The sequence below is a fragment of the Cornus florida genome, unplaced genomic scaffold (genome assembly GCF_030987335.1).
Source record: "Cornus florida cultivar Cherokee Brave unplaced genomic scaffold, ASM3098733v1 CherokeeBrave_3.0.0_Hap2_Chr01, whole genome shotgun sequence".
NCBI lineage: Eukaryota > Viridiplantae > Streptophyta > Magnoliopsida > Cornales > Cornaceae > Cornus > Cornus florida.
This window is the reverse complement of record NW_026775571.1, coordinates 105,264,155-105,335,881: the sequence shown is the minus strand read 5'-3', so window position 1 is coordinate 105,335,881 and position 71,727 is coordinate 105,264,155. Positions and strand designations below refer to the sequence as shown.

At 33.7% G+C, this 71,727-nt stretch overlaps 6 protein-coding genes across 10 annotated transcripts in view; 2 read left to right on the top strand and 4 right to left on the bottom strand.

Moving 5' to 3' along the window:
• The first annotated feature begins 17,262 nt into the window (after nt 1-17,262).
• Nucleotides 17,263-26,350, top strand: LOC132311737 (auxin response factor 6). Of its 2 annotated transcripts, XM_059809815.1 has the most exons (14): nt 17,265-18,615; nt 19,258-19,370; nt 20,455-20,553; nt 20,634-20,690; nt 20,774-20,929; nt 21,024-21,108; nt 22,265-22,355; nt 22,808-22,972; nt 23,051-23,173; nt 23,624-23,699; nt 23,862-24,009; nt 24,127-25,274; nt 25,603-25,790; nt 25,925-26,350. In XM_059809815.1, exons 1-14 carry the CDS (start codon nt 18,573-18,575, stop codon nt 26,025-26,027), a joined length of 2,595 nt encoding a protein of 864 aa, XP_059665798.1. In that variant the 5' UTR covers nt 17,265-18,572; the 3' UTR covers nt 26,028-26,350. The 2 variants fall into 2 exon arrangements, with proteins under 2 accessions (XP_059665789.1, XP_059665798.1); XM_059809806.1 differs by having other exon boundaries at nt 17,263-18,615; nt 22,808-23,173.
• Nucleotides 26,351-28,905: 2,555 nt separating this feature from the next.
• Nucleotides 28,906-31,338, bottom strand: LOC132311800 (uncharacterized). The gene is made up of 3 exons (XM_059809907.1): nt 30,976-31,338; nt 30,601-30,666; nt 28,906-29,616 (listed from the first exon to the last, which is right to left on the bottom strand). The coding sequence occupies exons 1-3, from the start codon at nt 31,147-31,149 to the stop codon at nt 29,113-29,115; spliced, it is 744 nt and encodes a 247-aa protein (XP_059665890.1). The 5' UTR covers nt 31,150-31,338; the 3' UTR covers nt 28,906-29,112.
• Nucleotides 31,339-33,286: 1,948 nt separating this feature from the next.
• On the bottom strand, nt 33,287-43,552 carry LOC132311790 (putative hydrolase C777.06c). Its single transcript, XM_059809897.1, has 10 exons — nt 43,257-43,552; nt 42,753-42,888; nt 38,830-38,957; nt 37,920-38,067; nt 37,717-37,822; nt 36,946-37,004; nt 34,324-34,359; nt 34,110-34,219; nt 33,775-33,836; nt 33,287-33,660 (listed from the first exon to the last, which is right to left on the bottom strand). Exons 1-9 carry the CDS (start codon nt 43,439-43,441, stop codon nt 33,779-33,781), a joined length of 966 nt encoding a protein of 321 aa, XP_059665880.1. The 5' UTR covers nt 43,442-43,552; the 3' UTR covers nt 33,287-33,660; nt 33,775-33,778.
• Nucleotides 43,553-45,820: 2,268 nt separating this feature from the next.
• LOC132311778 (putative hydrolase C777.06c) lies at nt 45,821-53,048 on the bottom strand. 2 transcript variants are annotated; one of them, XM_059809887.1, is made up of 10 exons: nt 52,640-53,046; nt 52,210-52,345; nt 51,484-51,611; nt 50,575-50,722; nt 50,373-50,478; nt 49,543-49,601; nt 46,877-46,912; nt 46,663-46,772; nt 46,366-46,427; nt 45,821-46,247 (listed from the first exon to the last, which is right to left on the bottom strand). In XM_059809887.1, exons 1-9 carry the CDS (start codon nt 52,822-52,824, stop codon nt 46,370-46,372), a joined length of 966 nt encoding a protein of 321 aa, XP_059665870.1. In that variant the 5' UTR covers nt 52,825-53,046; the 3' UTR covers nt 45,821-46,247; nt 46,366-46,369. The 2 variants fall into 2 exon arrangements, with proteins under 2 accessions (XP_059665870.1, XP_059665860.1); XM_059809877.1 differs by lacking the exon at nt 46,877-46,912 and having other exon boundaries at nt 46,663-46,817; nt 52,640-53,048.
• Nucleotides 53,049-62,587: 9,539 nt separating this feature from the next.
• On the top strand, nt 62,588-67,547 carry LOC132311756 (uncharacterized). Of its 2 annotated transcripts, none has more exons than XM_059809845.1 (7): nt 62,588-63,159; nt 64,041-64,576; nt 64,660-64,724; nt 65,102-65,158; nt 65,896-65,985; nt 66,465-66,641; nt 67,135-67,547. In XM_059809845.1, exons 1-7 carry the CDS (start codon nt 62,663-62,665, stop codon nt 67,177-67,179), a joined length of 1,467 nt encoding a protein of 488 aa, XP_059665828.1. In that variant the 5' UTR covers nt 62,588-62,662; the 3' UTR covers nt 67,180-67,547. The 2 variants fall into 2 exon arrangements, with proteins under 2 accessions (XP_059665828.1, XP_059665821.1); XM_059809838.1 differs by having other exon boundaries at nt 65,099-65,158.
• Nucleotides 67,548-70,487: 2,940 nt separating this feature from the next.
• The window catches only part of LOC132311767 (CBL-interacting serine/threonine-protein kinase 23-like), a 6,953-nt gene continuing 5,713 nt past the window's right edge, over nt 70,488-71,727 (bottom strand). For both annotated transcript variants that reach the window (XM_059809864.1, XM_059809856.1), the window contains 3 exons: nt 71,638-71,712; nt 71,246-71,324; nt 70,488-70,778 (listed from right to left, as the gene is read on the bottom strand). In XM_059809864.1, coding sequence (XP_059665847.1) covers nt 70,756-70,778; nt 71,246-71,324; nt 71,638-71,712 — 177 coding nt within the window. In that variant the 3' untranslated portion in view covers nt 70,488-70,755. The remainder of the gene's footprint in view (nt 70,779-71,245; nt 71,325-71,637; nt 71,713-71,727) is intronic.

Here is a 71,727-nt window from a genome sequence, read left to right as displayed (position 1 = left end):
AATGATGATATGTACTGATTTCATTATTATGTCCCGTGACGGATCCAGAGAATTGTATGAGAGGGGACAATCTTGAATAACAACAATTTGACTGACTGTTGAACTCTATATGATTTTAAAAAAAAAAAAAAAAACAATTTGGGTGGCTGCCCTAAGCCATTAGATCGATGCCTGATTTTGTCAACTTTCACTCGTGTCAAAACAGAATTGTCTAACTATCGAACTCCATATAATAACTTAAACCATTGCACAAGTGCAGGCCTGGGCTTCATGTCATAGGCCATACTACACCAGTGTCAGCCTCAAAATAGTTATATATAATATATATATATATATATATATATGTATGTATGTATGTATTATAGGTGAATATTGAGATAGAGATAGATCAGTAGACAGAGAAAGAAGAGAGATTTGACTTTATGTGGATTAATGCAGGCTTATAGATTCTTTTTGAATAGCCCAGATGATATAGAAATGATTAGAGAGGGTGGTCAGCAAACAAAAACACAATCACAACAAATGGGCTATTGAGTTTTGGATTTGTTCTAGTCTCTCTATATGTCACCCAAAACATCATCAACAAAAAAGAATCAAAAGGGATTGTTTGCTTGTTTTCTTGCCTACCCCCTTAAAGAACTTTGAACAAAAAGGTACATAAAAGAATATATATATATATATATATATATATATATATATAGGTACATAAAGAATATATATATATATATATATCAATATACATATAAAAAAACATCTGGTCAACCATGTTCAGATTCTGTGTGTGTGTCTCTTTAGCATTGTATGCTCTCTTGAATGTGAGGAGGACCACTAATGACTTAAACCCCTTTTTATTCTAAATCATCATTAGTCACCCCTTTCAAACCTTTCTTTGTCATATAATTAATCATGTTCTTGCTTACACACTAACATGATTAACACTTGGGCTCCACACGTAAACCATCTTTTAATGTTGCCTCCCCATTAGTGTCCAATGTTAACATTCTACTTTTAGATATGACAAATCTTTGTTTTTCATATTAAATTACAAGTATATGCATGAATTTCAATATTAAATTAATTTTTTTAATATTTAGGTGTCAAATTCCACAGATCCTATCTGATCTGTTCGCCAACGAATCTGACTCGAGACATGCACGAGCATGAGTGTTAGTGTATGACAAGTGTTAAAAGCAAACCGCATTACCTAAAAAAAACACTAATAGGTCTACGCCTTACATATTTTCTTCTTGTTAATGTATATGATTGAATTATTACTATAAAAAAAATGTCACATTTATGGCTGAGCAACAAAATCCAGCGAGGCCAAGGTGATGGTCAGAAAGTTGGGTTGACCATTGGTTGGGCTTGGGTATGGGCCTCCAACCAGGCCCAGACCACCCAATTTAATGGGCCCATATTGCAATTTTCTCAATCCCCATATAAAGAAGATGTGAGATTAGTCGAGTCGAGTCGAACCGAGCCGTATTTGGCGGCGCTTTTGACGCTTCCACAGTCAGCATAAAAAAGAGCGAATGGTCAGGTGTGGGTGTGGGCAACGAAATCTAGATATGAGGAATTGCATGGGACCCACAAATCTAAGAGGTGAGCTGTTGCTTTTTTGACATCTACCACTTTTTCCATAACACCCTCTCTCTCTCTCTAGAGGTGTCTCTTTCGCACGAAGTGGAGAGAGAGAGAGAGAGACTTTGTACTAGTAAAGTAATACGTACACGGGTGTATATATATATATATATATATATATACACTATCACTATACTCTATATATGGGACCCTAGTTGTTTCTCCATCACAATTTAGGTTTGGGGAGATTGTAAAGTCACCCCTTAAGTTTATGTTAATTAACAAAATTTCCCAAAAGTTCAAATATTGTTTAAGTCAAAGTTTAATTTACTTTAATCAAACTCATAGAAGTAAAACATGGTACATCTAAACTTTTTAAAATTATAAAATGACGATGAACTTAGCTCCTGAACTCTGTTTGTCTTTTATTAGTTATTGATTTGTTAAAAATCTTACACAAGTTATGATACCGATGGATGAGTATTTTTATCGATAGTCAAAAAAATAAAATTTACCGAACGTTAAATGGATCAAATTCTTCCATGCATGTAGAGAGATGAGCCAAATTTACCCTATGTGAATAAAGCCTTTGTTTATGTTTTCCTATAATGCTACATCTTTTTAACTCCTAATCAAATAAACATAATATTCACAAAAATTCATATGAAAGCGTTTAAATTGTTTCAGAAACAACCACCAAACAAAGCCAAGAAAAACCTTACTACTAATTAATAGAAACTTGAGGGGTGGATTTGCTATATATCCTTGAAAAGTTTTATCTCAGGTGTGTGTATATAAATATACATAATACATATATGACGTTATCATCTTCCACCAACCTTTATTTATCCTTTTTCGAAAGTATTTTATCAATTGACTTTAATTGCCCTCCAAACATCATTATTTTACGAAAGTGTCATTATCAATTTAGAATTCGGAGTCATTTGATATGATGCTTTAGCGATCACTTTTTTTAAAATAAGGTATATAAGAGAATCTTGGCCGTCTTTACTGGTATTTAGGTTACCAAAAAAACTCTTTTTATTAGTAATTGCCCTTTTCTTCCCTAATTTGCGCATTAAAGGTTGGAGATTCCTAATTATGTAGTCTATTATGAAAATTTTCTTCATTTTTTACATTTTTGTTTTTGAATATTTAGATTTAACTAAATAATTAGCCAAAAGGTAGATAAAAAAATTTAGGTAGTGAGAATTTTAATAATTTACAAAATCTTTTAAAGAGTTGGACTTTTTATCAATTATGTTACGAAATACCCGACACCACCTTATAAATATTATTAAAAATAATAATACAAAGACCATATATTTTTTGGTTTTACCGAACCTTAAAAGCAAAAGACCCCAAAGTTGGCAAACTGGGTTCTTACCTTTTTATTTATTTATTTATTTTTATTATTACTGTATTATTTAAGGTGGAAAAGGAGTGGTCACAAAGTTTATCCAAATTATGGGCCTACACTTGCATTATTGAATTGTGACTTGCGACTTATGACCAACCTTTTTATCGTCTAAAACTTAGCAGCGTAGATCTGTGCAGTATCTATTGTCATAATATATAATAATATGCATATCTCCTAGATATTGTATTATAATATATGATATATATATATACAAATAATTCTCTTCCCATACCATAGGATTGGTTATGTGTAGTAAAAATTCTAAAAAACAAATACTCACTCTCCCCCTTTTCCACAAAGGGCAAAGCCAATTCTAGTTTATCATGGGAATAGCATTGTCACACTTAGACTTCTTTTATTTCACACTGTGATTGTATCAAAATTTGAAATTAAAGTTCAAGAAAGTGGATACATGGTGCCATTAAGATTTCAAATAAAGTAGTTATTTTTACTTTCCGTAACGGAGATATTTTTACTTTTTGAGTGAGACTAATTACTAAGTGCATGCGATGCCCTAAGCTGGGAAAAATCGCACCTCTAAAAAAATTAATTTTAGAGATGCTAGACATGACTAATATAGAGATTTAGTTTTTAATATAAATTATGTTAAAGAGAATATTCAAAGTCGCATTGTGATGGTATTACTTTGGACTTTTTATCCAAAACTTATATGTTAATTGGCATGTGACATTCTTCCCTCTCACACAGTCGTATGTCACATATCGACAAACATAACATTGTTATATGTCCTTTTCTCACAGTTGCCTGTTACATGTCGACAAGCGTAACATTATTGTTTAATGGTGGTGCTAACAGCTAAGTGACAATGTCATATAAGATTCTAAGAACATATGTGGTCCATAAAATGCTTGAAATTATACGAATTACGTGAACGAATTAGTACCTCATCATTCATTGGTCACATTAAGATATTAACCTTTTTGTGGACTTGATTTCCTAACCTTGGCCCATAGAACATAACCTTGGCCCATAGAACATGAATCATAGTGGAATTCTCGTACAAGATATAAGTGCTACAAGGCAAGTGGTCCTGCATATATAGAGAGAGATAAGATTTATATATATATATATATAGGAGCTAGGTTGAGTAATTGTGTTCATGTTTCTGATTGATTTCTATTTGATCTATTCAAGTCTTTATATGTTATTAATGCTGACATGTAAAGAATGATGTATTTTGCTTTCAATCTTATGCTATGTTTTTTCTATATTTGTAAAGTTGATCACTTCAATCAACCTAATCAAAATTTGATAAAGTTTGGCTTCTACTTTGTGGATTATTATTGTTATTTTTTTTATTATTTTTTTTTCTTTTGAACTTTTTCAAGTTCGTCCTATTCAATATGTTTTGGCATTGCTTTGATTTGGCCGGGCACTAGATCAGGACTTAATTTTTTGACTTTACATGTAAAGTGACAAAATAAGTCATTTTCTTAAGTTGATACTTCAACCACTTGAAAAAGATGGAGGTCATCACATTCACATACAATGTAATATTTTTGAACAGTCTACATCCTACAACATCGAAAGCTTTACATGGATTTTATCTTAAGAAAATGATTAGGGCTTGGAAAGGAACAACATTAACCTTTCGCATTTCATTTTAATTTTCACGCAAAATGAAGTAATAATAATAATTTTGTTAACTAATTATAATCTAAGATGCGATATTGTGATTCATAAGAGTTGAATAGTTCTGTATTGTAAATATTCACGATTAATAACAAATGAAGTTATGAAACAAAGTAAAATTTGTTATCGTGATACGATGGAATGTCACCTACTATATAACTAGGTCAAAAACCTCCAAGTGAAACTTGCTAACGAGGGACTAAATCACAAGTACGTTACGAAACTTAGACATGACATTTAAAAGGGAGCTATAAAAATAAAGAAGAGTGGAGCTGCCAAAATTGACCGACCTACTCATAATAATAGTCGAATGATTTAAAAACATCTGGACATTACATAGATTTAGTTGATGCTTACAAAGCTTTGAGTGCTTACATTAATATTCCCGAACACATTTATTCTTTATTCAATAGTAAAACAACCATGTAGGTCAACTTATCTTAAAGAAAAAAAAGTTACATAATAAATATCAAAATTTATACAGTTTGAAGAAAACAGTAGTAGCACAGTGCATCCATAAAGACATTAGTCCATATATACACAATATATATATATATATACACATATGAGTTGGCCATTTCACTGTGTGAAGCAGAATGTGACCTCAACATCAACTAATTAGTGTGAACTCATGGCAGAGAAACGAAAAATTAAAGGCATCTCAGGAATTGATTTTTCCATGTCCTTGTTCTCTCCACAGTTATGGTAAATGAAGAAGCACAAAAGTACATAAGCTTTTAGGTCCATGTCTATTCCTTCACATTCATATTAGCTAGACAGCCTAGACCGTATGGATATTAAATCATCATCTGGTCATTAGCCCACCCAATCATACCCTTTTAAGCCTTGCCATCCCAATCCTGATGTTGACTGCCACTAGTACTTCTCTCACTCTCTGTACCTTTTATTTTTATTTATTATTTTAGCATTATACTAACTTTTATATATATATATATATATATATATATATATAATTGAATAATACTAAGAAAACCTACTAAATCGCACAATTCTTCTAAATGAGTTTTCTTCCGTTCTAACCCTCTGCACACTCTCTCGCTCCAGTTTCTATTGATTTTTGTTTTGATACCACTTTCTGATTTTGTTCTGATACCACTTTATTAAAAATAGTGGCTATACAAACAAATACAACTCTATATAATTTGAAAAAGAAATGGAAGAAGAAATATATTATTTCACTTATTCCCCACTTTTTCTTCTTCTAAAATAACTAAAATACATGATTATATAGACTTCACACATGTATGTGTAATCATTACATTTAAATGCTCAATTACTCACACTAACATAACATTTAGGCTTAACTCCCACTACTCCTACTAACATAGTATTTAGAAGGTTTAATTCTCACAACTCTTGATTTTACATGACCTTCACCATCAAGGTTATTTACTACCCCACGAACATGAAATGCACACATACATCATGTATACCAAATACTTGAAAATACTAAAATCAAGTTTATTTTCAACATCTATTTCGTGTGATTTAAATTTTATTATTTTCATGCTCCCGCTCACGTACGCATCGCTTTGTCTAACTTAAATTGATGTTTGATAAAATTAAAAATTAAGTGCTGAAAATTTTAAGAGCTAAATTTCAAATAGTGATATTTTTAAGTGGTTTTTTTACAACTATAATAGATTGATGTTTGATAATACTGAAAATTAAGTGCTAAAAAATTTAAGAGCTAAATTTCAAGTATTGATGTTTTTAAGTGGCAATTTAAAAATAAATATTTTTGAAAATCTTTTTGAATTTTCAGTATTCAGTGATAAGTGATGAACCTGTCACTTAAAATTTGCTTACAGTTGTTAGTGACATTCAAATTATGTTATCAAACACACTTAATTACTTAAGTGTTTAATCTGTTCACAGTTAAACGTTAAATTGAGTTATCAAACAACACCTACTCTTCTGTCCCAAAATTCTTGAGCTAAACAGGAATTCAATCTGTCCCAAAATTCTTGAGCTAAACAGGAATTCAGCTATGGCAGTAGATTTTTAATACTTTTTTATTGTGTTGATAAGTGAATTTTTAAATTTATCATTGTTAAAAGACAAATGAGGACTCCATAATTTACGTTTGTTTAATCAAGTTAATATTAAAATGATAATTTAAAAATGTTATAAAAAAAATAGTACATTCATTTTTGGAATTAGACGTCTTTTTGGGAACATTAAAAAATACAAAGGTAGACAAAAACTTTAGGACGAAAGAAGTAAAATTCAACCGGCACTGTTTATCATGAATATATAAGGCACATCTCGCTCCTCTTAAATTGTTTATATTAATCATTGCCACGTAAATTGTCACCTATTGGTGAGTCTATCTTTTCTCATTGTATTATTGTAACCTACAATTCGGTAGGGTTATTGCCAAATATTAGCTTAAAAATGAAGAGTTTTGATGGTGATCAAAAGTGGACCCATTAGCTACCATGTGCACACTTACTAATATGAATTGAACAATGGATGTAGAATAATTGTACAAAGTGCCTTTTTATGAGGGTTGATGGAGACAATATGGATGTTGCTTATGGAAAATGTGTTGTTTAGACTTAAAATTTTTCCAACATTGTTACCATAATTGAACAACACAATGCCTTTGTATTCTTACTAGAACCGGAACCCATTAGAGCTTGTTTTGTGGTTGAGAGGAAAATTAACCTTGTTTGGGTTAGGCTAGCTCACATGTGCTTTTGCCAACTTTTAAACATTTTGGGCATGGATTTATCAATTTGTGCTTGTTTTTCATTCATATAGCCCCCTTGATGGTTGCACCCAAACAAGCTTTTTTATTGGACTTCTCGTATTGGTACTGAAAATCAGAATTAAGACGAAGGTTTGCTCTATTCGTACTATATTTTTAATGTAAATACAAATTAATTGGGCTTAAATGGTGTGATTGGAATAAAGAACAAACACTAATAATTGCAAGTCTAACTTCAATGGAAAGTTTGAATGTTTTAATATCAATTGGATTTTATTTTTCTATATTTATAAATATAAGAATTATGATACAGAGTCTCTAGGAGTGAGACATATCTCCCTAAATTTATGCAAGTACGGAATGTTATTATTGTGACATCACTATATGCAATGACATCATTACATCATTCTTTACTCGCATAAAACATTCGAATGCATCTATCTTTCAAATTACTTATCATTATTCTAAATTATAAGAATTGTAATACATAATTCGAGAGTCGAACATATCCGAATAATATCATCATGACCTCATTATATTAAACGAAATCGTCATGACATCATTATACATCATTGTAAAATTAGTAATATATAGAAGTGATTAAAAATATATTGTTATCAAACAAATTAGAAAGTAATTTAATTGTAAAAGCACATTTATATAATGTCCCACTAATATGTTTTTTAATTAAAATTAAATATATAAATATATATATATATATATATTGACAAATCTCTAACAAAAGTATTTTTTTTTCATTCTAATTGCAACGCCGAAAAACAGACAATATAAATTTCTATCTAATGGTTACAACTGTGCATTAACATGTTCAAATGGCATTGCCTTGCATCATAATTTGTCAAAGGTGGATGTGCTTCTAGAACTTTTAACATACTTTTAAATTTACTGGAAACATTTTTTTTTCCCGACCATGGTGGTATGTCTTTAGTTACAAAATATAAAAATTATGTGGTAATGTTACATATTTATCAGTATAGTTGTTGTTTTGTATTTTTGTTTTTTTCCTTTCTCAAAAGTTGGTTATGTTTACACCCACTTATAATATTATTTATAGCAAGACTCGAACGATGTTACTTGAATATTCAATTTATTCTTTGAAAAAGAGAGATCACAAATTGAATTAATGTTCATTTGTGAAATCCAAATCTCTCTTTCAGTATGGTCTAGTTGATAAATTATGACATGTTTAGGGCCAATTATCCCATGACATGTAAATTAAAATTTAAATACAATTGACATTTATTTATGTGTGAAGTTGTTGTGATCAATAGCCTTATCATTTCAATGTTTCTCAGTTAGGACTCAAAGCAGAATTAATGTTTGTGCTTTGGAGTATGTTATTTCGAGACATGTTTCGTAACATATAGTATTTTGTTGTAAGATTTTTGAAAACAAAAATATAAAAACATGTTTGTAAAAAAGTGTTACAAGTTTGAAAAATTAAATAATTAGTTAAAAATATTATTTTTATTTTGGTAAAATTTGAAAGTCCTTCTCTTTTCAAATAACAAACATACTTCTGCTTCATTATATATTACGGAGTATAATATACTGTCCCAAAAAATAAAAAATTAAATAAAAAACCAGAAACAGACCCAGAATAATAGCCTTAATAGGAAATAGTAGTGTTTGGATGCATATTTACGTTCCGGTCACCGACCAAAATAGTCGCGTGGGTAAAAATTGTTGCGTGAGGCGGTAGTCCACCGTACCCTGACAATGACCACCCAAAAAGGTACAGTGGCTCACGTAATGTTCCATCATAATAACTTGTGGGACCCACTGTTCTCCTTTTGGCCAATGGTTGAGATTCGTCCTTTTCCTTTGTGACACGTACATACATATCAAATTATCACCCTAACGTCTGTAGGATGACAAGATTTGCCAATCATCCTTTTTTTTTTACCATATTACCCCCCTCCCACGAGATACACATTGTGCTCCAAAGAGTCATAATTTATTATTATTATTATTATGATAAAATGCATAAAACTTCCATTAACTATATTCTATTTGTCAGAAAAACCTTCCTAAACTTTAATTTTCACAATTAACCTGTTAAATTATTATTTTTTTTTTTGGCAAAAAGGAACCGATAATCACTGTTTCTCCTACCCATTCATTTTACTCATTTCTCCTAAACTTTTCCTTTGTGACACGTACATACATATCAAATTATCACCCTAACGTCTGTAGGATGACAAGATTTGCCAATCATCCTTTTTTTTACTATATTACCCCCCTCCCACGAGATACACATTGTGCTCCAAAGAGTCATAATTTATTATTGGTATTATTACGGTAAAGTGCATAAAATTCTCCTTAATTATACCGTATTTGTCAAAAAAAAAAAACTCCTCTAAATTTTAATTTTTACAATCAACCCGTTGAATTATTATTTTTTTTTTTTGCAAAAAGAACCGATAATCACTGTTTCGACGATACAGTAAAGGTATTCATTTTAAAAGACATGTTTGCCCTTAAAACATTCATGATCGCCACGTCAGTAATTTATTTCATCATCGCAGTCCTCTCTACTTGGGCATGTTCAAACACTCGACACAGTTCTCTCCTCTCTACCTGGGCATCGTTCAAACTCATTTCTCCTAAATTGCATATTTTCCATCTCTCTTACTTCCAATTTTCCTCTCTCAACCTAATTGCTGGTTTCCATAGAGTTAAAGGAGAGGAGCCCAATCCTTGAACAACAATGGAAGAAGAAGATGTCTCAAACCCTAAGCGCATCCCAATCAAAACTACATTTTCCGATGGCCATACCCAAATTATAAAGTTCTATATCTACCACTCAACAACATAAATAGCTACCTCATTTCCAGATCTACACACCAAGACTCCAAATAATCAATTAATTAGAAAATGGTTTCTTAAACTACTCCCCCAAATCCTATATTTTTGTGCTTTTCAACCTCTTATAGGGTTTGTCGTACCCAAGTTGGTGGGTTGATTCGTCCAACAGAAAACCACCTAAATCAAGCAATTCTCTCATCTGTCTCTCTCAATTGCTCCAAAATCTTCCATTCTCGTGGTTGGTTAGTTTTATTTATTTATTTATTTTTGTTTTTTCAGAGAACTCTAATTGGTGATATCCAAAGGATGCAACTGGGCAAGTCTAACCCATAAAAGAAAATACATCCAGACAACACCAACGCGTTAAAGAAAATAAACCCAGACCACACCAACCTATCATCACCTTCAATTCTCCAATCAAAGCGGCGTCAGATTCTGAAGATTCATACAAAAACAATAGCCATGAATGCTCGGAGAGGACAATCAATAACCACAATAGCAAAATTTGAGCATCATTCCGTCAATGATTTAATTGAGGTTGATTTCTAATTAATTTGATTTGATTTGATTTGCCAAATCAGGTTCGGAGAACGGCGCCGGTGATGGTCGTGGATTGGTTCGCGAAGTCAGCCGCCGGAGAACAAGAGTGTACAGAGAGAGAGCCTAAAGAGAGTTTTATGTACATATTGCGTTAAAATGGAGGAGTTTTTGGTGGTGATTGTGATAAAGTGACGTGTCGCACTGTTATTGGGTGCTGAGATTGTATTGGCCACGTCATGGACAACACCTACTAAGGCAATGAAATTGCTCCTTAGATTAAGGGTAAACTGGTAATTTAATATCTCCGATAACCTCTTCCGCCAGCAACTTTTTGCTTTGCCCTTAAATTGCACATTTTATAAAGTTTAGGGGCATAACTTAGTTCAGGGAATTTTGTACTTTTAGCTGATAGTTGAGGGAGGTTTTATTCATTTTATACTTATTATTATTATTATTAGGGAAAATTACATATAAATGGAGTTAAAGTTTCATATTTACTTAGAGGCTGAGTCAAAGTTCCATATTTCTCTAAAATGGATTGCTGAGGTGGCACATGGTTTTTTACTGTTTAGAAATTGTGATGCCTAAAATACCCTTCCGCGAAGGTACTACTTTTTCTTCGAAGGTACTACTTTTTTGAACTGAAGGTACTACTTTTTGGCGTCCAGGTACCATGTTTTTTAAACACTCGCGAAGTTACTACTTTTTCTCCGAAGGTACTACTTTTTTGAACTGAAGGTACTACTTTTTTATTAGGGAAGGGCATTTTAGGCACCACAATTTTTTAAGGAAAAATTACATATAAATGGAGTTAAAGTTCCATATTTACTTAGAGGCTGAGTCAAAGTTCTATATTTCTCTAAAATGGATTGCTGAGGTGGCACATGGTTTTTTACTGTTTAGAAATTGTGATGCCTAAAATACCCTTCAGCGAAGGTACTACTTTTTCTTCGAAGGTACTACCTTTTTGAACTGAAGGTACTACTTTTTGGCGTCCAGGTACCATGTTTTTTAAACACTCACGAAGGTACTACTTTTTCTCCGAAGGTACTACTTTTTTGAATTGAAGGTACTACTTTTTTGAACTGAGGGTACTATTTTTTTATTAGGGAAGGGCATTTTAGACACCACAATTTTTTAAACAGTAAAAAACCATGTGCCACCTCAGCAATCCATTTTAGAGAAATATGGAACTTTGACTCAGTCTCTAAGTAAATATGAAACTTTGACTCCATTTATATGTAATTTTCCCATTTTTTAAACAGTAAAAAATCATGTGCCACCTCAGCAATCCATTTTAGAGAAATATGGAACTTTGACTCAGTCTCTAAGTAAATATGAAACTTTGACTCCATTTATATGTAATTTTCCCTTATTATTATTTACTTGGTAAGAAACTACTCCAGCGCTGATATTATTATTTATGAGATGGTAAAAATAATTTTGAAAAGGATAAAATTACTTTATGTCTTGCGTCCAATTTTTTTTTTAAAAAAAACAATTATTCATTCATATTATTCAAAAAATAAAAGACTGTTATAAAAGATAATTTTTTAAAAATAAGTCATTTATAACTGATTTTTTTTTAAAATTGTTATCTAAAAAATGAATGAAGAAGAGTTTTGATACATTTTATTTATTTATAGTTATATAAATTTAAAAAAATTGTTCTGAAAAAACTGAACTAAATAAGTTATTAACCTCTTGTTAATGAGGTTTTAGCTTATTATGATTTGACAAAATGTATGCAAAAATTACAATCAACGTTCTTTTGTTTTTTATTTATTTATTATTTTCTCTGTCCCAAAATTATTGGTGGTATTTGGAGAATTCAACTTTTTATGATAATGGATTTTTAATATATATTTTATTAAATTAATAATAGTGAATTTTCAAATTTATGCTTGTTTAAAGACAAATGAATATTTCCTAATTTGTGCACTTGTTTAATCAAGTTTATGTCAAAATAATTGTTTGAAAATGCTATGAAAAATAGTACATCTCTTTTTGCAATTAGATGTGTATTTTGTGACATCTCAAAATAGATAGATGAACAAAATTTTTTGGAAGGAATAGAATATTTATTTTTATTTTTCATTGGTAAAAAAATTATAACACACCCATTTATTCTTAAATAAAACTTGAAGTGGTTTCTAATTTTTTTTATTTACTTATTATTACCAACAAACCTGTGGCCTATTGGTATAAAGCTCCTACTTCTCAAAGGGAGGTTAGGTGTTCGAACCTCAGTGGAGACAGTGTGTGTGAGTTTCCCAACTAGGAAAAAATATATATATTTATTATATTAATAAGAGTGAATTTTTTAATTTATCCTTGTTTAAAGACAAATAAATATTTCGTAATTTGTGCACTTTTTTAATCAAGTTAATGTCAAAATAATAGTTTAGAAAAGTTATGAAAAATAATACATCTCTTTTTGAAATTAGACATGTTATTTGTGACATTTCAAAATAGACAGATGAACAAAAATTTTGGAAGGGATAGAGTATTTATTTTTATTTTTCATTGGCCAAAAACTATACACACCCATTTATTCTTACAATAAAACTCGAACGCTTATCAATTTATATTGGGAGGTAGATGAGATATCACTAGACTACAACAATTAGTGGTCAACATATTTTAAAATACAAAAAAAAAAATTAATGTGACTGTTGAGAATTTCAAAGGCACAAAAGGAGTATTGAAGATACTGGAAACTTGTCGTACACTTTATTATTTATTTAGTGGCTCAATTTTTGTGAGACCGAAGAAGTTAGATCGATAAAATAGTTATGGGTATGTTTGGTTTGTAATTCTTAGAACAGTTTTTTATTTTCAAAAATTTGAAAACAGAAAAGTATACAAAAAGTTATACTTTGTTCAGTTTTTTGAAAACTGATTTTTGAAAACTCAGTTATAAAAGAGCTTTTTTTAGAGAACTGTCTTTTATAGTTATTTGAAAACAATTTTTTGTTCTCTAAATTATTGAGAACTGTTTTCAGGGATATAAACCAAGCAAATCCTCTATATCTAGGTTAAAAAAATATTCTTATATACTTGTTTTGATTTTTTAAAAAATACATTTTAAAATAAAAAACTTTGACGCTCCCAATATAAAGGCTCAAGCAAAAAAAAAAAAATCACCGCCACACTATGAAGTACGGACACGGATACGGGACACGGGTACGACACGACACGGATACGGCGACACGACAAATTTTTAAAAAATAGGACACGGACACGGCGGGGATACGCCTGTAAAATTATATATATCTATATATATATATATATATATTCAAAATATAATTACTAGAATCTTGTACAGATAAATAAAACAACAACAAATAACAAAATCAATTTCAATAATTTCATCTCTATTATAAGAAAAATATAGACAAGACAAAACAGAAAATAAATAAAAAATAAAGTTGATCCAAATTCCAAACGAAGATGTGCAGAAGAGACATAACTATAATGAACTAAATATGTATATGAATAAACATGTATACTTTTAGTCTTTCACAAAGTTTTGTTCATGTAACTTATATATATATATATATCTTGTTCATGAAAAGAGATAATTGAAGAATATGAGAGACTGAGAGGAGTGAGAAAATAAATTTTGTCTCGCAAAAGTGTCGAACTATGTGTCCGAGCCTCGGACACACGTGTCCAATAAAAAATAATATTTGGACACTTTATAGAAGTGTCGGACACGTGTCCGAGCCTCGGATACGGGTGTCGGTGTCCGAAAAGTATCCGACACGAGTACGGGACCCCTGAGAAGAGTGTCCGTGCTTCATAGCCGCCACATAATGCAATTTCCAATATTGCTATTTGATGTTATCTAAATTTGTCACCTGAATTTATATGCTGTAGAATGTTAATCCTTTGCTACTGTTTCATTCCAACCCTTTTTGATAATTATAATATTCTATTCATAAAGTTTGTGACCATAATACAAGGAGTCACAGACTAGAAACAGTGACTTTATTTTATACATACATTCGTTTATGATGATATTTACTTAGGGCTATGTTATTGTTGTCATACTCAACAATTTATTTTATTTGGGATAGGGTGACACTTTTTTTAAGTCATCGGGAATTAATCGAGAGAAGTCTCGAAAAGCCCGAGTTAAGTAAAAAAATTTGATACCCTAACATGAGTCTCACTAAAACTAACAAATCATTAGTATTGTTGTACAATTATTTATTTAGATGAGGTTGAATTTTAGTAATTTTTCCAAAAAATTGTAAGAAGAGATAATTGATAGGGTTTTTAAAAAGAGATAATTGAAAGGGGTTTTCTTATCAAAATTAGAAATGTTAATATTTTTCAAACATAAAAAATTAAATTCGATAATCACCACTCTCTTTTGTTAGCAATTTATATCATTTTAATTTAATATTGCATTAATGTTGTATATGGAAATATCAAATCGACCCATTATAATTGAAATGAAAGGAAATTTATTTCAAATTTAATTATAAAATTTCTTTAAAATATCTAATTTCAAAATACTGATTTAGTACTTTTAAATACAGACAAAGGAGTTAAATTATTACAAAATGAAAGCTTACCTTTGAATCATGTTTGGCATGTGAAATTGAGCCATATCATATTAAATTAAATCATTTTTGTCGTGTGGAATTGAGCCCAGTCATATTAAATTAAATTAAATTAAAAAAGGAAAAAAAATAAATTAATTATAATAATGAAGGGAGAGGAAAGGAAAACAAAAAAGAGACGGAAACACTCAAATGGAAAGTGAGTGTTAAAACCCCTTTTCTATTTCCACAACCAAACAACTACCTTTTTGTGATGCATGCTTTAATTTAACTTATCCAAACCATATTCTTACATTATTATTTTTTAATTCATCCACAATTGTAAAAATAATTATTAATTGCAGCCGACGGCTCCATTATTTCCATAAGCTGCATGAAGTTGACTCCATAGTCAAAATTGGGTCAAGCAATTTGCAAAATCACTATCATTCCTAATTGGGCTTCTACTGCTCCATAACCCAACCCACCTTTGCATGCTATTTACTACTACAATACATTGCTACATATTTCCTACGCGCGCGCGCGCGCGTGTTTTTTATTTTTATTTATTTATTTATTTTTTACTTCAATCTCATTTAAGATTTGAATTTTGAGGCCTGCACTCAATTTCTTTCTAACAAAATATATTGACTAAATTTTATAAAATGATAATTTTATTATTCCTTTATATAAATTTTTTGACATTCTCTTATATAAAAATTAAGATCTTATTGACTTTTTACACTCAAAGTTACTATCGCAATCAATTGGGAAGGTCAAAATAACAGATACTGAATAATCTTTTATATTTTTATGAAATTCTCATATTCCATTAATGCTCTGTTTCACATGCAACATAAATTTATCACTTTTGAACTAGTAAACTCTCAAGTAAATATGTGTTAAAAAAAAACTCCAAAGTAAATATATTTGATCTGTAATACTTTATTTATTTATTCAATTTTAATGAAAAATTAACCATTTGTTAGTTGTTATTTTATTTTATTTTTTTCTTAGGACAAATGTATTGGTCTCATAATACACACACTATTTAAGTCAGGTTGAAATCAAAATTTTAAAGACTTATTTTTTAAATTTCTACCAACGCAGTTATACCTAAAGCATTTACTAGCAACTAACAAATCATATGCAAATCATGTATAGTATTGTAATAATATTTAAATTGACATAATCTTTTTTTGAGGCCTTGTATGAAAGACTAAGGGTCTGTTTGGTTAATCGAAATTTGATGGTGGAAAGTGAAAGAAAAAGAAAGTGAAGTAAAGGAAAAGAAAATTTACTTTCTATTATGCATTTGGTTAACATGAATTTTTTTAAAAAAAATTGTGAGAAAATATTGTTCCATGAGTTTGGATGAAAGTGAAAAGAAAATAATTTTATATACCAAAACTACCCTTACTAATTTAATATAAATAATATACATAGCATAAAAAGTATATAAGATTGGGTTATGAATATATATATATACACGTGTGTGTGTGTGTGTGTCCAAATACAAATTTGGTAATTGAATAGTTTTTTAATTTTAATTTTTTATTTTAAGGTTGCAATATATATTAGGACTCTACTACTGCATTATATTAGTTCACTTCTTTTGTGAGCGGAAAAGAGTCCTAATTTTAAGAATCATAATCTAATAACAGAATTATAATATATCTATGAAGAAAGAGATGAATGAATAAATAATTAATAAGGGCAGAATAGGGAATTAAAATATAATTATACAATTTTTACGGGAAAATATAATTATACAACTTTCAGGCTAACCAAATAGTTAATTTTTTTTAAAATTTTCTGTTTCTTTTAAAAAAAAATCCAAAAAGGGTAAGTTAGTAAATATATTGATTTTCGAGGATAACTTATGTAACATACAGAAATCGTATTTCCTAAATGGACTGAAACAGTCATAAAAAGTCGGCCTCACTTTCTCTCTCTAAATTCTCGCTCAAAAAAAAATCTAGCAACAGGCTTTCTGTATCTACATACGCTTTATTTTTCAATTTTCATTCACTCTCCGTATTCACTCTACTAGGATAAAACGACATCAAAAAAACCTATGGCGGTTGTGTGGATTGATTGGGGTATAGGAAAGAGAAAGAAATAGAGAAAGTAAAAAGCACGAGCGGAGAAACAGAGTGACCCAGTAGGAGTACTCTGTCAGTACCTTCCATTTCCATCCGTGGAAACTATTGCAACCCCCTAAGTTTCTACTTCAGTCCTCTAAATCTTCACACCCATCCATATACACACTTATATACATATATAGGAGTATATATATAATATGTATGTATATTCTCTGTATGACCTTGCATAAGTCTCTACTTTGAATCGAATATCATTTTGTGTTTTAGCTTGATAAGCTCCGAAGATGCTCGATTGTGACTTGAATCTGTGAAATTAGTTCGGAGATCTGATTTTATTCAAGGGTTTCCGGGGGAGTAATTATCAAGCTCGAAATTAGGGTTTCATTTGGGTTTTGCTTCGATTGTCGCTGAGCGGAGCCGAGATCTGAAGAGTTCGTTGTTTTTTCATGTGGTGTTTTGTATTTGAGGGCCTGGAATGGTTGGTTCTTGAAGAATTGGAAGCTCACGAGCTTCACATGGTTGCGAATTGTGAGGTTTTTCTGGAGTTGAAACAAGCAATCGGACTTGCAAGAAAAGAAACAAGCAATCAGGGTTTCTACGAGTGCTATGTTGGAGTTTGAGCTGGAAATGTGCTGGTTAATTCGTTGAAGAATTGTCATATGAATTTCTTCGTTAAAGATTGGTGTATTTGGGGTTGGGTGAAGAGGATCAAGAGCGGATGAAGCTGAAGTGGATCGTGTTTTGTAGCGAAACCGGCTTCGGTTGAAGATTTTGGAGGGGGTATAACTGGTTTTGTTCTATCTTCTTCATATATATAAAGGTTCTACATACAAGATCATCATTTTATTTTAGCACAAATCTGGTGGGTAGGTGGTGGTGGTGTTTTTTAAGTTACACAATCAGATTAAAATGGCTTTCGATGGGACAAAGTAAGGAATTTTATTAAATTCAGTTTTAGGTGGGTTTTGGGAGGTCAAATTAAAGGTATTATGGTGTTTTTGAGTGGAAAGGATGTGGAAGAATCGCTTGTTCAGTTTTGTGGGGGTCTATTGTTGGAGAATTTAGTGCTGAATTGTTGGGGATAGTAGTTCTTGTTTTTGTTGTCACTTTTCGTGGATCCAAATCTGGGGCTAGAAGCTATTCTTCAATCTGCAGATATGAGGCTCTCTTCTGCTGGTCTCACACACCAGTCTCCTGAAGGTATGCTTTTTGGTTTGTTTGAATCTTTGGTGTATATCCATGTTTGTTTCCTTGTTATCTTTTGGTTTGGACATCTGTTTTTCTTTCTGTAATTAAAATATTCGACAAGTTTAGCTTCTTGGATAAAATCACTTATTGCAGTGACTTCTTCATTTCATGATCTGGTATTTTGGGTGTCACTTTTAAATTTCGTTCTGTTGTGTTGCCGCTTTGTCCCTCTTTCCTGGGTTTCGGGTATTATGTAGCACTTCCTTCATCTGCCAGATGCTGTTGTTTTAGCTTCTCTAGCCAGACTGAATTCTTGGGTTGACCTTAGTGTGTGATTTTGAGATCTGAGATGGCTTTAGTGCCATTGAATTTTGCTGGGTTTGTGTCTTTTTCTTGGTGTTGTCATGTCCCATTTGTTGAGTTTCATAACATTTTTGGTGTAAAACGAGAGACTTGCTGCATTATTTGTAGCTTCATTATGATAAATACTATTACCAGAGGCACATCATTCTTGAATGTGCTTATAATTGTGAAAGCCCCAAGATGGAATTTTGTGCAAACTTGATTTTTCTAATTGGTGGCTTTATAATCAAGACTTTGAAACCTACAAGTGTATTCATTGAAGATTTTCTTGCTGTTGAACTAAATTGGCAGGGGAGAAGAGATGTCTGAATTCTGAACTTTGGCATGCATGTGCGGGTCCTCTTGTTTCTCTACCTGCTGTCGGCAACCGCGTGGTATATTTCCCTCAGGGTCATAGCGAGCAGGTCAGCCTACATGGGTTGGTTATAACTTATACTCCCTGTTTTTTGCTTTTAGATTTTGAAATTGATCCCAAATCCCATGCAATGTGGACAATGTGTTTATTTATGTTTGCTCAGCAAAGAACATATACAATTTTTTTACTTTGCGGTAAAGGAAAACTGTTTTATGTTTGTCTATCTTTACAGGTGCTTTTTTTTTTTTTCTATGTTTGGAAACAAAACATCAATAAATTTGGTAGTTATTTAAGAGTACCATTAAACTATGTGAACTTGTGAAGGGTTTGAAAAGTTCTTTGCTACTCCATGATATTTTAGCGATAGACTCTCTGCACTGCTTACATTTTCAGATTGGACTTCAGTTTGCTTGTTTCTGAGCATAAATATTTTAGCTTTTTGCTGAACAATATGATATATATATATATAACAACTCATGCTAAATTTGATCTTCTTCTTCTTCTTCTCCCCACATTACCCTCAATGTGGACCATGTCACTCTTCTTCATTGGTGAAGTTATTGGTTTTGCTGCACATGAAAAAACCATCTTATTCGATTTTCTCTCATTTTATCTCCAATGTGTGTCTCTTTAATAGTTTCATGAATGTAATCATTTTTAGTTTTGTTGTTTCTTGCTTACCACATATCTATTTTACGAGCACTTTGTTCCTTAGAATTGTCTGTTCATATTGATAAGTGTATATATGCTAAACATAGATTGGTTCTTTGATATGATTGATGCTCGATGCTGTATTTTTAGTCCCAAACTTTTCACTAATATATGTATGATACTCATATATATCAGCATACACGTTCTCTCTCTCTCTCTTTTTCTTTTGTTTTTCTTTTTGTACCAAATGTTCACCATATGATTTAAAATATACTATACAAAAAGTAACGACCATACTTTTCCCATTTCATGAATTAGTAACTATGGTTTTTAGTGCCTGTATACTATTTAAATTGCTGCACCTTAGTTTTAAAAGTTGAATCAGTATGGTTTTGTACACTGAATTTGAGTTTGTTAAGTTATTTACACATTTTAATAATTTTTTTAATAATGTCGGGCAAATTCTTTTGCAATTTATGTAGGTTGCTGCATCAACAAACAGGGAAGTTGATGCCCATATCCCTAACTACCCAAGCTTACCACCACAACTCATCTGTCAGCTTCACAGTGTGACCATGCATGTAAGAAATCTTTAGTTTCATTTCCTTGTTCTGGATATTTATTAGGCTGGTTCTGGAGACTCAATATTTGTTTACTTCAGGCAGATGTGGAGACAGATGAGGTATATGCTCAGATGACCTTGCAACCCCTGAGCTCGGTATGCTAATCTTTTTCAGTTAGGTTTTATTTTCCTGTCTTCTGGTCTTCTTCGATTTCTTTCTGATTTAATTTTTTATGTAGCAAGAGCAAAAGGATGTGTTCCTTCCAGCTGATTTGGGTGCCCCCAGCAAACAGCCTACAAACTATTTCTGCAAAACATTGACGGCCAGTGACACAAGTACTCATGGAGGGTTCTCAGTTCCTCGCCGGGCAGCTGAAAAAGTGTTTCCTCCACTGGTAAATCTTTTTTGTGCTAGAATTAAATTGTCCAGTTTAAAGATTTTTTCAACTTTATCACATGCGTATCAAAAATCATGCCTTTGACCTACAGGATTTCTCCCAGCAGCCTCCAGCTCAAGAATTAATTGCAAGGGATCTGCATGATAATGAATGGAAATTTAGACATATATTTCGTGGTGAGTGTTTAAAGAGAACTTACTGGGTGGTTTTTTATTTTTTTTATTTTTTGGGGGAAGGGGGGAGAGCAGCCAATGCAATCAAATGTGCTGTTTGTTATCTCTGACGAGATGGCCCTTCTTCTTCCCCCTTTGTTTAGAATTTGCTTGGCCTTGTCATGAAGTTATCAAGTTTTCGCGCTTGTATTCTTGTTGGAAACGGAACTTGAGACTTGTGCTATGCTTGATATGGGGGAGGGAAGCAGGGAAGATATGTTCTTTCCTTGGTAGATGTGAAGGGCCAAGGGAAAGTAAGGGAGGAGGGAGGTCTCCCTCCGGGTCTACAAGTAGCTTGTGCCCAAAAGCGGGCAGTGAAGATGAGGAAAACATCTCTCTTTTTAGCTTTTTACCCTAGCACATAACCTTTTGTTTTTTATATTCAAGGATGTAATGGTCATATTAGTCTATCCTTTCTTTCCATCTCCATTTCATTTCTACTCAACCGAGCAACAAGAGAGAGAGGCTCCTAAGGACCTGTCTTCCCTTCCCTTCCCTTCCCTTCCCTTCCAATTTTCTATCCTTGTAACAGACACAGCATTAGTTGTTATAGGTTTACCTTCCATTTACTGGAGTCCTTCTATATGGACCTGCATCATGCAGTGCAATCTAATATCCTCCACTTCATAAATATGTTATAACTTGTATTTATACTCATAACATACTATAAAGTATTTTATGTCCTAGACCTCATTGCATGAACATCATGCTCAAAGCATTGGTACTGCATTACGAAGGTCAGGTTTGTATATAATAACTTGATTATGCTCCTCTTGCTCAAAGCAGTAATTCTGCTTCACGATAGGATTGGCTCTGCCTTTCTTATTGTCATTGGTGTTCACTGCTCATCATTCTAAACCTAAAATTTAGGAGTTTACTTGTTCTTTTGAAACTTCACTGGTTAATGTTAGGTTCTAAATCAAATATTTAGGCCTTCGGGTTTTGTTCAAAATCCCTGTTGGGAGCCAGATAAATATTGGAAATGAAATATAAAAAATATTGTGTGTAAACACAGATCAGAATCCAAGTTTTATGGAGTAGTCACGCTATATTGTTGAAAAATGATTGCTGGAAGCCTGTTATATTATTCTTAGCAATTGTCGGTTCTATTCTATGGCAGGCCAGCCAAAGCGGCATCTTCTTACAACAGGATGGAGTGTGTTCGTAAGTGCAAAAAGACTTGTTGCTGGTGATTCAGTCCTTTTCATATGGTGGGCAATCGGCTCCTTCTCTGTGTTTACCTTCTCTTTACTGTCTTATCCTCTTTCAGCCTGAGAATAGATCTATTATAGGGCTTTTGTCCTATGTCATGAAATAATTACTTTTAGGTTCACTGTCTCCTAGACATATCTTTTCTGCTGATTCTAACTTGGATGGTCATTGAAAAACATCTCACTAGGTGTTAAAAAATTTCCAATCCCATGATCAGGTTGATTTTAATCAGAAGCATAAAAGTGAAAAATTATTACCATAGTTCATTTATTGGAGATTTAGATTTAAGTGTTTCCTTGGCTGACCTTCTAAGTTGCAAATCTATCTCTCTCTCTCTCCGCGTCTCTCTTTATGTATTTTTCTCTTTTTTTACCATGTTGATCCCAATATTCTATTATGAATTCAGCTATTTAGCCAACATTTGTACTGAAGCTGATTTTTCTTCTGTCAGGAACGAGAAGAATCAATTGCTCCTTGGTATACGGCGTGCTAATCGACCACAAACAGTGATGCCTTCTTCAGTTTTATCAAGTGACAGCATGCACTTAGGGCTTCTTGCTGCTGCAGCTCATGCGGCCGCAACTAATAGCCGCTTCACCATATTTTATAATCCAAGGTATGTTTCATTGCATGTGGACAAAAAAATACCATTTAAAGTCTTCCTTACATTTGGATTTGAATCTCTTAAATACAGGGCAAGCCCATCAGAATTCGTCATACCTCTGGCAAAATATGTTAAAGCAGTCTATCATACTCGAGTTTCTGTTGGCATGCGCTTCCGAATGCTTTTTGAAACTGAAGAATCAAGTGTCCGTCGGTAGGTTTCTCAAGTCTTGAATTATTGTTAGCTTTATGATTCTTGCATTGTTTGGGGTTTTTATTCTTGTATTGTTAAGGGTCAGAATTGAAAATTTGAAACTAAAGTTTCAGCATTTGTGTCTGGGATTTCTGTGAAAACTGAAAACTCTTATGTGGTTTTAAAGTTACAGCCGTTATCCATATATTTTGGTTAGTTCACAAAGAGTTCCTTTGGAATCAGTTGATTGTGGAATTGGACTTCCATGGGGAACAATGGAATGTTGGATACAGCTGCTCTTCTTTTATTTCAGTAGTTTCTGTTGGTTAGATATTTAGTCATTGTTTTTATAAATACCAAATACCATCACATTTCTGTATTTTTTCCTTTTGTTAGCATGAATTTCTTCATACAAGGCTAAGTGTGGTAGTTGTTTCATAGTGGAAATCTGACAACTGTGTTTTTATTCAGCTACATGGGAACCATAACTGGCATAAGTGACTTGGATCCTGTTCGGTGGCCAAACTCGTATTGGCGCTCAGTGAAGGTCTGTACATCACTGTTTTCCCAATTTATATTTAGTTATTTTGATGTTTTTCAAGAGAACATGGTTGACGAATAAATGCGTTAATACTTCAATTTTGTGTCATTAATATGGTTCTGAAAATGAATCTCGTGAATCTCATGAACTTTGATTTGGTTAATGCAGGTTGGCTGGGATGAGTCCACAGCTGGGGAAAGGCAGCCAAGAGTGTCCTTGTGGGAGATTGAACCACTAACAGCATTCCCCATGTATCCATCTGCATTCCCTCTGAGGTTCAAGCAACCATGGCCGCCTGGATTACCCTCTTTGAGTGGTATACTTACCTACTACTTTGGAGAGTGAACTATTTTAATTTATTATTATTATTGTAACTAGAAATCAAGGATAGAATGTATATTTGTATTTGATCTGTATCCTCTGATGCACTTAGGAATCAGGGATGATGATCTGGGAATGAATTCTCCACTTATGTGGCTTCGTGGAGATAATGGGGATCGAGGGATCCGATCTCTCAACTTTCAGGGAATTGGAGTCAACCCCTGGATGCAGCCAAGGCTTGATGCTTCCATGAATGGTATGCAAAGTGACATATACCAAGCTATGGCTGCTGCTGCTCTTCAGGAAATGAGGGGTATGGATCCTTCCAAACAGGCACCTCCATCTGTTATGCAATTCCAGCAACTCCAAAGTGTAACCAACGGGCCTGCTGGTCTAATGCCACCCCAAATGTTACAACAGTCTCAGCCTCAACCTTCCTTTATGCAAAGCGTTCAAGAGAACCAGGGCCAGTCTCAGGGTCAGTCACAGTCTCATCTTCTTCAGCAACAATTGCAGCACCTGCATTCATTCACCAATCAGCACCAGCAGCCTCCACTGTCGCAGCAGCAGGAGCAGCAGCTGGTTGATCCTCAGCAGGTTTCAAGTGTTGTCTCTGGACTGTCTCAGTTTGCTTCAAGCTCTCAAGCCCAGTCACCCTCATTTCAAGCTATCTCTTCCATGTGCCAACAGCAGAGCTTTTCCAGCTCAAATGGAACCAATTCTGTTGCTTCTCCTCTACAAAGTCTTTTGGGTTCATTCCCCCAGGATGAAACGTCCCAGCTACTCAACTTGCCTAGAAGCTATTCCTTGTTATCTTCCGCTGGCTGGCCACCAAAGCGAGTTGCCATTGATCCGCTTCCCTCTGGAGCATCACAATGTATTTTGCCCCAGGTGGAACAGTTAGGACCAACCAATACGAACCTCTCTCAAAATGCTGTTTCATTGCCGCCATTTCCTGGTAGAGAGTGTTCAATTGATCAGGAAGGGAGCAACGATCCCCATAGCCATCTTTTGTTTGGGGTTAATATCGATTCCTCAGCTCTTCTAATGCAGAATGGGATGGCAAGTCTTAGGGGAGTTGGTAGTGATGGTGATTCCACATCTTTACCCATTGCTTCTTCCAATTATTTGAGCACTACAGGCACCGATTTTGCACTTAATCCGGCAATGACGCCTTCCAGTTGTATTGATGAATCAGGTTTCCTGCAGTCTCCCGAAAATGCGGGTCAAGCAAACCCACCAAATAGAACCTTTGTTAAGGTAAGTTACCTCATTTTGTGTATATTTTTATGACTTCTGGTATGATTTATGGATATGAGTGTAATACTTGTTCTTTTACAGTCTTTTTGGTGTTTTGTTTTGTAGTTTTGTTCAGTCCACTCTCCCAATGTCCCGCATTTTTGGGGAGAAAAACAGACACAAAAAAAAAAAAAAAAAAAAAAAAAAACGGAAAAGTGACCTCCATTCTTTTTTATTGTCAAGTTGCCCTGCCTTGGTTTTGTTCGTTTACTTGTGATATATCTGTAGCGCGCCTTGCATTTTCTTTTCTCTTCTTATTGGTGTTTAATCTGAATGTTATTACTAACAGGTTTACAAGTCAGGGTCCTTCGGGAGGTCACTAGATATCACCAAATTCAGCAGTTACAATGAGTTACGCAGTGAACTTGCTCGCATGTTTGGCCTTGAAGGCCAATTGGAGGACCCGAGATCAGGCTGGCAGCTTGTATTTGTTGACCGGGAGAATGATGTTCTTCTCCTTGGTGATGACCCTTGGCCGTGAGTTTCTATATTTAGTTTTCTATGATACAAAATTCAGCTCATATTTCAACCATGTTCAGCCTCAAGGCTTGGACTACTTTTGAAACGCCAATCATTCACTTGTGTATTTTTATTCTTCTTTCAAATGCCAGGGAGTTTGTAAACAGTGTGTGGTGCATCAAGATACTGTCAAGCCAGGAAGTGCAGCAATTGGGCAAACGAGGTCTGGAGCTTCTAAACTCGGTCCCAATTTAGAGGCTCCACTGGTAGCAGCTACAATGACTATGCGCTGGCAGACAGGAGTCGAGAAATTTGTGCGCTGGCATCGCAACTGTGGGGTCCCTTGATTACTGAAACGGTTTAACCGGTTAAGTCACGGTGTCCCTCTTCTGTAATATTAGCATTTCTTCCAACTCTTATATGGCGGAGAAGGATTGCCTAATTATACTTTTAAGCTTATATGAGCTAATACTGTAATTATACTATGATCTCTCATCTCTTTTATTTGCCTTTTGGAATATATACAAACGGTATCTATTAAGAGAGACTAATATTGTGAAGATATAGTTGTTTTGTCATCTTGCAATCAGTTTCTGAAGAACTGAAGAAGTTACATGAGATTTAACATGACACTCAGGTCATCTAGCCTTTGGATACAGAGTCAATTAAGTTGGAAATTTTTCGAGGATAACTTGTGCTATATGATGTGCAAAATAGTTATTGCCTTTGTTATGTTCTTAGATTTGATTCTGGAATGGATATGTGAAGCAAAAGTTCAACTGAAATTGAAATGGAATCAATCCCATTTTTTTAGGGACGCCCATTTAAAGGTACCTTAACAATGGACCAAAAAGAAAGGGTACCTTAACAAATGGACCATAGCATAGTCGGTTTCTGTCGATCATATGTATGCTTACTACTTATCCTTGTGTGTGTGTGCGTTTTTTTTTTTTTTTTTTTAAATTCTAGTTTGTTTGATATAGGGTCTTCTTTTACTTGTGGGACTGGTTTGCCATGCATAAAGGTTAGGCTGTGCTTTTTGATGCGTGCTGACTGACATGTGGGGGGTGGTGGGAACACACTGGACTTGTTTAGAGGAATGGAATAGTGATAAGGCCAGGGGGCACTCACTATCAATAATAATGGAACCCGTTAAAGGTAGGGTTGGCACCCAACAACCCCAACCCCTTTGTACATGGGTGGGGTTGAGAGGCTGTACATGGGTGGGGTTGAGACTTGAGAGGCCTTTTCTCATCATGTTTCACACTCATTCACACGGGATCGACCCTGTCTCGTCCAAGGCGGCCCGGGTGGCAACTGGCTGTAATCCGATATGGTTCAGTGACTGGCCGGAATGACGCACCGATACGACGAGGCTTTGACGAGGGTGTTGAAGGAGATGAGCATGATAAAAGAATTGTGTATATGGATACAATTGAGAACTCAAGTATAGTTGAAGAATGGTTGAAGTGTAATAATAGAATGGAGGCTTTGAAGTTGAAAGAAAAGACTACATTATGTGCTAGCATCATCATAGGAATAGAGTGGGAAGCCAAGGTGTGAAATAGAAGTTGAACTAAAGGCTAATATTAATTGAGAACAAAGAAATAAGATGAAGATATTTATAAAAACAGTTGCAATTTGTTTATGCATTAATGATTTAATTTTACAAACAAAAGTCACCAAGTAGTTTTCCATTATTTGTGAACACACGCATAAGCTACTTACAAATGAACAAATTGAAGATGATTCCAATTTATTCGGGAAAAAAAAGAAGATGATTCTAATTTGAAGATAGACATCCACTAATACTTCATATTTAATTTGTTCATTCAACCCCTGCTATGTCAACCTTTCATTTAATAATTGATTGAAGGAGAGCCGAGAGGGAGCATAAAATTTTCTCTCGTGACGCATCACTTTGTGTGTGTGCGTGTGAGAGAGACAGAGAGACAGAAACCACCTACTGATTGTGGCAAATCACTTATTCTTCACGGAAATTTCATTAGGGTGACCTAACATAGAAGAAAGGGCTATAAGGTAATTTCCCTTGATTTATAGAATCCACTCCAGAATTTGCCCTGCACGAACTACGTGCCACTACCAAAAATCAATTAGACCGGATTTTGATTTGAGTTCGATTCGAATCTGATCCGATAATTTAAATATGAATTGAATATTTAATTCGATAATCCATTAACGATTCGAATTCTATAATTTTTTAACTAAATAAATCGAATATGAATTATAGCCGATCCGATAACATTATAACCATTCGATCCGAAATAATATATTAAATAATATATTATATAATATATTAAAATATATAATCTACTTTTATGATATATAATATTTTTTCTCATCTTCTTTTTTACCCTCTCTATTTTTTCTTATTCTAAAGTTTTTATTCTTTAACAATAGTAAAAGATCTAATTTTCTTTTCTTATATTTTATTTATCTTTATTTATTTATTTATTATTCTCTTTTGAAATTATTATTAAAATTTTTTTTTATGAAAAAAAAGTACACACACTTATCGGGCCAGATTATCGGATCAGATATCCGTTTATTAATAAATCGGATATGGATTGATTTACAAAATATTCGTCAATTATCGAATTGAATCGAATGTATCCTTATCGGATTCAAATCCGATCCAAATCCAATCTATTTACAAGTCTAAATTGATTATCTTCTTCTATATCACGTCCCGTTCATATAGTTATTGTATGTGGTACATTTTAATTTCTGTATTCACGAGTTTTCTCAAAATAAATCTACACAATTTGAAAGTATCCATCCATCTACACATACAAGTCTCAACAATCTCACCCTAGGCTACAATAGACCATGTGCGATGTCACATGCTATATCCAAACAAGTTTATTGATCCCTCCCATATACTATTGGTTCTTGGACTGGCCCAATTTGTTTTAAAAGCCTTGTTAGTAAAGGCTTTAGCCTTAGTTTTGATCTTAAAAGATTAAAAGCATCACATGAGAGATGCATTCCCTATAAAATGAAGTCCATTTTAACCAGAAAAATATGAGTCACATCAATTTTCTCATCAACCAAACGATAACACTTGTGATAACATGTTAAAGTTGTGCCATTTATCAATATTCTTAGTTCATCACAGAAATTAGTAATTGTAACACTTGCATTTAGATAAGAGTTCAATTTGATTTTATACTATAAAATCTGAAGTAGAATGCAATATGCGACTCCTATTTCCTTTAAACCAACAACAAACATACTTCATCTCTTGTTTTTTACACTCCATGAATTGAATCAATCTCAAAATCAAAATTTGGGTGCAAACCAAAAAGTTACATATCCATCAATCCTGCATTACCTGGCTTCCATTACTTTCTACACTATTTTCCAACAATTGATGAGGAGGGATGAGCTGAAAGTTTAGTACATTGTCACCACTCACATAAACAACCCTAAAGATGTCATACTTGAGATCAATCGAAACCCGATCAAAGTATGGTAGAACCGTTTTCCTATAATCCGTATTTAGGATCCATGAGTAGCAGGACTGCAGGGATTTCCATACGCAAACAGCAATGACCCTCGGCTGACCTTGGGATTTCAAGCACACACCAGCAGCAGCACCATCCATCTTCGTGATCCGGGATTTGAATATGGCTAAGCATGCATAAGAGAGGTCATTTTCACTGATGTCGTCACTAGTAAGCACAGCTGCATTCATGGAAATTGTGTCCCCGGTGGAGAATTTGGCGGCTGGGGAGCCGTCCATTGATTCTCCGGCAAATGCATCGAAAAAGCAATGATCAATTAAGATGGCCATGCTTGATACATTTGTTAACATTGATAGCTGAAAAAAGAAGAAAAGAAATTACTAAGGAGATGTGTGGCATGACATTATTTCATTTTAACAACGTTCTTCATGTGGTCAAAGAGTCTACGAGAATAGATTATAGTAGATATTTACTAATGTGTTGATTACATTTACCCTAATATTCAAATTTTGGCCACGGATTTCGTGTTATGTGATGGAATTTTGTGGTGCAGATTGGCTGCAAAGGTTTTTGGAATACACCACCATCATTTTTCTCACCACTAGCTCCACATTTAAGCTCTTTTAACGTTATATATAACACAATAGTCAAGACAAAGATGGGATTGTGGAACAAGTAAGTCCATATGGTTGTTCTTCAATCAATTTCCATTATTTAATCATCTAGATGCAAACCAATTTTTCTACGCCAACAGACTTGGTGATACCCTTGAAACTGAGAGATCATTTAAGTGTCATAAATAATCTGTTTATGTTCATATATATATATATATATATATATATATATTTGCCTGAAGCTTCTTTTCCACTCATTGAACAAAATGCCATGTTAGAAGTTCTTGCTACTCACTGTTTCTATGTATTTTTCATGGTTCCATCCGAGGATAAAAAATTGAAAAGATGCCAAAGAAACAACCCAGGATGTCTTATTTAACCCCCCCCTCCTCCTCTCCCAAATCCTATCTCTCAGACACACAAAAAGGAAGAGAAAGAAAGAGAGGGATAGATAGATGGATAGATACAAGAGAACAAACAGTAGTACAGTACATTGTGATTTTGTTTACAAGATGAAATTGGTGCCTAACTAGTGTTTCATCATATATATAACTTTCAACCAGAGAATTAATGAATTATGTTGAGATTGTTGTGTGCTGAAACTTAGTGAAATTTTAATTGTATAATCTACTAAATGAAAATTTAATCAGGATTATATCATACATAGCAACTTAATTAATGGCCCAAAAAAAAAAAAAAAAAAAAACCAGCAATTGATCAACTTACAAGGGCTGCAGTTAATAACTCCTTGTTCTCATTAGACCTCTTCATCCATGCTCCAAACAATATGATCTGAAGAAGGAAGAGTGAAATCAAATTCCAAATACCCAAAAAAAAAAACATAGCAATGAAACTGGAATTCTCTTTGTTGTGTTGGGGAGTACCAAACCAGCATCTTGGAATTGAAATTGGAGAAAATTTAGATGAAACTTAGAAATTTCTCGGATTCCAATTTCAATTTCTAAGGCGCGAATTCGGTGTTCCTAGAGAGAGCATTATTATCATATTCAAATCAATCAAAAAAGAAATGTTGATGAATCTGGAAAAAAGAGAGACAAACATTTGACATAAAGAGAAAAGCTAAAAGAGAGTCATATATACCATATTGCCATGGATGCTCTTAAAAATAGCACTATGAACACAACCAAGGCTTTCAGTGCATAAAGAGATGTGTTTGAGGGCATCCACTAGTTCATCAACAAGTACCACTGTTGGCCTGAAAACAAAGAAGCTTATATCCAAATTTCTGTTGTTGAAGGGCACAAAACAAGTCATCCTCCTCTGTCTCTGTCTCTCTCTTTAGCTATTTGTGTCCTCTCTCTCTGAAGATTTAAGAAGATGGTTGAAAGTTGTGTTTGGGTGTTTTAGAGAGCTTGAGTTTCAAACAAGGAATGCAAGTCAGTCATTGGAAATTTGGCCAGTCCACTTTGGCTTCTTCTTCAGCTTTTGAATTGAAAAGACACAACCATATAATAGAGATGTTGGGAGACTTGGTGGGTACAGACAGCTTTATTGCTCTCGTGGGTTGACTATTTCTAGATGTGTATTTAAAATAATAGTAATAATAATAATAATTACATTAATGTGAAAAGGAAAATAGGTTTATTTGGAATATGGTTTTTGATGTGTTCACATTTCTAAACATTAACATAAGCTTGCCCATTGTTATCTAGGTTCTTGTTTAACTGTTTTAGGGTTTTACTTGGTGACATAATCTGCGGATGACTGCACATACAATGGGAACTAGTCTTGGTATAAAGATGGAATATTGAATCACTGAAGACAAGGTAGCATAACAAGTCGGTTGGTGAAAATAACAGTGAAACAGCCTAATTTAATAGTTAAACAAAAGCCTTTTTTTATTATTTTTTATATACTTATTTATATATATATATATATATTTGTTTTATTAGCAAAATGATTCCTTAAGCAATTTATACCAATCTGTTTAGCATAATGGTTTCCAAACATACCTTTGATGGAGGGGATGGAATCCACCTGGCGCCTACCACTGCATCAAATAGTTAATTAAACAAATAAATTTGATAAATTGATTTAAATATCATTATTCAAATATTTAAGAAAAATAAATCAAATTAAAAGGGAAGAAGGTGGAGGTGGAGGTGGCGGTGGCGTGGATGTTACACAAAACCTTTGGATATATTAAATTATCGTGGAAAAAAAAAAAATTGTTGAATAATTAGTTTTTCCGTGACTTCTCGTACTAAAAATCCTGTTGACTTTTGTCACATAGATTCCTAAAGATTGAAAGGGTCTTTTAATTCATCAAGGAAATCATGTGTTGGGGGTTTGATTTTGTGTACGCACTTTTGGACAGCCTCTTAAAGTTTCCTCAATCTTCTTCGGGAGCCCATTTATTGCGGGGGATTAATTCTTAAGAAATGCACGTCTTTTCTTCGTCTTTTGGGATACCACGATGTCATAGTGAAAGGGGAGTGTCAACTTGTTATGCGCTTCTAACCTAACGTTAGGCAATGTGTGTTTTATTAAACAATGTACGCTCTCTCTTTTAACTTATACAACGATTCTTTCTTGACTTGGGTGTCTCGCCAAAGTAATGCCGTAGTTCATTTGTTGAGCAAAAAGGCCTTCCAGCCGAATGATCTGATTTCGAGTGAAGCGTCTGCCCAAGTGGCTGTTTGACGCTCTCAGCTCTGACTGTATCTTTCCTCTTCTTAAATGATATGATTTTTCACTTGGTGTCAAAAAAATAAATAAATAAAAACCCCTTATAATGTTAAATTACAACTGTTTACTTTCTAGTACTTTATTGCTTGAATGCCATCTCAAAACTTTCTAGTACTTTATTGCTTGAATGCCATCTAAAAACAAGTGAGAGTATTTGTAACTATGAAAACAGTTTTTTGTTATTAAAAAACTGTACCAAAACTCGGCTTGATTCAGTTTTCTAAAAACTCAATTATAAAAATTCGTGTTTTTAAAAAATTATAAAAGTTTATTTTCTGAGAACAATTTTCTATTTTTTGAATTCTTAACGGAATTGTTATCAGAATTACAAACCAAGCTTACCCTAAATTCTTCCATTATTATGGTTGTTAATAAAATAAAGTCGTAAAAAAATAAAAAAATAAATAAAAATCTTAAATAAAGATAGAAAAACAGAGAACCTTCCCCCCTGGTCTAAACATGGCACATTTAAGGGAACTCGAGGATACAAGTATTGGATAAAATATTATAGGTTGGAAAGATTGATTTGAGTCAAGAATACTATTTAAAATTCTAAGCACAGAAATAGCCACATTATAGCTGTACATATTCTCTGAACCTCAATACTTCAAACAGAGGTGTGACCAGTGACTACTACCCACTTTTTATACAAATTTTGAATTTTATCAAACAAATTTGAATACTACTGAAAAATAAATGGACATTTTACCTAACTAAAATTAGGTGCTTGGAGCCAGGACAAACTTTATTGATCTCAAAGCAATTTCTAGTTTAATACATGACAAAGGACAATTGATTGACAATATATTACATATTCCCTTGAGTGAAATCATAGTCTTCTCATTTTAATATATATTACAGGGAAACTAAAATGCATATAACACATTGAACCACCATACAACTCCAGAATAACTTTTCTACCATAATTTAGGCAATCTATACCATCTTTCTGCACCACAGCTTTGAAGGATTTGGTGAGCTATAAGAAGTTCTGCAGCAATATTACTGTGTCATTTTCCCATCTCTACCAAAATGGGGAAGAAGAAACAATCGAGTATATTCCGGCCACATTATAACCTGCATTCACAACAAAAAACATATTCCGAAATTACTCGATAATGCATACATGACTGTCATGTAAGAAACAAGCAGTATTACACAAGTCATCTATGTAATATTTCAACAACTTACCTCATTAAAGGTCTACAGGGATCCTCAACCCATCATGTGCAAGCTGAACATGGATTCCTTCTCTACAACCAAAGAAACACAAAGATCTTAAGATCACTTCGTTATAGCAATCTTTAAAATTTCAAGAAAGTGAAAATAAAATGTTAGTTCCGCATCTCCATTTGGTCTTGCAACCATTCAACTACCGTTGGGCAAGTCCCGGGCAGAATATTGGAGGAAACCAGATATACATCAACAATTCAGCAATCAATCTTTAATTAGATGACTCAGATGCAGTAAAGCAGTGTTACTGACTACTGAAACCGTCAATTGGAAGAAACTACCGACTGTTGTACCTTCTAGACCATTCCATAAGATATTCATTGTCTTTGTGGTGATCAAACTCATGGGTCATTCCAATTAACAGTGCTTGCTTTGGGCATAACTTCTTCACAGCTTCAAGAGTCTGAAGACAAATATTCTCTGTAATTTTAGCACAAGCAATACATGCCTGTATAACAATTATATAAATATTAAAATTTCAACTTCTTTGGAAGAAGCAGATCAAACCTGAGGGAGGCAAAAGTGAACATTATGGGACCCTTCCTGTAGAAGTTGGAAGAAAGAAAACAGCAAACTGTATAAGAACAATATACGGAAAGGGAAATATGAGAGAAGATAAGAAAAGACAAAGCAATCAACATAGATATGGTGAAAAACAAGTAAGCTATTAGAAGAAATAATTATTTAAAGCAGAGTGAAGAAATCTAAGGACATTATCTGAAGGAATGTGTGTGTATAATACAACCATGGTGGGGAACCAATTTACCTATCGGAATAGGTGGAAAAACAAAACTGTGATCAACAGTACCACATAAAAGTAAAATCGGAAGGCACTATAAAGAAGAGGTCTCGACCAAATGGATGCGGGTCGTCAAATGAAGTAATTTTGACCTACATGTAAATTAAAAATATATCATGAAGCACAATGGAGAAGTGGGTTTTGAAGGGAACCCAATAAGATGAAATGAGGCTCTTCCAAGTTGGTATTCCCTCTATAAATTAGGGGCCATTTCTTAGTGCAATGGTAAAAGCTCAATTTGACTGTAAAGTCATGAATTACAGTTTTAGAGCAGCCAGTCTTTACAATATAATATGAAAGATTAGGTTTATCTTCAGTCTTCCCCTCCGAGCATTCTGCGTAAGCGAGATATACATTGGATACTGTAAGTTTTCTGTATTATATTTCATCAATCAAAGAAGTGAGTGGCAAAAGGTTTAGATTTTGAAGAAGTATTATCACAAGAGAGAGATGTAATAATAGGAGTTAGAAGGTATTAAAAGTATTTTTTAGAAAGTTAACCTTGCCCAATCTTTATACACTTCATTTTAAGCACTATTTCCAAATTTAGAATCCTTTATTTGACATCAGAGGACTTGAATTTTTTTTTCAATAAACGGGTAAAGCCCATCAATAATTTTGCGAGAGAAGAGAAAAAACTAAAAATATAAAACATACTAAATAATTGTTATTAAATGAAATTAAAATAAGGAACATATAAAAAATAGATAAGCTAACTATTTAATAGTATTGCATCGTAAAATCAAATTAAGATGTATTTTTCTACTGGATTGTATCCTTCAAATGGAATAGGTTTTTGATGATAATGACAGGGCCACAGGGGCAACAGGTTTAGAAATTTGAAAAGGATCGTATTATGAAGTTACAATTAATCAACCTTTGTTCCCATGACTTTAAGCAGCATTCCAAATTGGAATCCTTCTGCTGTATTAGGCGAAGAGCTTACTAATCTTGGTTTTTTAAATTTATCTCATATAAATGGTCTCACCACTTTTAAAAAAGAAAGGAAAAGTTAAAAAGAAAAAAAAAAAAATTGAAAATGAGTACTCAGTCATCCTAGTACCAATACCATACTTATTTAATAACAACAACAATAAAAACATATTTACCAAAACGAACAAATCATACCAACATCAAGACTTACAAGGAAAAAGAAAACAAAGGGTTATATAATATTATTGAGAACATTCTACCCACTAATAGTTTTTTGGGAGAGAAATGACATTATAGATGGTTTTTGGCAGTGTATACAATGTGGTGTAAATGGGTTCCCTCCTGGTATCGATGGGTTGATGTTTATGCATAAGATAAGAAGTATCAGTTCTAGAAGAAATTCTGCATCACAATGGAAGGTTGACATATGGTAGAAATTTTTGTTACAGCTGAATTATCCAAAATAAATGTTTGGCCACAAAATGACTTCTTAACAACCAGAATTCCATAGGAGCAAATTTTCTGTCTAGATATGCAAAAGATCTTTCTAGAAATCTTCTGTGAGGTCCTCTTCAATAATCTTCTAATTAACTCTTAATAAATATAGAAAAACACAGTGTACTCTTAACCATTAAATGATGGTTAGGCCAACGAAACAAGGGCGAATCCAGGAATTGTCAATAGGGGGGCTAGTATTGAACATAAATTTAATAACACAATTTCATAAGCAAATTTTTTTTGAATGGGTTAAAAGGGGGGGCTAATACTACCATTAAAATATTTTTTAAAACAAAATTGGGCTGAACATACTATACTAAAAAAATTTTTTTTTTTTTTTGGGGGGGGCGCTCAAGCCCACCCAAGCCCCCCTCTGTGTCCGCCACTGCAAAGAAACATCCTTAACAAGTTTAATGAATAATTGAGATTTATGAGCATCTGGCAGATTTAAATTTCAGTTGAAACTGCTTTCTGCATAAATCATAAAAGTATGAGAGGGGAAAGACATAAACATAAAAAGGAACCTGTTGGGGGAAAGGTAAATCCCTTCCACTGTATACCAATTTGACAATAAAATATACAGGCTTTGAAAAGAAAGAAAAAAATGAAAGGAAAAAAAAAAAATTCTATTCATTGCTGGCATGCTCTCCAAAATGCAACACCACAATATATTAGTATTGATGGGTCAGCACAATTGTTCTCCCTTACACCACTAACCCTGACACTCTCCAGGAATAATGCATAAAGTAATAACAAGCAAGGAATTATCTCTAGGAGGTGATTACTAACTCTGACACTCTCCAGGAATCATGTATAAAGTAATAACAAGCAAGGAATTATCTAGGAGGTGATTAATAGGTACCCAAAATAACACTTGACTTAGGGCTCAATCAACTGACCTTTTTCAGTGAGTCCAAGATAAGGAGATCCAACTGTTTACCTTCACTTTTTGAAATATCTGCAGAACCAACAACTTCCTTAGCCCAGCAACTTAAAATTCAAACTTACATTCATGATGATAATAAATTAAATAGTCAACCCTAACCCCCTCCCTCTCTTTCTTTCTCTTCCTTTTTCTGTGTCTGAGAGATAGGATTTGGGAGAGGAGGAGGGGGGGTTAAATAAGACATCCTGGGTTGTTTCTTTGGCATCTTTTCAATTTTTTATCTCAGATGGAACCATGAAAAATACATAGAAACAGTGAGTAGCAAGAATTTCTGTTAACATGGCCATTGTATGAAGATAGGCATATAAATGTAGCTCTACCCCTTCATAAAAAGTCTGCCAGCGTATAGCCTAACACGGATGTCTCTACCATCACCATTTATTCATAAAAAACCTGAAAATTTTGACAGCTATAGTTTATAGATTACAATTCAAGATCAAGATTCGGTCACTGATTTTTGGTTTGCCTATAGCAATTTCCAATGCCAAAAATCAGGTCAGAAAATTCAAATCCATCAAAATTTTGGATTTTCCAATGATATTTATTCCACATATGCATGTAAATCAGATAACCAGATCATCCTATGATGTCAACTTTTGAATGTTAAGAGTTGGAATTACCAAATGAACCCATTTCCGAGCTTTTTGCAGCAAGCAGAAGAATAAAATGACAATTAAAAAAATAACAAATATGACCCAAAAATAGAGAATATAGTAAAACTCACAATGCTCAGTGGTTGGAAGGAAGCGTGAAACATCAGATATATAAGCAACTCTACATTTTTCACCAAAAAGAAATCCCAAAGAAATATAATCTTCACCATGCATCACCTACGTAAATGGGGGAAAAAAGAGCAGTAAGAAACAAGGGAATATAAAATGAGTATAGAATTGAAATTGTAATCGGAGGCGATGTGGGGCAACTAACAGGCAAAGGAATAAGTTCTAGTCCTGATGCAACAAACGGCTTCTCACAATCATTCTCGATTATTGTCCAGTCAAGTTGGGCTACTCGTCTCACTTCCTGGCCTGCCTTTAGTTTTTTCTGAACCAAGTAAGGAAACTTCGCTGTGATGCTGTTTCAAAGGTTAAAAACACATAACCATCAAGCAATTAAAGCATATTGATTGATTGATGCACATAAATAGAAGAATGAAATACCCAAAACATAATGCATATCTCAAAACGTTATTTCCAGTTGGTCTGAACTTGGTTTCTTGACTTCTTCCCAAAAATAAACAAACCTCCACTAAAAACTTACTGCAAAAGTTATCATCACTTTTCCCCAAAAGGGAAAAAAAAAATCTAATCGCGAGTGTTTCTAAAATCATGACAAAAACTATGAAACAAGTCATAATTTATTTCTTTTATTCGTTACTAGGTGAAAATTAATTAAGTAGTAACCTTAGTAAGTAAAAGCACACATGAGATACCTACTACATTTCATCATATCACGTACCAATGCATATATGTATGCTTAACTCATTTATGCTTGCTCATGATCTTATGTCTTATGTTACCAAAGTTTGTGTGTTAAGCAATAAAAGTAGGGACATTGTATCTACAACCCAACCAAAAACATAATAGATGTTATACACTACATATATCTCTGAATAGATACCTTTAGCGCTTCTATTTTCAACTCAAGTCTCAACCCTAGAATGATGTTAGCCAATATCAGCACTGATGGCATACACAAGGATATAGTGGCCATCATTATTGCATATATACACAGTTATATCTTGGTAATGCCATATTGAGGGTTGGAAATGGTTAATTAGTTCAGTGAAGAATTTGTTAGAACATTCAATCAAAATAAAAGAAATAAAAAAAGGTACCTGTCCATTGAATACTGAGTGAGGTAAATGGGTGTGGAATCAATGTCATTTGTAGGACTAAATGGCTGCACAGAACGTACATCATCCAGACCAAGAACGGCATCAGCATGTTCATGAGTCAAAACAATCTGCAATTGGTACAAGGATTAGTTCCTCATACTATGGGTTTCAATTAAAATGAACATGTAAATGTTATTTAAGAACAGTTATGTACAATTCAAATTGAAAAAATGAGTCAAATACGAAATAATTCATAAAATTATATCAATCAATGAAAGGGAACAACCCATATAATTATTCTTCATATTTCCCTGATGTTGATGTTTCATGACAGAAAAGTCACAGTCCAACTGCCAACAGTAAAAGGGGGCCTGATTTGGCTCTACCAAGATATGTGAAAAGTCATAAAAATTAATGCTCACATCAAATTTTTTGCTACTAATTCTCTTTCCACCAAAGAAAAATTCTAGAACTAGAAAAGTAAAAAAAGCACTAAATCGTGCTACTTATTGATAAGCTACATCAGGGAGTAGAAATTGGAAAGTTGAAAAACCGTTTGCATCATAAATCAACATATAGGAGATGATTTGCAGGTTTGCAACAGTTATGAACAATGAAAACATTTGAATTCATTTTATAAGAACTCCAGTTAGACAATGAAGTTTCTTTACTCTCTATTCTAGTTTTATATGCTTCTAAAACATTTCTATAATGCATATTTTTGGTATTTTGACAGTTATTGGGCTCCAAGCAAACATAATTTCAAATTAAATTTAACTGCAATATGTAACCCTTTAGTTGATATCAATGTTTGCACTGTTTCTTCTTGTCATAATTTCTTCTCCAACTATCTACATGAGGAAAAAATACAGCAATAAACTCTGCCTCTCAAATAAATTTTGATATTTCTCACAGCCCACTAAAAACTTTTATTCACACAGCAGTAGTTTTGAGCTTTGACTGGTTATATTTTGCCAACCCGCTCCCCCTTGATAGAGCAAGCCCTGAGATGCGGTTGATGTGCCAAATAATGGTTTGCTATAAATTTTCAAGTGATGAACTTTTACTATTTTATGAAAAATGTTACTAAATATTACTTATCAAAAAAAAAAAAATGTTACTAAATATGATTCATCACAAATATAAATATCAAGAAAGATTTGCATGTTCCTTGGTAAGATCCTACAATGAATGTTGAACTAAAAAATGTATCTTCCCAACAATCAAAATTAAAATTGTAAGGGATTACGCTTTTGAAATAGTGGAGGCCTGAATCATAGAAACCATACATCAGGTAACATGAAAATTATCGAGAAAACTCTTAAAAGCAAACAAAACAAATATATATATATATATATATCTCTCTTAGATACTGCTGTGTTTGAAAGGTCTCCTGGACATATTCATCAATGTCGAAAAGATAAAATATAGCTCACAAGAAAATCCTCAAGTTCAATGACAATCAGCATATTCAAAAGTCACTTGAATTTGAAGTCAAGTTGATTTCAATGTGTCAAGAGTATGAGCCTAAGGTAAGAAGAACCTAAAAGACATTAGCACCGGCTTCCCTATCACATTCAAAGTAATCAAAGAGTAAGAATAGTTGTAACAGCCTACTCCACCACATGGTATGATATTGTCTGCTTTGGGCTTGAGCCCGCATGGTTTTATTCTTGGGTTTTACCCCCAAAAGGCTTTATACCATTTGGAGATAGCACTAGCACATATAAGCCCTTCACCTTCACTTTACCCAGGCAATGTGGGATTGTGCTGTAGCTCGGCCAGTGTCTCACACCCGCCACAATCAACTCCCCCAACCCAAGGGGCCCGACGTCACCATTGGCCACACTTCCGGTTGGGCTTCGGCTCAAGTGTATGGACATTTACACTCCATTTTAGTTAAAATTTCTTTTCTTTTATCACAGACCCAGTTTTGGAATCCGGGGCGTGACAATAGCCCTTCTTTCAAATTATGTCTATATCAATTCAAGTTTTTCCATTTGATGATGCTAGATCAGCTAGGCATGGACTTTTTCTAGTTGGAGAAAATGTGGAGTGAATACGACAGCTAGGGTACTGTGACAGGAGCCTCCATTGTGCGTATGGTGGAGTATCTGGGGAAAAAATACGCTTTCTTTCCATGGGGTGGCATTGTTTATCTGTAGTCAGAAGCACAGGAAATCGAGCTTCCTATATTTTTCTATTAACAGTGTCTTTGAGTGAGTTGAGGGTTCTGTATATATTGTTTTACATGAGTGTGTTCCTTTGACTCTTTTCTAACGACAATCTTACTCACAAACATATCAAGTCAAGTTTCATCATCGAAATCATTTTGAAGTATGTCATTTCCAAAATCAAATAATATTTCATTATGGTGAAGAATGTACGATAAGGCTGAATGCATGATGCCTTACCCATTCTTTTACTATTATAGAAATTTATTTATGCTTTATCTACCTATCTGAGGGCCACTTTTCAGGCTGCCAAGTATGAAAACAGATGCTCGAGCCACAGATGCGCACACTTCATGCAAAAGGAAATAAAAAAAGTTAAAAGAGTGTTTATAGCCTAGATCTCCTACCCGTTCTGCATTTAGGTGAGTTCGGTAGGGGCTTCCGGGCAGGAACCCAAGAAAACCCCTTGTACTACGGGTAGATCTTGAATCCACGGGAGAAGGCATAGAGCTCAATAGAGCTGTTTGCATGTATTGTTTTAACCCATAATCTATTGTCCCACTGATATAATGGAGAATACACTTCACAAGTTGAAAATGTGCCAGTGTGGGTGAATGCATAAACTATACATAGTTAGACAAACAATCTGTATGATCTACTTATCTCACCCAAAAATCTCTAGAGCATTGTTGTTAATCACTATCTACTCTAACAAGACCTCTCACATGTAGCCAAACTCTCCATCACAAGTGCGCCAACCATATATATCAATCATAATTTTTAGAATAGTGGTGCGATTTGAACTTAGAACCTTGTCTCCTCTGAACTACACCAAAAGTTTAAGCTTCTGGAAGAACTGGTGGTTAAACGCTCTTGGAGTAGGTGATAATTCACACATCACCTTTTTGTTCTTACTAGTAAGGTGGGGAAAAGCATATAGGAAGATGAAAATAACCACCTGGATCACCGCTACACAAGATCAAGATATCTTGTATGATTGCATCATCTCACTAATTTCCCTTTTGATGGAAGATGTCTACATTTTCCTTTTTCTCCTTCAGTCCCATGAGGATAAACTCTAAAGCGAAATGAAAAATGTATACTTCCCATAAGGTAGTGCATGGCTTGCCTTCAATTCTTCTCATTTTTCCAATTCATTCTATTTATCATTTTTTCCCCTCAATTTTCTAACTGTTTTCCTACTCTAACAAGAAAACTCTGTATACTTCCCTCATCAATGTTTTCGACTAACCAAGATTTAGAACAAGATTTTTCTAATCCAATAGTGGAGAAGGCATATTTGGAAGGAGAAGTAAAAAAGTCAAGATAATGTCAGCTAAAATGAAGCAGATACTATTGGAAAATGTTTATTAACCGTTTGAGTTGAAAGTAGGCTCCTTGTGTTTGGACATAAAATATTTTTTTTGAAAAATATTCTCCTTTTTCAGGTAAAATATTCTTTTATTTTTGCTTTTTGGGTGTTTGACAAAAGTTACGTCGAGATTGAAGTCAAGTGTAAAATAACTTGTCCAAAATTGTTGGATAAGTTATTTTTATTAAATTTTAATATTTTTTTCTTCCTAAATATTTTAGGACAACCGAACACCAAAAAAAATAAAAAACTATTTGTGAAAAATATTTTACATGAGCCGTAATGTCATTATAATTTCACAAGTATGACAGAAACAGAAAAATTGTTCTACGAGTGTTAAATATGAGGACAAAAAGTGCATAAAGAACTAAACTCACTGAATCGACCCGCGGAATCTTATGGAAAGTGAACCACCGAAGTACTTGCTCCCTGAACGTCTTTCCAGCATCAATCAATATATATCTGTGTTCATCTTCTCTCCCGCAATAATCAATTAGAAGAGACGTGTTGCACCTGAACGGAACAACAAGAAGAATAATAAAACTTGGTTAATATCCAGCACGGTTATTGCCAAAGTAGTTTTTGTTGCTTCCAAACACTTTCAAGTTACTATACCAAAATTGTCGAATCATATAAAAAATAATAAATAAAAGAAAAATCGCAATAAATATGCATAAACCCAAACTACGAGCTAAAAAATTAATAAGAAATCAGCACTCCAGATGGTTCATCGCATCTGTAGTTTTTTACTTCGATCAACACTTGTGTTCATTTAAAAATAATTTAAAAATTTGTCTAAGGAACCCTAATTTCAGTCAAATTGCATCAGATGGAAATTGAATCAAAGCATGAAATGAAGACACTAAATGAGATCAAATGACCTGTAATTACGATTCCGCTCCGGCGGCACCGACAATGACTGAAAGCAAAGTTGGCAGGGAGGATCGGATGGTCGGATCAGGCACATGGGTCTCGGGACGTAGCCTGAACAACCAGTGCCGAGAAAGATCAGAGCCGATCGAGGCTCGGCGTTGCCGTTCTCTATGACTTCACCAGCGCCGTCCATTTTCCGGTGGCCTCTAAGAAAAACAGACTTTCAGATAGCTTTGTTGCATAATTTATTACTCCGTAATTTTTACCTTGACTTCTCTCCTAAGCCTGTTTACCTTTGTCTAATGGGATAAAGATCAATGTTGAGTTACCAACGTTGTGTATAATTTTTTTTTATTTTTTATTTATTTATTTTTTGTATAAATTTGATGTTAAATTTTGAATTATTTAATTTTAGTTTTAACGGTTATTTTGTACTCCCAATAACAATTAATTATGTGTCATGCCGGACAGGCATAACTTTTAGAAACTTATTTAATATGGTTAATTTTTTAATGGAATGAGAAAGAGGGATGAGAAATGAAATATGTTAATTTAGTAGGGTAAGTGTAAAAACATAACCTTTTTGCACATTGGTGATGTAATAAAAAATCTTAATAGACTGCTGGAGATATATATTTTACACAAAATAATATTTTAACATATAGATGGAAATGCTCTTGCTGTCCGTGTTTGTTTATTTCTTTAAATAGCCTATTTTGTTTCTGAAATATTAATCAATTCTAACACATTTGAATTAGATTAGATTCATATATACAGATTTAGGTGCACAACTTTATCAAGATATATGCGTATATGAATATAGGAGTTGGTGGGGTAGGAGGTTGAGAAGGGAGGAGTGATAGCATGGTCAGAGGATGGAAGTCTAGGAGTTGGAGATGACCATAATAAGAGGGTGGGGGAAAGGTGGAGAAAATAGAGTGATAGGAGAGATATGAAAGGAGAAAGACGAAAAAGTTAAAAAAATATAATAATGGAATTTTTTTTTTTTTTTTTTTTGTTGAAGATTATATAATAAGGGTGAGATGTTGTGCCTCAAAGGAGGGGATCCAAGTCCCTGTTGCTAACCTAACGGGCTTAAATATGATGTATTAAAGTGAGTGACATCTGATGGTACCATTTAATTTAATCAGATTATACGACCTAAGAAATAGATTCCTTTCATTGATTTTTCTGTTCAGGCGTGGATGGAAAATTTTGAATTCTATAAAATGCTCCCACAATGCAATATTATCTTGAAATAATGATGATGGAAGATGATGAAATTCTTTTGCTTCTCAAAAATAAATGGGCATTTTACCTTAACGAAAAAGAAACAAAGATGAAACGATTAACTAAGTCCTCTCGAGGACTTGCTTAAGAATAAGAAAGAGGAACCTCATGTAAATACCATCGAATAAGATTTTATTCTTAGCATGATATTAGGGAATCTCATTGCTATTACTCAAACAAGCATTAAACGTATGCTTGCATATTCGTCCATAGGTCAAATCGGATATGTAATTATTGGAATAATTGTTGGAGACTCAAATGATGAATATGCAAGCATGATAACTTATATGCTGTTCTATATCTCCATAAATCTAGGAACTTTTGCTTGTATTGTATTATTTGGTCTACGTACTGGAACTGAAAACATTCGAGATTATGCAGAATTATATACAAAAGATCCTTTTTTGGCTCTTCATGAAACTTTGACCAATGTATCTTGCAGTCCGTATTGTTTGTTGACCATAATTCATGAATCCAGTTACCACAGGGAATATATCGCCAATATCTATAAAAAAATTTATGCCTGTTTCTTTCTCTTGTTTGAGAGCCATCATTAACCATTGGTCGTTAAGGCGTATTCTCAAAATACCTATATCTACAGCTGTGGCAATAGGGGCGTGATTTGGTAATACGCCAATTTGTATACCAATTGAAGGGATGTGGCGCAGCTTGGTAGCGCGTTTGTTTTGGGTACAAAATGTCATGGGTTCAAATCCTTCTTTTTTTTATCCAAGTTGTTTTTCTTTTTGTCTAACTCACTTCCTTTTTTCTTTGTGAGTTTCGGGAATATCCCCACAGAAACGCGTATGGGTTCGGGGAAAGGATCCCCTGAATTTTGGGTAGCTATTGTTAAACCGGGTCGAATGAAAAAAGATTCATAAGTAGTTGTTAATTGAATTGAAGTTACCAAATTTTGAGGAGTTGGTATCAATTTATGCCTAATTGCTCCACATATAGTTCCTTGAACCACATTTTCTAAACGAACCAGAGCCATTTGTAGAAAGTACTTCATTTCTTGGGGTCAAAATAGGATATGTGGTATAAAAATGGAGGATCTATTCTCTTTTTTTATAAAAAATGATTTGGAGATTGTGTAATGCTTACTCTGATTTGATTCATTCTGAATTGAAGAGTTCTGAATGAAAGGGCACGCTTTGACCGTTAAGAGTAGGTAACCCGTTCCTATCTTTGTTTCTATTGCATTCTATCACATCGTATCACCTTGGTTGCATTGAGCCAGGACCAAAAGAAAAAAAACAAAAAGGTGCATTACGATGCAACCTAGGCCATAGAACAAGGCATTTCCTCCTAGTATATTGATCTCATTGTAATCCATTTCAAACCACTTTCTAGTTCAATGCAAGACAAAGGACAATTGTTTGACAATATATTACATATTCCCTCGAGCGAAATCATAGTCTTCTCATTTTAATATAAAATTAGAGGGAAACTAAAAGGTGTGTAACACATTGAACCAGCAGACTACTCCAAGCTAAATTTTCTACCATGTTGTACACATTGTACACCATCTTTCTGCCCTATAGCTTTGCATTTGTTTCAATTTCAAAAATCGGATTTGCTGAAGCTATAAGAAGTTACACATCAACATTACTGTGTCATTTTCCCTCCTCCTACCAAAATGGGGAAGAAGAAGAAGAAGTAGAAACAATCAAGTAAATTCTGGCCGCATTCATGGCTCATGTATAAACCTGCAACCGCAACATAGGAAAAAGATATTCCAGAATTACTCAATAGCGCATATCTGACTGTCATGTAAGAAACAAGCTGCGTTGCACAAGTCATGTATGTAATATTTCAACGACTTACCACATTAAAGGTCTATGGGGATCCTCAACCCATCATGTGCAAGCTGAACGGGGATTCCTTCTCTACAAACAAAGAGTGACAAGGCTATTAAGATCACTTCTTTATAGCAAACTAAAAATAAATAAATTCATGAAAGTGCAAATAAATGTCAGTTCCACATCTACATTTGGTCTTCCAACCATTCAATTACCATTGGGTAAGTTTTGAGGAAAGCAGAAGTACATCAATAATTCATCAGTAGAGCAGTGTTACTGACTATTAAGACCATCAATTGGAAGAAACTACTAGCTGTTTTACCTTCTAGACCATTCCATAAGAAATTCATTGTCCCTGTGGTGATCAAACTCATGGGTCATTCCAATTAACAAAGCTCGCTTTGGGCATAACTTCTTCACAGCTTCAAGAGTCTGAAGACATATATTCTCTGTAATTTTAGCAAAAGCAACATGTGCCTGTACAACAATTATATAAATATTAAAATTTCAACTTCTTTCGAAGAAGTAGATCAAACCTGAGGGAAGCAAAAGTGAGTATTATGGGACCCATTCTGCAGAAGTTGGAAGAAAGAAACAGGAAACTGTATAAGAACTCTATAACAAGAGGGAAAGATAAGAAAGACAAAGCAGTCAACATAGGAATGGTTAAAAACAAGTAGCTATTAGAAGAAATAATTATTTAAAGCACAGAGAAGAAATCTAAGGACATTCTCTGAAAGAATGTGTGTATAATACAACCATGATGGGGAACCAATTTGCCTGCAACTAAAATCGGAAGGCACTATAAAAAAGAGGTCTGGAGTCTGTGGCAAATGGATGTGGGTCGAGGTAGTCAAATTAAGTAATTTTGACCCATTAGTAAATTAAAAATATGACATGAAGCACAATGGAGAAGTGGGTTTTGTAGGGAACCCAATAAGATGAAATGAGGCTCTTCCAAGTTGGTATTCCCTCTATAAATTAGGGGTCTTTGCTTAGTGCAATAGTAAAAGCTTGATTTGACTGTAAAGTCACGAATTAGAGTTTTAGAGGAGCCAGTCTTTGCAATATAATACCAAATATAAGGCTTATCTTCAGCCTTTCCCTCAAAGCATTCTGCGCAAGTGTAACATATATTGGGTTCTGTACTTTTTCTTTATTATATTTCACCAATTAAGAAGTTGGTTGGTGAAAATGTTTGGGGCACAAGGTTTAGAATTTTGAAGAAGTATAATCACAAGAGAGAGATGTAAAAATAGGAGTTAGAAGGTCTTAAAAGTATTCTTTAGAAAGTTGACCTTGCCCAATCTTTATTACACTTGATTTTAAGCACTATTTCCAATTTAAAATCCTTCATTTGAGATCGGAGAGACCTTGATTTTTTTATTTTTTTTTCTATAATGGGTAAAGCCCATCAATAATTTTGATGAAAGAAAAGAAAAAAAGAAAAAAATAAAATATACTAAATAATTGTTATTAAATGAAATTGAAGTAAGGAACCCTAGATATAAACAATAGATAAGCTAACTATTCAATAGTATTGCCAAATCCTAAAATCAAATTTAGATGTATTTCTACTGGATTGTATCCTCCAAATGGAGTAGGCTTTTTATGATAATGACGGGGAACAAGGATAAGAAATTTGATAAGAATCGTATTATGAAGTTACAATTAATCAACCTTTGTTCACATGATTTTAAGCAATATTCCAAATTGGAATACTTCCACTGTATTGGGCAAAGATCTTAATAAAGCTTGTTTTTTTTTTTTTAATTTATCTTATATAAATGGTTTAAGCACCTTTAGAAAATAAAGAACAAGTTAAAAAGACAAAAGAAAAAAAAAATGAAAATGAGTACTCAGTCATCCTAGTACCAATACCATGCTTATTTAATAACAACAACAAAAACATATTTACCAAAACAACAATATCATACCAACGTCATGACTCAGAAGGGAAAAAAAAAAAGAAGGCTTGTAAAAAATTATTGAGAAAATTCTACCCACTTATGGTTTTTTGGGAGAGAAATGGCATAATAATTTTTGTATAGGTTGGTTTTTGGCAGTGTATACAATGTGGTGTAAATGAGTTCCCTCCTGGTAGGGTAGAGTAGATGTTTTTGTATAAGAAAAAAAGTCTCAGTTCTAGAAGAATCTCTGCACCACAATGGATGGTTGACACATGGTGGAGAACTTTATTACAGCCGAATTACTCAAAAATAAATGTTTGGCCACAAAAGGACTTCTTAACAACCAGATTCCATAGGAGCAAACTATTGTCCATCTAGATCTACAAAAGATCTTTCTTGAAATCTTCTGTGAGGTGCTCTTCAATAATCTTCTTTTAAATTTTAATAAATATAGAAAAACACTGTGCACTATTAACCATTAAATGATGGTTAAGCCAAAGAAAGATCATTAACAAGTTTTACGAATAATTAAGATTTATGAGCATCTGGCAGAGTTAAATTTCAGTTGAAACTGTTTTCTGCATAAATCATAATTGATCAATTAAATTATACAGATTACTTAGAACAATATCATCCACGATGCATTACCCAAAATTTATTATATATGCATGTAACTAGAACATCAAGAATTGGTGGGGAGGGATAATGCTTCCAATTTTACATTTTACTAGTGGCAACACATAGTAAAAGAAGAACGAAAAGCAAATCAATATTGAAATGTAACACCGTAGTTGGATATAAACTACCAAACAAACTTCTTCAGGACAAGTTTAATTATCAAGGGATATGTATTCCTTTTTAAAAAAAACAAAATAAAAGTATTGAGGGGAAAGAAATAAAACATAAAAGGGAACATGTTGGGGGAAAGGTAAAGCCCTTCCACTGCATACCCCATGACTCTAAAACAACTTGACAATAAAATAAATAGGTTTCGGGAAAAAATAAGAAGAAAAAAACTCTTTTCATTGTTGGCATGTTCTCCAAAATACAACAACTGAATACACTAGTATTGATGGGTCGGCATAATTGTTCTCCCATGCACCACTAACCCTGGCACTCTCCAGGAATGATGCATAAAGTAATAAAAAACAAGGAATTATCTCTAGGAGGTGATTACTAACCCAGACACTCTCCAGGAATCATGCATAAATTAATAACAAACAAGGAATATCTCTAGGAGGTGATTAATAGGTGCACGAAATAACACTTAACTTGGGGCTCGATCAACTGACCTTATAAAGTGTGTCCAAGATAAGGAGATCCAACTGTTTACCACCACTTTTTGAAATATCTGCAGAACTAACAACTTCGTTAGCACGACGATTTAAAATTCAAACTTACACACATGAAAAAAAATTGAAAATCAACCCCCCCCCTGTTTTCTTTTCTTTTGGGTGTGTGTAAAAACAGCTATAGTTTATAGATTAAAATTCCAGATGGCTAGAACTAGGACATTAACAAGCTTGCGGTTTTGAGAGTAGTATCCATGCCCCCATCAGTTCCCAAGCCCAAGATCAAGATTCCTTAAGTTTGATCTTCAAAAATAGCAAGTCAATTGAACTTCAATGATCGCTCAAGAGTTTTTTTCCGGGAAGTTTAAGCAATAGAATAAATGAATAGGGGAAATGTACATACAGGCCTGAAGGAGGCTCAAAAGGTTAGCTTAAGTAAGCATCACCTGAAAGCAAAATACAAGAAAAGGCAAGGAAGCCAACAAACCCAATTCTCACGAGTTACATAGCACACATAACCTTTCATCAAAGTCTGGGTCACTGATTTTTTGTTGCCTAAACCAATTTCCAGTGCCAAAAACAAGGACGAAAAATTCATATCCATCAAAATTTTGGATTTTCCATTAATATTTATTCCACATATGCATGTAAATCAGATAACCAGATCATCCTACGATGTCAAATTTGAATGCTCGAGTTGGAATTACCAAAGAAACCCGTTCCCAAGCTTTTTGCAGCAAGCATTTGACTTGCAACAAGCATAAGAAGAGCATGACAAATTAAAAAATAACAAATATGACCGAAAAATAGAAGAATATAGCAAAACTCACAATGCTCAGTGGTTGGAAGGAAGCGTGAAACATCAGATATATAAGCTACCCTACATTTTTCACCAAAAAGAAATCCCGAAGAAATATAATCTTCACCGTGCATCACCTACGTAAACGGGGAAAAAATAGCAGTAAGAAACAACAGAATATAAAATGAGTATGGAATTGAAATTGTAATTGGAGACGATGTGGGGCAACTAACAGGCAAAGGAATAAGTTCTAGTCCTGATGCAACAAATGGCTTCTCACAATCATTCTCGATTATTGTCCAGTCAAGCTGGGCTACTCGTCTCACTTCCTGGCCTGCCTTTAGTTTTTTCTGAACCAAGTAAGGAAACTTCACACCGATGCTGTTTCAAAGGTTCAAAACACACAACCATCAAGCAAAAAAGGCATATAGATTAATTGATGGTACATAAGTAGAAGCATGAAATACCAAAACATAATCCATATCTCAGACGTTATTTCCACTTGGTTTCTTGACTTCCCAAAAATAAACAAACCTCCACTAAAAACATACCGCAAAAACTATCAACACTTTTTCCCAAAAGAAAAAGAAAAAAAAAATCTAATCGGGATTGTTTCTCAAATCATGAAAAAAAACTATGAAATAAGTCATAATTTAATTCTTTTATTTGTTATTAAGTTATAATTAATTAAGTAGTAACCTTAGTAAGTAAAAACACACGAGATACCTGTTATAAGTCATAATTTATTTCTTTTATTTCATCATATCATGTACCAATGCATATGTATATGCTCAACTCATTTTATGCTTGCTCATGATCTTATGTCAAAGTTTATCATAGTTTGTGTTTGTTAAGCAATGAAAGTAGGGGCATTGTACCTACAACCCAAACAAAAACATAATAAATGTTACGTACTACACATATATCATATATCTGAATAGATACCTTTAATGCTTCTATTTTCAACTCAAGTCTCGACCCTAGAATGATGTTAGCAAATATTATCACTGATGGCATACACTAGGATATACAATTATATCTTGGTAATGCCATGTTGAAGGTTGGAAATGGTCAATTAGTTCAGTGAAGAATTTGTTAGAACATTCAATCAAAATGAAAGAAAAAAAGAAAAGAAAAGGTACCTGTCCATAGCATCCTGAGTGAGGTAAATGGGCGTGGGGTCAATGTCATTTGTAGGACTAAATGGCTGCACAGCACGTACATCATCCAGACCAAGAACTGCATCAGCATGTTCATGAGTCAAAACAATCTGCAGTTGGTACAAATAATTAGTTCCACATAGTATGGGTTTCAACTACAACGAACATTATCAATGTTATTCAAGAACAGTTATGGGCAATTCAAATTGTAAAAATTAGTCAAATATGAAATTATTCTTCAAATTATATCAATCAATGGAAGGGAACAATCCATATAATTATTCTTCATATTTCGCACATGATGATGTTTCATGACAGAAAGAGTTGCAGTCCAACTGCCAACTGACAGAAAGGGGGCTGGATTTGGCTCCACTAAGATCTGTGAAACTTCATAAAAAATTAATGCTTACATCAATTTTTTTGCTACTAGTTCTCCTTCCACCAAAGAAAAAAAAATCTAGAACCAGAAAAAAAAAAAAAAAAGCACTAAATTGTGCTACTTAGTGCAGATATTGTAATTAGGGAAATATCTAGGACCAGAAGGAATATTTGGAAGGAGAAGTAAAAGGACAAGATCATGTCAGCTAAAATGATGCAGATATTATAGAAAATGCTTATTAACAGTTCCAGATGAAGGTAATCAGTAATGCCATTTAATCTACTAGTTATATATGTGGACACAAAAAGTGCATAAAGAACTAAACTCACTGAATCAACCCGCGGAATCTTATGGAAAGTGAACCACCGAAGTACTTGCTCCCTGAACGTCTTTCCAACATCAATCAATATATATCTGTGTTCATCATCTCTCCCACAATAATCAATCAGAAGAGACGTGTTGCACCTATAAACCATAAACCACAAATCTTTCACCCACCATTATATAACGATATGAACTTAATGAAACAACAAAATTGTCAGATCAACACTTATGATTTTATCAATAAACATTGTATAAAAAACCCTAATTTCAGTCAAATTGAATCAGAAAAAAAAAAAACCAAAACAGAACAAAACTAGAGAACAAAAGAAACCCTACATTCCCAGATCTGTGGCTCAAATTGATCCAAAATGTGACAGAATCAGATAAGAATTGAATCGAAACATGAAATGAAGACACTAAATCAGATCAAATGACCTGTAATTTGGATTCCGCTCCGGCGGCACCGACAATGACTGGAAGCAAAGTTGGCAGGGAGGATCGGATGGTTGGATCAGGCACATCGCATTAGGGACTGCGCTTGAACAACCAGTGCCGAGAAAGATCAGAGCCGATCGAGGCTCGGCGTTGCCGTTCTCTATGACTTCGCCGGCTGGGTCCATTTTCCGGTGGCCTCTCAGAAGAAGAGACTTTCAGAGAGATTTGTAGGGCAATATTATATATTTATTTATATATGTAGATAGAAAGAGAGTGTGCGCGCGCTATGGCGTAGAGAGAACGGGAGGGGGGTTTGGAGGGGAATCTGTAGGCATAGGGCGATATCGCCCGCGTCAAATAAAAACGGTTCTGGCAGTTGGTGGTGTGTGTTGTACGTGCCCAGCACATCTTTGTGTATATCATATAAATATGGCCAACAAAATCAGTTTCCAACACTTGTGATCTATTGGAATCAATCAAAGTAAAATCTGAATAATAAAGTTACCTAATACTTGCTGATGCAGATTTTGCTGGTCTGCGTTTCTGAATAATTAATAGATTCTGTCTCTCAGATAATTAGTGGATTCCAATTTACTCATTATAATCACATTACGAGTAAAGTCGATTTATTAGCTCCTTAGAATACTCTTTTAAGAATTTTATTATTATTATTATTATTTTACAATGGTTGTGTTAAGACCTTTTTCATGTATACATATGCTCACTCTATCTTGCATGCACGGATTATTACAAAGAAAATTATCTAAGAGTGACTAGGGATGTCAATTTTTACCGCTCCGTCGGAGCTCCGTCCCGTCCCGCCCTGTTAGTAAAGGATATGGGAACACTTTTTATACCGTTGGGGCGGGCATAGATATAAATTTTGTACCCGTCGCGGGTCACGGGGCGGGTAAGGGTTCAGTATACATATCCTAGGAGCCCCGCCCCGCCCCGTTAAGCATATAACTATATTTTATATATATATATATATATATATATATATAAACTTGGTATTAAATTTGCTTTTGTTTTGGTTATGGTGGAAGTTGGAGCTTAGAACTTCTTGTGATTTGGTTATATTAAACTTTTATTTTTGTTTATTATGTTCTCTGAATTATGTTATGTGCATGTTATGTTTTTTTATTTTTGTTGGGATACATAATTTCATTTATGTTGTGCCATTCCCAGGCTTTCCACATTCAAATAGCATGAGCTTAAGTTCCAAAAAGTGGGAGAAAAAAATTTGTTAGCGGGGCGGGCATGGGGGCACAATATTTCCTAACAGGGCGGGGCTGAACAGGAAAATCCAACTCGTCGAGGGTCTCGGGGCGGGCATGGACTTGATAAAAAATAAAAGGGGTGGGGTGGGATTTAGGGAAACCCGCTCTAAACCCGCCCCGTTGCCATCCCTAAGAGTGGCTTCAAGACTATCAACAATAGGGGACTCGGTTAATGCCGGGGGAACATGCCAGGTGTCCCTGGGCCCTCCTACCATAATATACATATTAATTTTTTTTTTTTTTTTTTTCATGTATATATATGAAAAAATATACATAATGCTCTCCTAAAATTTGTATTTTATAAAATTATCTCTTAATTTTTTATTTCTTTTCTTTTTTACTCTTTAAATTTGTTTAAAAAAGTTAACTTTTCCTTTTTGAGTCACTCTCAAATTTTTGTCAACTATTTATTGCAATAATTTTTTCTTCTTCACCTCTTGATTTGAAGAAATTATATTTGTTGTTATATATATATATTTATATATTTTAAAACATTGTGCCTCTGAATTTAATTTATGTCTTCACCCTTAAGATTCAAACTTCCAACCTCCACGGAACGTCTTGTCATTATACTATTCCTTTGATGTTAAACTATTCCAAATATATCAACGAAGTTACGCATGTTTACAATTACAAGGAAATTAAGAAAAATTGTACTTGGGTAGGTAACATAATAGATGAACAATAAAAGAAAAAATCACACACCTAGCTAGGAAAAGTATTTTTGTTTCTGAATACTTGGTAACAAACTATGAGAATGAGGATGTTAGTTTGTGTTTAATTTAGTAGCTAAGAAGTCTCTGTCTCTCTATGCTAAACTATCATATCCTCTTCCTTCTTCATTCATTAATAAAACCATGAGAGGTAAAGGTTGCAAACACAATTAGTGCTTAAAAACCACGAGAGAAATGAGTTGAAGAAATATAGAATTGGGCAGCAATGCTAACTTTTTTATTATTATTATTTTTATTTTTTTATAATGAAAGTAGAAGCCAGATGGAAACATAAAATAAAAAAAATAAAAAGAAAAAGAAAAAGTTGGGGTGGGAATGATAGAAAAATAGTCTGGTCATGTTCTTTCATTTTATCCTTTTCTCTACCATCCCCCCATCCCCAGATAAAATGATTTGGAGTCCAACATTCTACGAGTAAAGGGTGCAAGCGTCAATGGTGGAGGCCCACACCCCCTAACAACTACAAAAGGACTCATAATGATCCTTTGGCTTAGTTTGGTTAGATGGAAATAGCAAGAAAGGAAAAGAAATGTGAATTTTTTAAGAGTTTTGTTAGCAATAAAAGGAAAATTTTGTGAGAAAATAACTTTCCATAACTATCCAACTTTCTCACATAAAATTTCAACAAAAAATACGAAATTTTTTGATTTTGTGAGAAAACTATATGAAATTTTAATTATACCCCCATTTTCACCTTCTAAAATAAATTGTGTTTAGCCCATTGGTAAGAATATTATAATAGTTACCTCTCTCTAGACATATCTTACAAAATTTCATTATTTAGATTCTTATATTACTTTTATTTGTTAAAAAATAAAAATATTTATTAAATATAAATTTATTTAGACCTATTATTATATTTAATATCATAATATTTTCTATTAACTTTCATATTATTCAAACAATGAAATGTGATTTTCTCACAAGTTTCTTGAAAAAATTTCAAACTAACTAAATGAATACTAAAAAATGTATTTTCCTTTCTTTTACTTTACTCTTTTTTAAATATTAAAAGAAGAGAAGTTATAAATATTCTAAGTTAGCCCAGGCTAACCAAAATAAACATAACCCAAAATAACAACAGGCCCAGGAAGGACCAAGCAGGCAAAAGATGGAAAAGCTGTTGCTAGCACCACGTTCTTTCACTTTCATTTCCCAACATCAATTTCTATCTAATCAAATGACCCTTTCGGATCTCTCTATTTGTCGGACTATGCCTAGTTTGGTTCTTGGGTTGGGCTGGACCAGATTATTGGACACCAAATTGACAGGCCCAGATAAGTTATACTTGAATATTATGGGTTTTCTGCCAATTTTACTAAGTTGGGCTTGAATGAGTTAAAATCTAGTGAAAGATGATGAATTGCTTTTACACCAAAAAAAATTATTCTTCTCATATTCTGTTCCAGCAATTGGAGACACAACAAAAACTTTTCATATTGGGGAATAATGGCGAGGTTTAATTTCTCCATCAATGTCTTCCACTTGAAGAGGGACCTGTTCCCCCCTATAAGAAAATGATTTGGGTGTGCGTATTTGGAGGTAAGTTCACCTCAAAACCCCCTCAATAATTTGCTATCAACAAACCTGAATCAACGTTTCAATCTTCATGACTATCACATCTTGTTTGCTTTTGCAATGTGGGTCATGGAGTATAAACGTGAAGTGATTCGATTCCTTTTTTTTAATCATTTGGTATAAATATAATATTTCAGTTCGTATATGTATGTATGTATATGTTTATAGTTTATTGAATTCATCCTCTTTTTTGAAGTTAATTTTGATAAATCAATGAAATTTTGTTGGTCAATTGAAGCACTTCACCGTTATTCCTTTGTTGGGTTGGTGCAAATTCAGCTCAGATTGCCATTAAAAATGATTTAGGGTGTTTTAAACAACTTGTGGGCTTAATATGGTCTGCATTTGCAGTATTGGCATGGAGACTAGGGCTAAAACAGAGCATAATTAGGTGGCTTTTAGAGCTTAAGAATTTTATTTTATTTTTCATTAGAAGGAACTCATACACATACTTTATCCTTACGAAAACTTGAACCCTCAACCTTTGACTTTGACCGACGAGAAATTAAGAACCATTATTTGAATGAAATGCGCGTCTTGACATGATTTGGGACATCCATAGGGCAGGGACCGGAATTATTTATCAAGCCCTATAGAACCTATTACCTAGTGTACGACCTACCTACCTAGAGTGCTGAGGGACCATAGAGTTAGCCATCGACGGGAAATTAATTTAGCCCCACCCTCCTCAAACCAACATACAAGCATGCATTGTAATTACATCAATTAAAAGTTGAGTTGGGACTATGATAATAGGGCTGCTTTAATTTTGTGACACTCATTGAAGGACACATGAGAGGCGAGGACAAACGAGAGGCAAAGAAACCAACACAATCTGTAAAGTGAAAAGGAAAAAGAAAAGAGAAAGGTGAAAAAGAATTTTATGAGAAAATGGTGGGGCTTGACTTGCTTTAGCTTTTACATTGAAGGGTACCTTATTGAAAGATACCATATAGAAACTTCTAACATGTCTGTTTCATAGCTCCCCTTTATGCTATTGATTTTCAATATTAGGAACTTATTTACTGTAATAATCAATTTTCTACTCTCTTTTGTATACTAATTACAATGAGTCATATTTCTTGTTTTCTATAAGAATTCCTATGCGGAAAATATATATTTATTCGCAATTTCAGATTTTCACTATATCATGTCATTCTTGGTTTGGTCGATGAGAAAATCTTGAATGTTTGTTCTTCTTTCATGTGCCTTAGATAATTTATCTATTGTGTAATCATGTGCTGAATTCTTTTCACGTGCCTTGGAAAACTAGGGTATTTTTTTTTTTTTTTTTCCAATTCTCTGAAGGTTGGTTTATGAAAAGCCAGTTATAAAAGGACCTGTTTTTCAAAATTCTCTGGATTATTATTTTATTTTATTTTTTTTCTGTTTTTTGAGTTCTGGAGAATTATTTTCAGAAAACTGAACCAATTAGACTGTTATTTTTTATAAGTGAACTCTCAAAGCCCTCTCCTAATTCTATACATGCAATTCTGATTGAGTTGTGGTTATGATTTGTGTGCGTGGCAGTGGTAACATGCTATTCTCTAATAATACAAACTCTAAGTTGATAAATCTGCCCCCATGCTGAGAGGGGAAATACAAAAGGTTAACTAAAAAAAAAAAAAAATCCGAGTACATGTGGCGCAATTGTTGATGTAGGCATATTTAATCCCTTAACTACTTTGTATCTGCAGTATAGTCGTCGTGGCCTCAAGGTTGTTGTTGAGACTTGAGAGACTGTTTTCAAGGACAATAATGTCACTTTAAGATGTTGACAACTTGAATAATAATCGTTTGTGCTTTGAATTGACGTCCTTTTAATTTCTCTGCACTCAATCATGGATGACTATGCTTAGAATCTTTGCAGCAATGTTCCATGATATATGGGATGCCTTTTAGATGTATTAGCAGCGTTCAATATATGTTTATGCAACTCTTTGGCGATTTCTTCTTGTTTTATTGTTGTCTTCCCATGAATGTTTCCATTTATCATATCTGAGGTTACGTATTATGCGTTATTGGAAACGTGTAATGCATGCCTTCTTGATCTCATTCCATGTTAATAAAAAAGTTTAAACCTATGGAGAGAAGTGCGATCGATCTTTTTTATTTGTTTCAATGCTATGGCCATCAAAATTAAGAGTACGTACGTAGTTATTAAAATTATGCATGTCTACAATATGATTGTTCTGTGGAATAGCATGAAGTTGAAGGACACTTACAAATAGCCATTTAAAAAGAGTAACTCCATAAATCCTGCAGCACTCAAATCTAATATATATACCAAATTGCTTTTTTTACACCAAGGTTTTTTTCTTGAATGTATCGAACAACGTATATATATATACATTGCTACATGTCCAATGTATGTGTTTTAAGTGATTTGATTCTGATCTGTCATTTTCGCCTCTTTTGTAATGTCCAACACAATTGAATATATATGTTCATTGCTTCCCTGTGTGCTTATAACTTAAGAGGAAGATTTAACGAAAAAAACAAGTGGAAGATGCAAGTAGTTTACATTAATGTAATGCTAATACTAGTATAAGAACATCAAAATGAAATTATTTCGGTTCCAGCTAGCTTGTCATTGACCTAAGAAAATCTAGGCCGAGTTTAACGCTGCCCAAACCTGAAAGTTTCATTTTTTTTTTCTTTGGCAGTTCAACAATATTAATGTGCGCGCACACACACAACACTGATTCCCCTTTGAGAAAGAGAGGTCATACCATTCAGACCAATGGCTGATGAAGAAGTTAAGTGAACTTATTTGACTGTGGTGTCTGATGTTGAACTTTTGAGGGACTTTAAATTGTTCAATTTGTGCCTTCATCTATATTCTATACTTGCAGTTTTAGAGTCCATTTAATATAATTTTCTCAACTGTGATCATATTTAATCTACTCAACACCATAATTAACATGCTCCCACCTCCCCCACCACATCATACAGTAGTGCTTTTGGTTTCTATTTTGGACCACATGACACACCATGAAGCAGACCAAAGAAAAAGGTTCTGGATAAAAAAATAAGTGTACATCTTCATTGTATCCAAATTCCTTTATTTTACAATAAATAGCGAGAAACGGTATATTTATAATACTTGCATATGCATGTGTATATATATATATATATATATATATATATATGCATTTTAGTGGAGTAAAATGTTGGGTCCTGGATGAAGAAAAAGGCTGGTTGATGATGATCTCTGGTGGGACGATTAATGATGAACTTTGTTTTTCAAGCAAAAAAGATAAGATGGGGAAAAGCAGAGAGGTGAGGCAAAAAGCTTAATGTCTATCAACTAAGACAGCATGCATTGTCTCCTTTTGAGGTATCATACATCTTTCCCTTGCCTGACCCTTTAATCACCTTTTGTATAAACGCCTTTATTAATATTATTTTATTTTTTGGCCAGTTTAAACACCTTTATTCAATACAGCTAATTCACTTTTCTCACTATTTCAATCAAATTTAACCAACAAAAGTCAATTATTCAATTTTAGCTAGTGAGGCTTAATTTGTCTATTTTTCAACTTTTGAAGTGTTTAACAAAAATCAAAATAGGATTCTGTAAGTTGCACCGATAAGATGCTCCATTGTGATTTGGAGGTCACGGGTTTGAACTCGGAAACGACCACTTTAGGTGAAAGTAAGACTATGTACATCTGATTTTCTCCGAGCCCGTAAAAGTTTTGTTGATTGGACTTGCCCTTTTCAAATAGGTTTTGGAGTGGCTAATGATCAAATATAAACACATGCATACTATATTCTAAGAGAACATCAAGAGGAGTCTTTAAAATAGTTGGTTTTATGTCACATAGCTCATCAGATTGGAACTTTATTTATTTATTTATTTGGTCAGGACATCAGGTTGGTACTTGAAAGTTGGTAACAATCAAATATGTATTGGTAGGCTCTTAAATAATGCAGATATAACATTCATCTAAAAACTGGAAACTACTTTGCTCCATTATTTCTTCCAGTTTTATCATTTCAACATCTTTGACACATCTAAAGGAGGTAGTTAAGCAAGTTAGACTTAAAACATACATGGGTGTCACTCGAAACATATTCAAAGATAAATAAATCTTTCTTTAGTATTTTAGGTCCAACTTATCGACTCAAATATTATCTTTCTTTTTTCTCTTGAGAACTCAATTTTTACGAAAGAGTAAGTCTAATAAGCACTTTCATCCTAAGATCGCACTATTAGCCATTAGACCAAGAGTGTGACAGTTCTACTTTTCCATTGGTTTTAACATAAAATATCTTTTTCGGAAAATATTTTCTTTTTCTTTTTTTATTTTTTTTGGCAAAGGTAACTTAAATTTTTGACAATCAAAAACCATAAAATTAAAATTTCTAAAAAATATAAGAGAACCCTTATAATAGCTCTTCCTCTGAAAATCTACAATCCTTCACATTGTTCGAGTGTTCACTCCATAATGGTTAGCTTCAATTAATCTATTTTTTATTCATTTGATATGGTAGATTGACTTTTAATTTGTTGGTCAAAGTCACACTTGTTTATGCAGATAATAAATGTTAGGTTAGAAAATATTTTATTGGTAGTTAGGTTTTGTTAAAAAACAATGTTTATTAATTAAATCTTTATTTTCATGTTCAACTCTTCCATTCTTGAAAAAAAAAAAAAAAACTCTTCCTTGCTTGGGAACTCTTTGCTCTTTCCAATCAATCACTATATTTGATGCAAGTAGCTAAATGGTCGACCCCCACCACAGAACAATCTTTTTAGGCTACCTAAAGGTTTAAACTAGACTCAAAATCAAAATGTATTCATTTTCAAGCATTTTGAATTATTTATTTCATAAAGAATAAAGAAAAATAAAAATAAAGACAACTTACAAGAGTATTTTGTGCATTCCCATGCCAAATCCAATTTCTACTTATTGTTTGAAAATTGGTAAATAATCAAGTTTATCTCCTTGGAGTTCACAAGAGCACACAAATTTTATATTATGACAAACGTAACGAATTCAAAATAAAATTAAGAATTATGACATAAAAGTAAACAAACCATACAAAAAACACAAAAATTTATATCTGGTTCGACAATAACTTACGTCCACGGTTGAGTTCTGGCGAAAGTCTTCACTATGTGTAAAATCGAAGATTACAAATTTTCAGTCCATCAATTTGTTTTTATTTCCGTACGAATTTCAGAGTCTTATCTCTTACACCACTCCAAACCCTAAGCGCCCTTATATATTGGGTTATAAGAGACTAATTAGGGTTTACGATTCATGAGCAAAAACGGGTCAACACAAAGCTCATCCGATGGATCGTCAGGTCATAAGCAGGTCGCTCGGCATCAAATTCGGGTCACAACATCACATTTTATCTTCATACAAAAAAATTGAGATGTCTGTTATTCCACGTAACTGTTACAACAGTTGTAATTAATAATTTTTTGTTCATGAAAAAATTATTATTATTTTCATTTCAAATAAGTGACCCATGCACCCACTTTGCCTTTATAAAAACTCTCATTAGTTTGAGAAATCAAGAAAATATTACTAAGCTTTATTAGCTGTCAAAAAAATTAAAAAAAAATCTTCTTACATTTGTGTATGTGGTGCAATAGAAATTATACTACATTACTTGCTCTCATTGCTCTCTACCATGGAGTATAAATTTATAAGAAAAAGTTACCTTTTTATGGAGGCATTATTTTTACTCGAAATTTGATAATATTTATGCTTTCATACTTCATATAATCAAGGTGCTATTTGATATAGTTGAAATATTAAATACTGGAATTTTAATGTTGAATTAATTGTCTTGACAACTGAAGAGCTGAATTTGCATGGATGAAAATTATAGTTGAAAATTAGATGATTGAAATTTTAATGTTGAATTAATTGTCTTGAACTACTAAGGACCTGTATTTGCATGAATGAAAATTATTGTTGAAAATTAAATACTAAATTTTAATGTTGAATTAATTCTCTTAACTACTAAGGACCTGAATTTGCAAACCAGCTTTTCCTATTCAGCATGTGATAACAAGTCACACTCTAAAACTTAATTGGAATTCATATTTGTTTTATATGGAATTTTTTTTACATAATAACCACTTTAAAGCTTATACACACACATACAGACACAATTACAAACATCTAACCAAACATCTTTCCAGGTAAGCAAGCGTGTGAAATATAATCATTTTAACTTTCTATTGTAAATTAATAAATTCTACTCCATAATCATCATCACTACTTAATTAAAATATATATATATATATATATATATATGACCAAAAAAACATATTAATTCAAGAAAAAAGAACTACTTTTTCACAAGTGGAGCTTTTTTGCCACTATATATATACATACACGCGCACACACACAAGTGCTTATCTCTAGAGTTCCGGCGAACTCACCTGCGAAGCTCGCCGGAAAATGGACGAGTCGTGGAGGATGCGAATGGGAATGACGACGAAGCTGAACCTACCTCGGAGAAAATCAACTGAAGAAACGTCAAGGCGAATGGTTTTCGGTTACTCGGAAACCATAGAGGCCGACGTCGACTTCAATGACGTCTTCGGAGGGCCTCCTCGGAGCGTCATGTGCAGCCGATTCTCCAGCGACTTCACGAGTTCTACTCTGTTCTACGAAGAGATTTTCCGGCAGCCGGAGGATGTGTCTACGGCGAGGAGTGGCCGGAATTTGCCGGAGTTCAGAATTCCGGCCAGCAGAGTTGGGGATCGGAAAAGCGAAGGTTTTTATGATGATATATTTGGTTCGGATGAAGATTACCGGCGATCGAGGTCGCGATCAAAGTCGAAGACGAACTCGAAGTCGACTTCGTCGTCCGTACTGAGTTCGGAGGATCTCAGTCCTTTCCGGCCGGCGGTCGCCGACGATGTTGGTTTCTCTGTTTTTGCTTCAAAGCTCAGGTGACTAGCTTTTCACTGGTGTGTCGGTTATCAACTGTTATGTATTAGTTCAGTGAATATGACGTATTTGACCCTACTGTTTGAATTGATTTACCGGGATTTTGGTAATGTTTTTAGAAGTCTGTAGCGGTAATTTGGTCATGGTAAAGTATGGGATCGTTCAATCCCTGCAATCGCGGGAGTGGGAAGCTGATAGTCCGTTATGAGGTTTAATGACCTTTTTGCCCTTTTAGTTGACAAGAATGACATGACTAGTTGATGTTATTTTTGTCACATGACGCCTACGGAATTTTATAGAGACAATTTCTAGATATTTTTACTGTACCTAATGATTGTTGGTTATGACGATTTCTAAAATAGTAAGAATGAAAAATACAATAAATTCATTTTATTTGGGAAAATGGTTGTGTTGGGTTGACTCGAAATCTCTTCAATCTTCTAATCTAATTCTTAAGATTTTGTGATGTAACATTTATATAGTTGAAGCTTTTAATCCTCATTGACACTTTTAAATTTACATAAATATGAAATAATTTTTTTAAAAATTATTTTTAACAACTTCTATTCAATACAATGCGAGGAGTCACAAGTCAAGTTATATTTTGTAAGTAAATTGCTATTTGGGATTTTAAAAGTTGACTCAGCGTAATGTTATGTCAAGGTTGGGAAATATAAAGTGAAATAGTACTATTCCTAAATCAAATAAACATATTGTAAGGTTCCTGGTGCTGAAGACATTCCTAAGTATAACAAGCAACCCTTACAATTTGAGAAGTATTAAATTACAAAATTCTTGTTTATAATGCACTATGATTCAAATTGATTTCCAATACGTAGCAAATAAATTATAAAACACTGCTCATGTTTCACCCTATTTTCAGGCCAATAAATGTCCCATGTAGATGGAACTCAGCAACAATGATGCCCAAGGAGAGCCCAAGGCAACAGAAGATGGCAGTTTTTTCATGCAACAGTCCTTCAAATACCGAAAACCGATTTGCCAAAAATGAATACAAAGAGAATTTCAGAGGCTCCCAATTTGGATTCTTGCGACGAGTTTCCTCCCCAGAGACCATTACAATCGAACCTGATTCATACAGAAGTGTCATGGTATCCATGGATGATCTTGAACTCAATTCTCCTTCATCTGTTGTCTCTTCAATTTGTCAAGACTCAGAGGTCAAAGCCAGTGAAGTTCAAGAAAGGGTGTTGCAAGAAGAAGAAATGGAACAAGAAGAGGATGAAGTGATGAGTTCTTATGTCATTGAGATTAATCCTGACCATGGGGAAAGGACAAACGAAGAGCTTGGCGTTGATGAAGCAATTGCATGGGCTAAAGAGAAGTTTCAAACACATTGTTCCGAGAAAAATTGGAGCATTGAACAGCATAGGAAACAGGAGTGTTTGGGAGCAGAAGGTTGTGGTAACTTTTCTTATAATTTTAACTAATATTAACATGTGAGTTGTTCTTATAAGAGGATGATTTTGGAAATTCTGCAGAAAGGGCTAATGCATATGGATTTTCCGCTGCAAAGACAGATGGAAATGGATCAATGCGATCTCAAGTGGGTAAATTTTGTATTGTGAAACCAGATAAATTTGGCTTATGTTGATAAACATAGTTGACATTGATAAACGGCACCATAGGACACTGTACCTACTACAAGTTAAGCTATATTAATTCAATTAAAAGCTTCACTATGTTCTCTAGTTCCATTATGTTCTCTAGTTCCAATTTATATGGTCTCTGAAATAAGCTGTACAAATTGGGATTAGTCTTTCTGCAACAGTGGGAATAGATGGTGGCTTGAAACTTCAAAGATATATTCTAAAGAATTTGTATCTCCCATTTGTGAACTTGTACCTATAGACCATTATTTTTGAAAAATTAGAGTAGTTGGGTCACTGTATTAACTTTTAATGTCTTTTCCTTCTCTAGCAGGAAAAAGAACCAATTAAATGTGCAACAGAAGAAGGAAAACAACAACTGGAAAAAGATGTAAGCTTCTACCCATGAGTACGATTAATGTATGTCAAAAGAAGATCCATACAATTGGGAACATTGTTTACATAGAAATAAAATGAAAACAGTATGACCAACAGACCAGTGGTCTAGCGGTACCAAGCCTCTACTTCTTAATAGTATTTAATAAGCTTAATTCACACAGACACAGCTGCGTTACAAGTGTCTGACAACAACATATTGCATCATCTTTAATATTTATTTGTTCTAATATATATAAACTAAAGAGCCTCTATTTGTGTTTATTTATATTTTCACGCGAGCAATCTCTACTGTTACATGTCTGCCAAGGAAATTTCTGTAAAGATGCATATCACCAATATTTCCTCAACAGTTGAGGAGTTTTGCCTTCACTATTTACTGGTGTAGATTGAACTTCAAGGTCTGGTATATTTATATTTTTAGATCCTTTAATCCAATGTAAAGTGATAAAGTGAATTTGTAACTTTGAAAGTTGAAAATCGCAGGATTGGTCTCCCCTACTGCAATATAATTTACTAAATTTTAATGGACAGCAAATTAATTTATGTTTTCTGCATCTTATTTAGACACATTAAATGGTTGGCACCAGTTTCTTTTTCTTTTCTTTTTTTTTATCTCTCTACCAGTCTTGAAACCTTGACCTAAGGCCTGGCACCTTTCTTCTTCTTCTTTTTTAAGAGACAAAAATCAAGTTCTTGATCAATGCTTGTCTTCCTTTGCAAAAAGAACAGATGGAAATGGAGCTATTGGATGAAGATATAAGATCGTGGTCATCTGGAAAGGAAGCAAACATCCGGCTGCTGCTCTCAACACTGGATCATGTAAGAACTCAAACACAAGTATTATACATATACCCGCTGTGTGACATTTACAACACAACCGAAAAAAAAAAAGAAAAAAAGAAATTTAAAGGGATTTTATTCTCTCTTGTTTAATTGGTGACAGGAAGTGGAAGAAAAACTAAAACTTACTGAATTATGTGATTATATTTTTACTTTGTTTACCTTTTGTAATGGAAGCTACTAAGGTTTTTCATGATGGGAGATTGTTATGAACATTGTCCTTTTCAAGTTATATTTGTTTTCTCTTCATCTTTCTCCTGGAAACCAAACAATGTAACTTGCTTCCTCTCTTATTTTCCCTGGACCATCAAAGGAAATAATTTAATTTTTCTCTCTTTTCCTTTCCCTTCCAATTCATTGTTTATGAGAACCAAACACAACTACATTATGTTGTTTTAAGAGTTCTAGTGATATGTGAGTGGCTATGTGATTAACCATTTGTTTGACGTTTGAATCAGATTCTATGGCCCAATAGTGGCTGGCATGCAATATCCCTAACAAATCTCATAGAGAGCTCACATGTAAAGAAGGCTTACCAGAAAGCAAGACTGTGCCTTCACCCCGACAAGCTGCAGCAAAGAGGTGCGACACTTCCACAAAAATATGTAGCAGAGAAAGCATTTTCAATCCTCCAGGTAAGTTTTGGTTCTTCTGCAACTGTTGAAAAACCTATGTGCTAAATATAACTACGATAAACACGAAGACAAAATCCTGTAAAGGACCAAATTTTGATTCCAAGGCAAAAAAAAGTTCCAGAAACAAAAACAGCAATTGGAGCAGAGAATGCGATTGCATTATAAGGTCGCAATTGAACAGATCGAGCAAGTTCGAATTGACGTAACATGAAACCTATTAGTAAAGGCAAAGCTGTACTGAGAAAATTATACAATATGTGATGTACTAGTGGGCCTTCCTTGTCTTATAAAAGGGAATGAAGTATATGAAATAACAGCTGTCAAAACTAGGGCTAGCCCAATGCATGAGGCTTCCGCCATTGCAGGATCTGGGAGGGTTAGATGGATGCAACCTTTACCTTTGCAGGCCACTAGATATCCTAATTTTGGTGGCATCTTGTTGGAATTTATGTTGGGTGATGCTTTCTGACATTAATTCTTTGTGTGGATACAGGGTGCATGGGCTGCATTTATCTCCCAAGACGTCTGCTTTAGCTAGAGGGTGTTCAACCCTTTGGAACTCATTTCATTAACTCATATGAGGGGCACATTTGGATATTCAGAAGGGGCTATAGGTAGAACGAAGGGTTAAATAATAAGAATTTATGTTACTACAAATAGCTCTCGTCATCTGAATTCTGTATAATACTCTGCTGTTTTACTATCAATCAGATCAAGCTTGTATATCATACGTGTTTTTTCACAAAATATCTAGATAAGTAGTGGAGATGAAGATGACAATACTGAAGCTATGTTGAGGAGTACCGAATCATGTTAGCAAGTTGGCGACCTCTGATGGCATTTCACTTGTAATATATGATTTTTGGATTGTATTTCCTAAACTAAATTACATATTTGTTTTTTGTTTTTTGGGTATTTAGTATATATATGCAACATTACCTGTATCATACAATGGAGAAGACTCAGAAAGGGAATTGTTGCATTCTCTCTTGTACAACGGAGGGTCCAAACTTTATCAGACTGTCATGGCACCATGTTGCCAATTAAATGAAAAATGACGTCATGATATTATGAGTACCATTGGACATGCTCGGGCACTTTCTTGTCTGAACATTTTTATTCATGGCATTCAAACTCAAACCCCAACTAATCTAAAGATTCTGAACTGATTTAGCAACATGTGTACATCCCAACTGAAAAATGAATTGGGAAAAGATCATTTGGTTTCATTATTTCATCAATAGGCTAAAATGATAAATGATTCAATTGCTTAGTCACAACTAACAATTTTATCAGTAATGCTAAAAGTAATTATTGCCTTTGAGAGCACCGATTCGGTGCCTAAGATTTAAAATGGAAGAAAATTTAGTTAAAATTTAAATTAAATTTGTTTCAATTTCAAATTCAAGTTGCCGATTTAGTATTCCCAAATGTAATTTTACTCGACTACTTGTAAAGAGGTTGTAACATGTAGACAATACGCGAGCATTGAGGAAGACTGTACATGTGAAGAGTGAAGTTCTAGAGTGTTTCAAATTAATGTGGAGATTGCAAAGAGAGTTGGAAGATTGTAGACCATTAGAGATTTTGTATAGATTTGTTGAAAGGTTTCAAGAATAATAGACTTTTGAAGGGTATAATTAAGTATGATATTAATGTAGATATTTTAGAGAATAGATCTGAGGCCTATAAATTGGGGAGTAGTGTCATTTGTTACTAACAAACTCTAAAGGTCTAGTAAAAATATAGCCTTATACATCCTTGAAAATAACAGAGAAATTATGAAAAAAAATATTTAGAAATTCTACAAGATTTGGATAAAAAATTGTTTTGGATTTACTTCAGATTGGTTCTTTCATAGCAAATCAGTAATACCTAAAACACTCCAAAACCTACTGATAAATCCTACAATTTGTTTTATTTGTTAAGTTTAATAAAACAGCTACTAAAATGGTTAAATTTGATAAAGAAAAATAGAGAAGATTTGTTACCTTTAAAAACTAATAGAGAGTGCATAAAAAACCACAATAAAAAAATAAAAATAAAAATTTAAACACACCAATAGTATACATTATAACTAAAAAAATTGTGTAGGGCAGCATAGACACCAATCGCACACATCAGAACATATTAGTAAAATAGAGGGCAAACCATCATAAGACACATGCTTGGCCTTCCTAATTTTCTCTGACACTAATGTTGGATGTCTCAAGCAACTTGGCAGCACGAGATTTTATATTAGCTCTGAGCATGTAATTGGCTATAATTTGTTAAATTTTGTCAAGGTCATCTACTCTGTAGTTTCCACTTTTGGAAGCTTCCTAACAGATTTAACTTCAAAATTGGTGAAACCAGATCCATAAAATCCGAAAATCAATACCCTTATGAAACCACATTGATATCGAGAATTAAATGGTACTGAGCTCGATTTAAGTTCAAGACTCAAAAGAATTTGAACATATATTAAATCAAACCATGTAATATATGTGCGACATACAAACAGCAAGCCTTTTTCCTTGATAATGTAAGTTCTAACGTTTATGATCGAAATGGAGCCTCGAAAGGAGCCAATAATCAAGACTGCACAATACCAGTAGCTGCGAACAGTGAACAACAAGTATAATTCATGTTTTACTCTGTTTTCAGACCAATAAATGCCCCATGTAGATGGAACTCGTCAACAATGATGCCCAAGGAGAGCCCAAGGCAACAGAAGACGGCAGTTTTTTCATGCAACAGTCCTTCAAATACCGAAAACCCATTTGTCAAAAATGAATACAAAGAGAATTTCAGAAGCTCCCATTCTGGATTCTCGCGACGAGTTTCAGCCCCACAGACTTTTACAATTGAACCCGATTCATATAGAAGTGTCAAGGTATCCATGGATGATCTTGAACTCAATTCTCCTTCAGTTTGTCAAGACTCAGAGGTCAAAGCCAGTGAAGTTCAAGAAAGGGTGTTGCAAGAAGAAGAAATGGAACAAGAAGAGGAGGATGAAGTGATGAGTTCTTATGTCATTGAGATTAATCCTGACCATAGGGAATGGACAAGCGAAGAGCTTGGCGTTGATGAAGCAATTGCATGGGCTAAAGATAAGTTTCAAACACAAAGTTCTTCCGAGAAAAATTGGAGCATTGAACAGCATAGGAAAGAGGAGTGTGTGGAAACCAGAAGGTCGTGTGGTAACTTTTCGGAGAAAAATTGGAAGCACAAGGTTAGAGCTCCACAATGTTTTCTAGTTCCAATTTTATCTGGTCTCTGAAATAAGTAGTACGAATTGGGAATAGCATTTATGCAGCAGTGGGCAATAGATGATGGCTCCAAACTTCAAAGATATATATATATATATATATATATATATATATATTCTTAAGAATTGGGATTAGCATTTATGCAACAGTGGGCAAAGATACCAGTGTGTGACAATTACGTATTTGCTCATCTTTAGTATTTAGTGTTGTAATATATACAGATATACAAATTATGATGAGTTTTACCTTCACAATTCACTAGTGTAGATTGAACTTGAAAATCTGATTTATTTACATTTTCAGATCCTGTAATACAACTTTGAAAGTCGAAAATCATAGGATTGGTCTCCTCTACTGCAATATAATTTACTATAAATTTTAATGGAGTGCAAGTTAATTTATGTTTTCTGAATCTTATTTAAGAGAGATATATTGGTTTAGCACATTGCGTTCTGCTACATATTCGCAGGTATGTAGCAGACACAGCATTTTCAATCCTCCAAGTAAGTTTTGGTTCTTCTGCCATCTAATACGTAGTTTCTTTTGTAAGCTTTCAAACAGATTTAATTTCAAAATTGGTGAAATCAGATCCATAAAATCCGAAAACCAATTCCCCTATGAAACACATCCATATCTAGAATTAAATGGTACAAAACTGTTGTTTGATCCAACCCCAAATCATAGGTGTCTTATAAATGAGCATCATGTTTCACAAGGTCAAGACTGGAAATGATTGGAACATATATTAGAGCAACCCAGAGGTAATATATGTGATCAATACAAACAATTAAGATAGAACTGCAGCAAGCCTTCTATCATCGAAATGGAACGCCACTGTTCTAAACCTCGAAAGGAGCCAATAATCAAGACTGCACAATACCAGAACCTGCGAACAGTGAACAACAAATCTAATTCGTATCTTCAAAGTAATTATTTGGAAGGCATCAACAATACTTTTTGCGAAATATGTACAAAGTACAAACTAGCTTGACTATTCCTTATCTCCTATTAAAGGAGATTCTCTCCTGGACATTAACTTGTTAACTTTGTAAACAAGGTCCATTTATACTCTGAAATCAGACCAATGGATGAAGTTTAAAATTTATTGTATAATTTTTTAGTGAAGTATGATCATAGCCATATATTCTGCATATCATGTGCATATGGCAAACATGTACATCAGTACATGATCACAAGGACATTCCAATCATTTGGCAAATCTAATTTCAATGCAAAAGTAGTTTTTCATTTTAAATAGTATAAGCAGTGCATATTTGTTATATACAATCTCAAACTTGATCATTTCACTGTTTATTCAAAGTATTTAGTAACTGCCACACAATTATAACTAACCTTCATTTGCTCCTTCTTTTGCTTGATCTCCTGAACTCCAGACTATGTCTTTCAAGCCAGCCGATAGGTTCTTGTAAAACTGTGCATTCCAAATTAAGTACAAAAATGAGATGGTAATATGGATAGAAGAACATGGACATGCACGTTCACACACACACACACACACACACACACTCTCTCACGGGCACACAAAAGAAGAAGCTACAAAGCACGGTACAATGATGCCAGGTAAAGGGGTGGCAACTTCAGGTTCTTCCCAGATCCGCCAGACAACCCACAATTTGAAAAATCATTCTGTGCGAACCTCAACCAGTACGTGTTTGATCTTATTGACGCTAAGCATATGTAAGTAAACAGAAAATGCATGTGAGCTTCAGACTTTGATACCATACCTTGTGAAATTCTAAGGTATCTCCTCCAGACTTGCGAACCTCAACCATGTGAAGCGATGGAGCCACCTCGAAAATCTGTGGGACAAAATT

Bases quoted from the DNA above. Each gene is read 5' to 3' on its own strand.
- LOC132311756 (XM_059809838.1), top strand. From the start codon at position 62,663: ATGGACGAGTCGTGGAGGATGCGAATGGGAATGACGACGAAGCTGAAC. The intron at 64,577-64,659 runs GTTGTGGTAACT...GAAATTCTGCAG, and splicing joins GGAGTGTTTGGGAGCAGAAG to AAAGGGCTAATGCATATGGA. The intron at 65,986-66,464 runs GTAAGAACTCAA...CGTTTGAATCAG, and splicing joins TGCTCTCAACACTGGATCAT to ATTCTATGGCCCAATAGTGG.
- LOC132311800 (XM_059809907.1), bottom strand. From the start codon at position 31,149: ATGACTTGTTTTGTGCCCTTCAACAACAGAAATTTGGATATAAGCTTC. The intron at 30,667-30,975 runs GTATATATGACT...TTCCTTCTTCAG, and splicing joins AGAGCATCCATGGCAATATG to ATCATATTGTTTGGAGCATG. The intron at 29,617-30,600 runs GTAAGTTGATCA...TTCTTTTTTCAG, and splicing joins AGTTATTAACTGCAGCCCTT to CTATCAATGTTAACAAATGT.
- LOC132311778 (XM_059809877.1), bottom strand. From the start codon at position 52,824: ATGGACCCAGCCGGCGAAGTCATAGAGAACGGCAACGCCGAGCCTCGA. The intron at 51,612-52,209 runs GTGAGTTTAGTT...TACCAACTGCAG, and splicing joins AGATTCCGCGGGTTGATTCA to ATTGTTTTGACTCATGAACA. The intron at 46,428-46,662 runs GTAAAACAGCTA...CTTTGTTTGTAG, and splicing joins CTTATGGAATGGTCTAGAAG to AGAAGGAATCCCCGTTCAGC.
- LOC132311737 (XM_059809806.1), top strand. From the start codon at position 18,573: ATGAGGCTCTCTTCTGCTGGTCTCACACACCAGTCTCCTGAAG. The intron at 23,700-23,861 runs GTCTGTACATCA...TGGTTAATGCAG, and splicing joins CGTATTGGCGCTCAGTGAAG to GTTGGCTGGGATGAGTCCAC. The intron at 24,010-24,126 runs GTATACTTACCT...TGATGCACTTAG, and splicing joins TGGATTACCCTCTTTGAGTG to GAATCAGGGATGATGATCTG.
- LOC132311790 (XM_059809897.1), bottom strand. From the start codon at position 43,441: ATGGACGGCGCTGGTGAAGTCATAGAGAACGGCAACGCCGAGCCTCGA. The intron at 38,068-38,829 runs GTACCTTTTTTT...CCTTTGAAACAG, and splicing joins ACTCAGTATTCAATGGACAG to CATCACAGCGAAGTTTCCTT. The intron at 34,220-34,323 runs GTTTGATCTGCT...ATTTGTCTTCAG, and splicing joins TTCACTTTTGCCTCCCTCAG to ACTCTTGAAGCTGTGAAGAA.